Consider the following 72,089-nt stretch of genomic DNA (forward strand, 5'->3'; position numbering starts at 1 on the left):
GACTTTCTTCCCACTCTGAAGAGTGATAACAAAGTTGACCTGCTCTTGGTGAGACTCTGTGAGGTGCAAGCCGTGGTGCATGAGTTTTTTTTACCCCTCGGGTTGACAACAAACTGACTAGGGAGGCTTCCCTCGCTTTGCCTACTTCAGGCCTCAGTCAACTGACTCATCTGGGTCTCTAGCTTCGTTATCGATTGTGTGTGGAAACTAAGCTTGGCCTTAATGTCAGAAAAGGCCTTGAGCAACTTCTCCTGAAAAGATGAGTTTAATATGGGTTTCTGAGGAGAAGTCAAGCTAAGTTGGAGAGGGGCCTAAGAGAATGTGGGTCGCGGGTAACCTTGTGGGAGGTTAGCCTATCTGTGTTGTGTTTGGGGAGGCAGATGGGGTGGCTCTTGTAGATTTCTCCATGCAAAGTTGGGATGATTTCTCCATCCCGGGTTATAAGTCGGTGCATATGGATCGTGCATCGGTTTGGCAAAACCTTGGACAATATTCACTTGCTCCTGAACGAATTCAAGATAGAGCGATGTTGTCGGACACTCAGAAACCAAGTATGCAGGGCTAGCACATAACTCACACACTTTTCCTATTGGATTTAGTGAAGCTGGGTTGGCCAATAATTGATCAACTTTTTTGGTCAACTGGTCCACTTTGATTTGCAACTCATGTTCAGACCCAACTTCGAAAATCCCTCCCTTCTTAGGACCACTAGGAACATGTATGGCCTTATCAAGTCGCGAGAACAGGACATAATGCATGGCATTTTCGCGTAATGTATCTAATAGAAAACATGCCTCGTCCTCGCTCTTGAGCATAAACGTACCTCCACATAAAGAATCAACCATTTGCTTGTCCTTCTCGGTCAAACCATCATAAAAATACTGCACCAATTGCCAATGAGGCACTTGGTGGTGGGGGCACTTGCATAGAAGATCTTTCATCCTCTCTTAAGTCTCGTGAAATTGTTTTTCCTTAATCTGAGAAAAGCTGGTGATGGCTTTTTGATACTAGTTCGTCTTACCAATTGAGAAATACTTCTTAAGAAACTTATGTTGCATGTGTTCCCAAGTGGTAATTTGAACTGTATCTAAGACCTTCAGTCAATGCTTGAATTTATCCTTAAGGGAAAATGAAAAGAACATCATTATCAATGCGTCATCCCCAAAATTATTGATCCGCACAATGGAGCAGATCTTGAGAAACTCATCGAGATGACGGTAGGGGTCTTCATTGCTCAGACCATAAAAAGATGGAAGCATTTGGATTATGTTGGCCTTTATCTCAAAATGTGAAGCTCCTACAACGGGTCTAGCGATGCAGGATACGAAAGTATATTCATTAAGAATAAAATACTCCCTCAGAGGATGGGTCAACTGTTGATCCTGAGCCATGGGGTCAGATCGATGGGCTCTCTTAATAAGGGACTCAGAGTCCTCAACTATCTCAGCAAGCTCGAGGTCAAGCGAGTGTTGCCCTTGTATGCACCTAAGGGTAGATCGATACAATAACCATCCTAAGTAAAAGGCTTTCTACCTACCTAACATGAAGTGTGTCCAAACCATACAGCAGGTAAAGAGAAAAATAAAACTAGAAAGCAGAAAATAAACAAACATCGCTGGTGTAACTTTCATAAAAGCAATTTCAATACCAACATGCTCAACAATTGAAAAGGATTAAAAAGTTGGTCCCAACCAAGGAAGATCTTAAGTAGGCCACTTAGAGCGTATACAAAGTGATACATCTGCAACTATTAATTTGTGCACAACTATAACATGAGAACCCTAAAACCCTAATCTATCATATGTAACCCCTAAAAAAAGGATTGTTTAATAATAAACCTTAAAAACCTAATTAATTATATTCATGTTGTTTAATTATAACACCTAAAATCGAAACAAAAGAAAAACGAGAAAAGGTGAAGAACAAGAACAATACCAACAACAAGTGAAAAAAAGAAGAAAGAAGAGCAACAACAAAAACAAGAGGGAAAAAGAAGAAGAAGATCAACAACAACAAGGAAGAACTAACCATCGCTTGGAGGGATAGAAGGAGAAGTAACAACAGAAGCCGATGGAGAGGCTGCAATGATTGGGGTGTGAGCATGGTGGTGGCTCTTCACTTGAACCAAAGGGGGACGCGGTGACAAGTCTATTCCTCAACTTGAAATTTTACTTGAAATGGAGTGTTGAGAGAGAGAGATAGTGGTGGCCGGCTCTGCATTGGGTTGCCACCGACCGTGGTGGTTGATGCTGCGTTGGTTGCCTGAGTCGAGAAAGATAAAGGGAAATGCAAAAAGGGTCATCAGGCCCTTTTTATAGATGTCTATAATGGTAATATAACTATCATCATTATAGAGTAAAACCCTATAATAGCAAGTGCCAGATCTCATCGTTATTGATCTATAAGAGCAAGATCTTCTAGCCATTAAATATATTCATTAATATGTTTTAACGCAATATCTAACTACCAAAAAATCTCATCATTATACATAGGTCTTTAACGACGAGATGTGTGCAGGGGCAAGGCATTCATGGGGACATAAATATCACCGTTATTGATGAAGCTATAGCATCGACATTCATGACTGTAGTAGAGTAATAATAATGATATATTTATGTCTGTGCTATTACCTATCAATTAGCAGGGATAAAAATTTTATTGTAATTACTTTATCAATAGCAGCAAGATTTTTTTGTTGTCGTTAAAGAGTCGCCGCTATTGACCCTCATCCTTGTAGTGTTGCAAGAAAAATCAGGTCTTTGATGATATCGTGAGATTTTTACCTCACTAAGATGTAATTGTAATATTGACTTAATTAAGTTCAACATAAAATATTGTTTTATAAATGCTACATGTATAAATCAAAATAAATTTTAGAAGAAAATGCATAAATTATTTCACTGTAGTGGTTCCCATGAACACCAAGCAAATATAATACTGCTAATTTTTTACTTATGCTTGACCACAAGGAGCGTTAAAATAAGAGAAAATTCTATTTAGTGGCCAACCTTTTTGTTCCTAGTTTCAAAAGCCAGTCATGAGTTTTTGAATTTTTTGATATGATCCAGAGGTTTTCTAAAAACTACAAAATAGAGACACAAACTTAGCGTCCATCTAACTTGAAAAACGTGAATTCCTTTAGTTTTTTATGTTGTCTTTTGAAGTTGAAAATACTTATTTTCCCTTGTAGGAAAGAAAAGGGCAGTATTGTCATTATAGTTCAATTTATCTGAGATTTAACCTGAGTTAATGCACAATGATAAGTATATGTTTATGTGTGTCGCAGTTTCTAGAAAACTAGAAGTTCTAATCAGAAAATTTAGAAAAGTTAAACCCGTTTTTGGAATTACCCGGAAAGATGTCCTCTAGATGAAATTTTCCCTCATCAAACACCAAAGTTTCCTTTCTTTGAAAGCAAGCCAATAATAATTGATGGTCATCATGAAACCTACAACCATTTTCTAAAGAAAGCTTAAGATTTTTTTATTTGATATATCAAATAGGATCCAGGGTCAACCCTCTAATTTTCCACTGGGTTGCTGGACCACTCTTGGATATGGATCTGTTTATTTAGATCCAAAATCTTTAGGTGACAGATCCAAATATACTAATCTTTCATGAATAACCGGATCCATCAGATTGGATCTAGGAAAGAATGGAATTAGATTCGTATGATGCGTATGGCTCACAGATCTCTTATTTGCGTCTGGATCTGCTTGTGTTTAGCTTGTTAAAGGAGAGACCCATACGCAGTTCTGGATTTATAACTAGGCCAGCTTAGGGCTTCTTTGGGTGACTACTGAGATTGTAAGGGTGCAGACGGGTTGAAGTTCTGGCTTGGGTCAAAGTCGGATCTGGGTGACATAGCGTGACACATTTTTCCTTTAAGGGCATGTTTGGAATAATGAATTTATTTTCACATATGAAAATTAATCATATCATTTGCATCCTATGTATCAGTTTATTATGTTTGTTTTGAATTATTTGTGTGCATAAATATTTGTTCCAAGTATCAAACACCGACTAAAAGAATTTGGTAGAGGAGGGGCCCACTCTACCAAATTCTTTCTGGCTCTTGGAAGTGTTGAAAGGCATGCCTGATGTGTAATAAAAAGCATGATCAAGTTCATGAACTCTAGGGCCGTGCATCAACTTAGTCATATTTCGTGCAAGAGCAATGCCAGAGAGTTCATGAACTCGATCACGATTCATGTGTGATGGCAGCTAAATTTCTATAAGCCCTAAACCCTAAACCTTAATTAAGTTCTTTTGGCAAATTAAAAGGTTGGGACCAAATCAAGTTCTGGGTCAAGTCAAGAAGATGCATTAATTATTTTCACAACAGGAATTGGTAATATACTTGATTGAGACGGCGTAGACTAGATCGCCTTGTTGAATAGACAAATAAAAAAAGGCTTGGACACTCTAATTCCTACTATTTCTTAACACACTCAAACTGAACCAAGTCTGCTAGCAAAACCTGGTCCTACTAACTTAGATTAAGAACAAAGTGACGTGAGCTTGAACTAGGGCCGCAAATGGATCGGACATGTTTTTTTTTGGATATGATCCTTTAAGTAAGATCCGAATGTATATTCATATTGGATTCACATCTGTTCAATCAGATTCGGGTCGGATTCAGATCAGCATTTTAAATTGGATCTCAAATTGTTCTGATTCAAAATCTGACCGGGTTAAATTTTTTACATGTAAATAGCTTGTTTTTGTTCTATTTTTTCCTGATCCAGTATTACCGCATGTTTCATATTCGGATTCAACCTTACCTCCTTTGATCTGATTCGGATTCGGATCTACTGCTAACATTTCAGATTCAGATATGGCAACATCCAGCATGAGTCCGACCTGTTTTCACCCCTAGCTACCTTGAACAGTCACAGACTAATTAAGTCAAACATCCCTAAGGCAGACTAAGTCATACATCCCTAAGGCCTTGTTTGATATGTGGGACAATACTGTTCAGTGGGGACATCGTGGCCCTATGCGGGTGTCTCATGTTTGAAATGCTGGACAAAGCGGTCTCCACAGGGACATAAGGCTTAGAGCTACATGTATCTCTGACATGACCGTCTCCTCCTCCCCCCATCAGACTAGAGATCCATTTATTTATACTAAATTTTGAATATCAATTGCCCGTTTTTGGGTCGGATTTAGGATTCAGCATTTACTTACCTCAGATCTCAACGTGAGCTTTACACCATAAATCAGTACACGGTTTTGAGATTCAAGGAATTCAAATGTCCCATAATTCTTCATGATGACCATGGCCCATGAAGAGTTGCAACTAGTCTTGAAAAGGCTGGATCTGCTCACACACTCTTATCGACCATGAACAAGATCCTTGACAATAGGGATGTCAATGGATCAAATTTTACCCGATATTCCACCGAATCTGACTCTGTTTTAGTAGGATTTGGTAGCCCAAAACAATATCCGATTATAATATGATGCAGACATGCTTTTGATTTTTTGCTACTGAATCCGACAAATATCTGGATTTGATGGATATCCGAATCCGATTACATGTCAAAAAGGACATATGGTATGAGCTTTTCACCACTGAATTTGGCCAACATCCAATTAGTCAAATCTGGTATTGGCGGCATCCGGTCCAATTCCCAACCGTTTATATCCCTACTTAATGACCCCATTTTGCAGATATGGATTTAGATCCAAGTCCGGGCATAAAGGACCATTTCTTGAATCAACGCCAAAATGAAAACACAAAAAGTTACAAAGAAAGGGATAATGCCAAAACAAAATCTTGATATTTCCATAATAACGGATATTTTGAAAATATCGCGATGTTTTAGAGGATTTTATCGGTTTCCAGAAATACTTGTGACTGACTTTATAATTTTGTGAAGGACAGGAAAGTAACTTTATGAGTTGACTTGCTAAGGCCTTCGTGTGTGAACGTTCCATATTTTTAGCCCAAAAAAATAGTGAAAAACCAAATCATGGACAAGTCAAAAGGGGGGAACCCCATGGGCACGCAATCGACGGCCAAAATTGCTTGATCTTCAAGTTAGTCATCGGTCTATCTTTCTTTTTCCCCCAAACGCGTCTGTTGGATAAACCGGTTGGGTAGAAACTCATTCCAATAGAAAAAAGAATCGGGCTATGCCGATTCCTACAAAAGTCTGGTCAAACTGGACTCGTGTATGAATAGGTAACCAGACCCAACCCGACTCACTTGCTGGATTTAGCTCACTCTGACACGAGTCAAAAAGTGTTCGTTTGTCGGTCAACTGAGCTGATAGCAGTGCGTCGAGTTAACGAGTGAGCCCACCACGATTACCATTTGGATTGCCAAACCCGTCTAGGTCCATATGACTTGACTCAGAGAACTAGACCCTGATGCATGGCGAGTTATTGGGCTTGGTATGTTCTCCGCAAAAACTCATGTTTGACCACTTGTGCGCAATTTTTCTTGAGTCCGGTTCGTTCTTCTCATGCAATGTTAGTGAATTCCTCGACTTTGGATCGAATTTGCTATGCTTTGGACCTGTTCACCCAACCCGTTTGAACTCACCTAATGAAAAATCTGTAATTTTAATGTCACCGCCGATACTGGTATTAGGATCTTCTCAGGAAAATTCTCTTGCTAAAAAAATTAGATTTTTTGAAAAAACATAAGAAGCTATCAGCACATCCAAAAATGTGAAAAAAATTAAAATACATGAAACAAAAAATATAAAAAAAACGTACAAATTAAAATGGTCTTAAATCCTAATTTTAAATCCCAAATCTTATCTTATATTATAAAAGCTGAAGCAAGGGCATCAAGTACTTTGTTACTTTTTATTAATTGACATTCTTCCCATTGCCACGTGAGTTGAGAATGTAATTAAAAGTTTGTATGAACATTTGTGTAGAGTTTTCATAAAAAAAAAATGCTACTTACATGACACATTCTAATTTTTCAAAAATTAATTACTATTTATAACTGCTCTCTCTCTCTCTCTCTCTCTCTCCCTCTCCAAAACGTTTCTCTCCCTGTAGGCATAAAATGAAGAATTTCCCTTCTTAATGGTCATACAAAACTAACATATTTTTTATAATGTTTTAAATTTGTCAATATGTTTATGATCCTTATTATTTTTCTTTTCAATATTGATAAATGTATATTATTTAAATAATGTTAATAATTCTAGTCCATCCAAATCACAATACGTATAAATAACAAAATTTTTTTTTTTTACAAGAGCAAGCTCTTGTTGAGGGACGAGCCAGCTAAGCACAAGCATGAGCCAAGCCACGAGCTTGCTCTTGTAAAAAAAAACATGTCCTGTTCCATAAAAAAACTAACATATTTTTTATAATGGTAAATGAGCCAAGCCCAAACATGTCCTGTTCCATTTGTTCTGCTCGTTTACCACGCCTAAGTCCGTAACACCAACTGAGTCGAATCGACTCGGTTCCAACGCCCACTAACGGATCCATCCCCACTGCTGAGTCAAGAAAAGCCAAAAGAAAATTAAAAATAATTAAGAAAAAAATTTAACGGGTCTCTCACTGACTCATAATTCTCACGCGCTTGCTTCCCTTCTTTACCAAACGCAGAGGCTGATAAAGAAAGAAACCTCTCTCTCTCTCTCTCTCTCTCTCTCTGAAGAAGACGAAGAAGAGAGGAGCAGGGAGGTCGGGGATGGTGACGCTAGCGCAATTGAGCCCGCCGCTGCAGGCCGTGGTGGCGGCTGCCGGCGGATTTGCCGGCGTGGCCGTCGTGTTCCTCGTGCTGCGCTTCCTCTGCTCCCGAAGGAAGAAGGCCACCGATTCGCGAGGGCTGGGGCCGCAGGTGGCGGCGGAATCGGGCAGCGTCGCCTACTTCGACCGCTCCCTCCACTGGATCTCGATGACGGACCTGATCGCCGCCACCAACAACTTCGACAACTCCGGCATCGTCGGCGACGGCAGCTTCGGCCTCGTCTACAAGGCCAGACTCGCCGACGGCAGGCTCGTCGCCGTTAAGAAGCTCAGCAGGGACGCCTTCCAGGTACCTTTCCCCCGTTATATTGAATTTATCCCGTTATTTACACCGTTGTGCGTTTGTTGTGTCAATAGCTAACCCGTTTTTAATACGTTATTTTTTGTGAGTTATTTTTATTTAATTTCTGTTGGCGCTCGTTGGAATAATTTGGACAAAGTCTTGGTTGGGAAAAAAAAGAGTTGTAGGAAATAATTTTCTAACGGCCAACTTGTCGGCATTATTAACACTATTTTAATGCGTTATTTTGGGAAAGGGTCTTAGTGAATATTCACTGCGTTATTGAAGGATATAATTTTGAGTAGAAAATATAATTCGGGGTTGGTTTTTCACAACGTTCTTGTTTCACCTATTTCTTTTTCAATTTTATTTCATTCTTCATCTATTTCTAGAATTAGTTTATTTTTTCCTTTGTTAACTTTTTTTTCTTCAATTCTGTTCTATTTTAAGTATCACTGCTAAATGCGATCTAAATTTAGAGATTTCTGAAAATAATATAGAATTACATTTAAGCGTTTTCCATCTGTTAGATAATCCTTCATTTTTTTTTTTGTTGGATAATCAAAGGAAAAACCTGCACTACTGACTGCACATTGTTAGGCTTCTGGTTGGTAACACCCTTTGAGGTCCCCTTACCCACCGGAGAGTAAGCTTGGACGGCAAGAGATGTCAGCCATGTGTTTCGAACTTGTGATGTCCTGTCAACTTGATGACATTCTCAAGCTACCCCTACCAGATGAGCGAAGACCTTGTGTGTTCAATCCTTCATTTTTTTTTTTTGGATTGAAGTTTGGGAAAGTAGGTGTGTTCGGATCTTAGATCCGACAGAGATCTGTTTTGCAATGGGGCCCATGCTAAGAATTCAGGCAATAAAAGGCTGAATCTTAGGATAATAGGATGTATTCGAATACCTCAATCTCAAACACATATATTGTTTTTGGTGTGGGACTCATCCTGAGACTCGAGGTAAAAACAAATGTAGTTGAATCTCAGATCCACTCCACAATGAAGATCAGAAGAGTTAGTCAAAGGGATCGGCTGAGGGATTCAAGTGGCATCCTAATTAGGGATGCAAGTGGATCGGATCCAGCATAGATCATTTGCAAATTTTAGCTGTTCTGGATTCGATCTGGATCTGACTCCTCATGTATTTAGCTGTTCCGGATCCGATCTGTTTGCATTCCTAATCTTATTTGACCCAAAATTGAGTTAAGAGTGCTTGGTACAAATGGACTTGAAGTATACATTCTTCACCGGACGTACTATAAGAAAAACCATCCCTGTTCATGCCTGATAAAACAATAGTTTTGTCTTTTAAATTGAAAACTTTTTTTAATAGACTTTAAATTGAAAGCTTACTTGCATTGGACCCAGGTCTGGTATGAAATTTCATAAACTTCGCTGTTGTATACTAATTGAACTCTAGCTGGGAGTGCAACCTCAATTTTTAATTGGACCTCCTCCTTTATTACAAAATCTGCATCTGGTCGAATATGAAATGGGCCAGAATCGGGTCATACCCGACCCATTGACACCCTTACTTGGGTAGCTTAGTATGAAACATCCTGCAACTTTCTTAGAGCGTCGTTGAAGGCCTGAATTGGGCAAGGCTCCAGTTTTGCATGGCAATCCTTATGAGGTTTGATTAATGATCAATATAGTTAAAACTACGGCTGAACATCGGGTTAGGTACTCGATCCAAGATGGGTCAGGTGCGGCCCAATGACCGATAGCAGCCGGGCTCAACCTGGCCCGATTAATGATTGGCCGGGTTCCGGTCAGGGCTGAAACAGTTTTTCAATGGATCCTGACTAGGCCCTGCCCATTTAGTAATGGGGCTTAAAAGGGCCTGACCCAGCCTGATAAATCCCTAGCCATGCTTGAACCAGACAAGGGCCAGGTCTAGCTTTCCACAAGCTAAGGTTTAGGTTGGGCACCAACAGGTCCTGGGTGAGGCCGGGCTGAGCCTGGGCCAGCCTGAAGTCCACCCCTACTAACAAATCCATTGGAAGCAATTTTCTGTTCCTTTATTTAAAATTTTAAATATTTTATTGTTATTCTTCTTCTTCTTGTTGTCGTCAAAATAAATCACTATTTTGTGTTTTATACCCTATAAGTGAAACAAAAGTGTTGATTTTCATGCATTCAAATTTCACCACCGAGTAGGGGCAACAACTAGTGGATTCGAACTCGGATGTGACTTTGAGGTGCTGGTATCAGGTCCGAACCTACGTCCCATAGGACCAACCATAAGAAAAACCATACCTGGGTTTTATAAAGATTACATGAACCAACTCAGTTCATACCCAGTAATATTACAAATTTTATCTTTTTACATTGAAAAATTCCCAATTTTAGTGGGAACTTGGACTCGGGTCCAGTTTGAAACTTTAAAAACCATACCCAGATCCATATGTTAATTGGATCCTTCGGGTACGTCCTGGATTATGATTGGTTCTCCTTCTTTATCACTAAAACCTGACTCTATAGGGGGTTGGCTCCGGGTCAAACCTGACCTATTGACACGCCTGGCACTTGGAGAAGCAATACTCTCTCTCTCTCTCTCGCTCTCTCTCATACACACATTGACGTTGACTCCAATACTTTGAAACTTGGTAGGGCCTGCGTGAATTTGAAGCTGAGATGGAAACCCTGGGCCGAGTGATCAGCCATGAAAACATAGTCAAGATCCTTGGCTACTGCGAGCATGGTGCCGACCGAGTCCTCGTCTACGAGTACAAAGCCAATGGTAGCCTTGACCAGTGGCTCCATGGCGATCCTCCAGATTCGATCTCGGCTGGACTCACTTGGCCCATCAGGGTCAAGATCATCAAGGGTGTGGCAGCTGGGCTCACCTTTCTGCATGATGCTTGCCAGCCAAGGATCATACACCGCGACATTAAGGCCAGCAATGTACTTCTTGATGAGGAATTCCGAGCCCACATTGCTGATTTCGGCTTGGCTCGGAGGGTCAACCCGAGTTACTCTCATGTATCGACTCAAGTGGCTGGAACCATGGGCTACATGCCGCCGGAGTACAAGAACGGATGTGCGGCGACCATGAAAGGCGACGTCTACAGCTTTGGGGTGCTGATGTTTGAAGTGGTCACAGGGAGGAGGCCAAACCTTGCAGTGGAGGAGAAGGAGAAGGAGAGGGTGAAGCTGGTGTGGCTGGTCAACTGGGTTCATAGGCTAGTCGATGAGAGGAGGGAGATGGAGGCCGTTGACCAGGACCTCATAGAGGATGGCATTGAAGCCAGTGTCAAAGAGTTCTTTAGGATAGCTTGTTTGTGCACCAATGATGACGCCAGAGAGCGACCCCTAATGGCTAAGGTTGTGTCCATGCTAGACCTTGTATAGAAATGGAACAACAGTCCCTCAAGGGGCGTAATCAATAATTAGATACATCCCTATGGCACCAACGTGAGCTCCACTTGTCTAGGAGGAGCAGCTAGTGAACGTCACTTTGTGTTGGGACGTTGCAAGTTCAAATCCCAATGGTATCGTTGTATAACTGGTAGGGGTCTGCCTAACCCCAGCTTGCCTTTCAAAAAAAAGGATACATCCTTATGGTTATATGGGTGCATTTGATTACCTCAGATATGTAGTCCGACGCCCCCCTCCCCCGAAATCCGAGGGAAGGTTGTATTTGGCCTAAAATTCTGTTTTGAGATCCTCTGTTTGCAAGGAGGGTGGATCAAGGCGTGGACCCTATGGCTCAATGCATGAAACCTTGGTTCTCTCTCTCTCTCTCTCTCTCTCTCTCTCTCTCTCTCTCTCTCTCTCCTTAGCAGGGATCAAGTGCAATGTGTGTGCACAAGAAAAAGTGATGCCCTGTTTCCTTGCACAACATATGTTGATTCAGATGATGAGCCCAACAAAAGATGGGTTCCTAGCATGTTTTATGGGGCACAAGGACATATAGGTAAGGTAGAGCTGGTAAACAAGCCAAATGAACCAAATGGAGGGTGTTCAAGCTTGACTTGTTTCTTGTGCTGATCTTGAGCTCATGAAGAGCTAGAGCTAAAATGAGCTGAACACAAGCTAGCTCATGGATCTTAAACTTATTGAGCCAAGCTCGAACTGGCCGATTTATAAAATAAATAATTGTTTCAAACTTGTAAGCAGTAAAATTTGAACTCTAAACTTATTGCTTGCAAGCACTTCAAACATCTACACTCTATGATGTAACATATATGCGAAGTATATATTATGCATTAGCTAGTCTATACAAGCTGAGCTGAGCAGGAACATCGCTTGTTCATGTTCGGCTTGCCGAGCCTGTTTTTATGAATTTGAACAATCTTGGTACAAGCCAACATGAGTCAAGCCATGAGAGACTCATCTCGTCTCCCAGCCCTACATGTAGGCGAAACACCATATTTACTTGCACCTCATGTGATTGGAAATCACATGAGTTCATTTCATGTGATTTGAATAATATGATCATAAATCATATGATTCTAAATCATAAGGGGAAAATTGTGATTAGAAATCGCATTTCAAGTGAGTGAAATGACCCCAAATGTGATTTCAAAACTCATTAACCCATTTTTCTCATGTTTGCTTGGACGTGAGAAATCGGGCAAATGCGAATTGTTCTCTCACCCACTGGGAAATAGAGAATGATTCTCATTTGGGGGCCAATCAGACATGCTCATATTGTGCAATCAAATAAGGTGACCTTTTTTTGTGTGCAATTACGTTGCACTCTCTGTGTGTCTGTATATTTGAGTTTGTGGTTCAATAATCCTAAGCAGGGCGTGCTTAGAGCTCTAATGGCATGGATCAAAGGCGTCTATCTGGGTCATTTGCCTCTTTCTCAAGGTTGCTAGATGACCTGCCCTACCAGACTGACTTGGGCCTATCAGGCGAGTATCCGGCAGCTGTTAGGTGTAAGAAGGAAGGGAGAGAAAATTCAAAGAAGAAATTGGGTTGTTTAAAGGAAGTAGTCTTGATGAGGTGGAATAATCCCATATTGCTTCTGCTTGAGTTTTCTGTGGGCTTTATAAGCCACTTGAGAACTCATACACTTGTTCTAGAGAACAAGAGAGTGGGATGACCACCACACACATGTGCGTGTGCCCGCCTGCCGTGCCGTGCCGTGTCATGTTGAGCCGAGTTCGGGTAATTGGCCTTTTAGGGCCATATCCAATCAAGACAAAGTACCTTTTTACCCAAAGTTTCTTTGGTTATTTGGATTCGGTAACGGGTTATGGGAATGGATAACGGGTCACGACTCCTCGTAGACCGTGCCCGTTATGGCTCTTCGGATTCTGTAATGGATCTCGATTTTTCGAAGTCCGTTATGGGTCACATCCCCTCGGATTCCGTAACGGGTCTCATCCACGCCTTGTAACCGTTCGTGGGTTATAAAAGCATGGGTAGGGACGGGGTTACATAGAGATTCGAGACGCTTAAGAGAGCTCTGCGATTTTCCATCTTCCCGATTGCTCTCTCTCTCTCTCTTTCTTGAGTTTTCCAGAAAGGTTGTTCTGCAACATTTGGTTCGAAGAGGTTGTTTTCGAAGGACGACCCGCCGGAGTGCACCGTTCGGTTCGTCGTGGCTATTGTATCATGAGGGAAGGACGCCGGACCCTGATTTGCACAGTATGTTGGGGCGAATCTTCTCTAAGGAGAGTAATTTCGTACGCCTTATCCTTTTACACAGTATTAACATGCTTTCGTTGATTTCATTGTCTTCTATGCAACTGTTTGTCTATTTGTTGTTGTCTGGATTTTGGTTTTATGCGGAACCTGTCATGCTTGCTCCATGTTATTGTTTCGGTCGTCTGTTGATCGTGTTGTATACTTTGTTGTATTTCCTGATTTATATCATGTTTTATATCATGATGACGACTGTGAAACTGTGTGATCCGAAATATGATCTAACAGCAGCCTCATCATACCACAATCAAATGGCATCAGGAGCTGCTAGGTGGGCAGTCAAGGTTCAATTCTCATGGCTGTCGCCCGCAAGCCAATGCGTAGCATAGGCTCCTGGAGCAAGGGTCCTAGCCTCGGAGTTTTACACTACCGGTGCAACGACCGTATTTATGGCAGGCTGAGCCAGCACGACCAGGTCTTCATGCCGGGTGCGGTTTCTTCGGGTTATAAATTAAAAAAAAATGGCATTAGGTTTCGTTTATTTGGCCCTTCAGGTATGTCAAAAATCGGTATTTGATCTGGGGTTGGTGGCTCCTATATATAGAAAGAATTACAGCAGGTTATTCTCTAACAGAACTACCTCCCTCCTTTCCATTCACTATTCTGTCCAAAGGGAGGTTCGATCTCTTACTGAGATCAAGTGGCCTGAACAGGACATTGCATGGATAGGGGCAGACCGTTTGGGTAGCTGACCTATTTTGCTTTTTTTGTATTAATTACTTGTGCATAAATTTGTTCATGTACTCTTTCTATCTTGAGGTGATTTCCCATCGCCTCAACCTTAATAAAAGTTCATATATTCTCAAAAGAAGAAATGACTGGCCTTCTCAGTAAGAGTTGAGCTCAACCGGTTATAACAACCAGGTAGGAAACTCAGCAGGTCAGAGGTAAGTTTCGGGCCTAATGGGCTTCGGGTCGAGTTGGCTCAGGCCCACTTGATTTTCACCCCTAACTGCATTTTGTTAACATTTGGACAAAGATTGGTATCCACAACAATGCCCCCATATGGTTGTGATTGCACATTTCTAGTGTGCTGCTGCTGCACCTGATCACCAAAAATATGCAATGACATTGCACCTGATCTCTACTTGGTTCACTTCAGATTTCAGCACATGTCAGGGGAGCAACTTTAAGTTAACTTCAAAGCTTGAACAACTAAAACCACATCTTTCAATAAATTAGCCTATGGATAGGGTTTAAATGGACACATTTTGCTGGCTTTGACCCGATGTCACAGCAAAATGCCATTTAGTTGGGAGCTCTACCTGAGAGGGAGACGATAATGGAGATGATCAGCGCGGAGATGGGTCGGTGAAAAATTGATCGATTCAGCCAACGGGGGTTTCACTTGTCTGGTAGGAGCAGTTAGTGCATGTCACCTTTGTGTTGGGACGTTGCAGGTTCAAAACCCAATGGTATGGTTGTATAACTGGTAGGGGTCTGCCTAACCCCGACTTGCCTTTCAAAAAAAAAAAAAGTTGATCGATTCAACTCTATTCTATTAGATTTTTAGTATTTTTTAATAAACATATTCACCTAATGAACTGATTTTTAAGGGTTCCTGTCATCTGGTAGGGGCGACTTGTGAATGTCACTAAGTTGACGGGATGTCACAAGTTCAAAATCTACGGGTGACATCCCTTGCCGCAAGGTCGAAGCTGAACGTACTCCTCAGTAGGCAAGGAGGACCTCAAGGGTTTTACCAACCGGAGGCCAGCCAATGTAGGATCAGTGATGAGGGTTTATTTTACCTTGGATTATCCAAAAAAAAAAAAAACATTGCAACAAATCCAACGGATTTCACAAATTAAAAAAATCATAGCTTTCAAAAAATATGATCTAACTATGATTCCTAGCAAACAAACCCATGTGTAACACATCCATTGAGTTAGATTAAGTGAGACAGATGTTACCGACCCTGAAGCACATACTTATTTTCTTATCTTTTTTTAATTGTTGGTAACCTACCCATGAAACGAGTTCCAACCTGAAATGTTGGGTAGTTCGTGGCTTAGTTGTTAAACCGGGTGCCTATAAGTTTCTTTTGGTAACGAGGGAGTTGGTAACAATAAGAAAATGGTTCTAATTTAAACAACCATTTGATAAGGATATTCACAAGTGCTTACCTTGCAGAAGAGTTTTTTTCTCAAATCCAAACACAAATTGATAGTTGCTTGACTTTCAATGCAATTAAGGCATTTTTTTATGACGAAGAACCCTTGCCAAAGCGAGGAAAACCCTGGGTGAGGCCCCATGACCACCCCGCATTTCATGGCCCAAAAGCTACAGACACACCCATGCACCAGTGGGGTTTGATCCGGTGACTTCATCTCAGCACCTTCACAACCACCCCACTGGCCACGCGGGTGACCCCCGCGAAGGTAATCAAGGCATTTTTATTGTAATAAACACGGCATTTTTTTTTTCTTGCTACAAGGTCGACTCGCCATTGGCTAGGGGGACTTCAAGAGTTTCAATCAAGTGGAGCCGGAGACCTACCAATGTGTGGCCGGTGATGTTTTTTTTTTTCTTGACCTAGCAATAAAAAAGTATAAATATCTTTTGCTATTTTTGGAACTTTAAAAAGCAATTTTATATTTAATTTTTTTTTTCAAGTTCTTTAGGCTTGCTATGTTAGCTTATGTACTATTCTTAATGACAAACTACCTATTGGAGGCATGCAGTAAACGGAGTGGATCGTCTAAGTCCAATAAATATTAGCTATTTAAGCGTAGGACCCATGTAAAAAATATGACTGATATTTTAAAAATATCGTGATATTAGTGTAATATCTAAAAAAAACTGATATAAGGTCCTCAAAGCGCGACATTTTCAAAATATCTCTTTCCCAATGGATATTAGCGCACCGAAAACAAATTTTTTAATATTGATTCTCTTTCAAGTTTTTATTTATATATCTATATTTTTACATATATATCGTTTTTAAAGTTTTTATTTTGATCCAACTGATGACACTCATGTGGATCCCAAACTCTTACTTTAGCAGGGCATATTTGCTATCATATATATCTGGGCAAAACCCTACATTTTGGTGAAAGCCTACTTCTGCACAAACATGTATTTGGTTGGGTAGGGGATAACTTACCAGCATGTATTTATGGCTGCAAATAGGTCTGATATGGGCTGGGTCAGGATTGACCTGACAATGAGATCCGCCTTCAACTATTAATGGATCCGGTTCCAACCAGATCGAGATCCGACTTAGAACACATTGTAGAATTCTGGATCTGCATAAGAGTTGACCTGTCTGACATTAGATTCACGGAAAACAGGTCGTTATAGTGGTTTTCATGTAAAATAGATAAATTGACTCAGACTCGGCTTCGACTTAGTACCGAACCTCTTTATTTATCTAATTCTGACCCAAATCTGATTAAACCCGAAATTTATTTATTTTGAGTCCGACCCGCTTATAAAACAGACATTATTTTCTGGACGGTATCTGCCTGAAATACCTTCAGTCATGTTAGATATCCAATCCAGATCCTACCAGCATACAATTATTGGATTGGACAAGGCACGACATGGACCTGGGTCTAAAAGAGGGCTCGGCTGGGTCAGACAGGAGTGTTGATTACCCAACATCTATGTCACAGGGACACGCCATTTCAGATGCGTGTCTCCTCAGTGACACGAGCAGACATGCCAACACGGACACCTACACATATGGTATTATTTTAATTGGCCTGATTGCATAAACCAAATCAGATGTAAAAAGTCTACATCCACAACAAACATCTAATATATTTATTAAAAAATATAAACTAATGAGTATCATAATCATGAGTCACATGAATATTAGATTATATAAGCTATTGATAGATATAATACATAAACATGGAACTAATTATTTGATCAAATGACAATTCATAATAAATTTCAGGCCAATCATGCAAGGTTGGTGCCACCAAGAAACCTAACTTCCTTAAGACTGATTGATAGGATATTGAAATCACACAATCTGTAGGTGGTGAAATTGGATGCCACTGAAAAATTGTTACATGATCTTCAGCATTTGAGGAAACCTTCTATTTTATTGTTGTATCGCTACACACCAGATCTTTTAAAAACAATAATTTGTTTTTAGGTATCCAACCACCCATAGACACTTGGAACACAAACTAAAAATCAATCTTTAGGGAGTTGCTTTGATTCACACTTGTCCACAACATTGGAATAAGCTAGGAACAGGACTGGTAAGCGAGCAGTACTGAGCTGGGACTGTTTGGCCTTAGCTCGTTAAGGGTGAACCCGAGTCGAGCCCCAACTTGTCATGACCCCGATCACGAGCTATAGCTAACTCTTTTTCTAAAAAAGTTTACAACAACAACTACGCCTTCATCCCAAAACAATTGGGGTCAGCGATATGAACCAAAAAAGAAATTCATTTTGGGTCTTCCACATGAATCCTTTTCCTCCAATCATTTCTATCCAATGTCATGTCCTCGGTGAGGTTCAAAGCATTCATATCCTTTCCTATCATCTCCATCCAAGTCTTCCTAGGCCTACCCCGACCTCTTTTAACTAATATATTTTCCCATTTCTCCAACACTACAAGAAAACCGTGGATTAGCGACGGCCTCTATCCATCGCTAATCCGTCACTAAGCCGTCGCTAAACTGTTTAGCGACGGCTTAGCGACGGATTAGCGATGGATAGAGGCCATCGCGATTTTTTGCTCGCTAATTAGCGAAAAAAATTATCTGTCGTTAATTCCGTCGCTAATTTGCGACAGATTAGCGACGGACATTATCCGTCGCTAATCTGTCGCTAAATTTTAAAAAAAAAATAAAAAAAAATTGATCCTTGTCGGGCGGTATTCCGGCAGCACTAAGCCGGACTTATACCGCACCCGACAGGCATTGCATGCACATAACGATCGGTCTGCCTCATCGCGAACCGGCGTCGCCGTCCTCCATGAACCGGTGCTCTCCGGCGTCGCCGTCCTCCATGAACTGGCACCATCATCTTCCGTGAACCGGCGTCGCCGTCATCCTCTGTGGACCGGCGTCATCGTCCTCCATGAACCGGCGCCAACGTCCTCCAGCGATCGCCGACCGTCCTCCGTGAATCGACGTTGTTGTCCTCCGTGAACCGGCGCCGACATCATCCAACGATTGCCGACCGTCCTCCGGCGTCGCCGTCCTCCGTGAATCAGCATTGTCGTCCTCCGTCAACCGGCGCCGACGTCCTCCAGCGATCGCCGACTGTCCTCCGGCGTCACCGTCCTCCACTCTCATGTACATGCTCTCCAATAAGCTCTCCGACGTCGCTCGGTTTAAATCGAGCGCGGTCGATTTAAATCGAGCGCGGTCGATTTAAATTTCAAATAGGGAGAGAGGGAAAATTTCGCGCTTGGTTTAAATCGAAAATTAGCGACGGATTAGCGACGGAAATTTTCCCTCGCTAATCCGTCGCTAATTAGCGACGGATTAGCGACGGAAAATTTCCCTCGCTAAATCCCTCGCTAAAATGTTTTCTTGTATTGAGAATTAGCGACGAAATACTTGTTGTCGTTAATTAGTCGCTAATTAGCGACGGATTAGCGATGAAACAACTTTCATCGCTAATCCGTCGCTACTTAGCGACGGATTCATTAAGAAAGTTTTCTCTAGCTAATCTGTCGCTAATTTGCGACGGAAAAAATTCGTCGCAAATTTCCGTCGCTAATTAACATTTTTCTTGTAGTGCAACCTTCTAACTGGAGCATCATTAGGCCTTCACCGAATATGTCCAAACCACCGTAAACGATTCTCTCGCATCTTATTTTCAATGGGTGCAACACCTACCTTCTTACGTATCTCCTCGTTCCGAATCTTATCTTTTATTGTATTTCCACACATCCATCTAAGCATCTGCATCTCAGCTACACTCATTTTTTGAATATGATGTCTCTTGGCAGCCCAACATTCCGTACCATATAGTAAAGCGGGTCTAATAGTCATCCTATAAAACTTTCCCTTCAACTGCAATGGCATTCTACGATCGCACAGCACTCCAGTTGCACTTTTCCATTTCATCCACCCAACCTTTATCCTATGATTTACATCTCCATCAATTTCTCCATACTTTTGAATGATGGATCCCAAATATTTGAAATAATCATTCACCGGTATTTCTTGCTCACCAAGCTTCACTACACTCCCATCACTACTTCGTTGCTTACTAAACTGACATTCCATATATTCAGTCTTACTCTTACTCAACTTAAAACCTCTAACTTCCAATGTCTGTCTCCATAATTCTAACTTAGCATTAACCCCAGCTCTAGACTCATCAATCAAAACAATATCATCAGCAAACAACATACACCACGGTACATTTTTTCTAAAAAAGTTTATTTTTAAAATTTGATAATATTAGGATAAACTAGGTTATTCATCAGAAAAATAATGCAATGCCTCTACATACTGCTTTTATGGATATGTGGGTGCAATCAATGACTACTTTAAAGGCCAGCATCTCTCTCTCTCCAAAAGTCAGTTCAGTTCCACTCATCCCCTATGTCATCTCCCATCTCCGTACCCCTTTTAAATATGAGATTCAAGTTGTTTCGATCAAATCTGACCCTATAGATGGATCACAAATTTGAATCGCCAAAAAATCCTCCACAAAAGCCGGATTTTGGTGATTTATATGTCAATCTTTACTAAATGTATGATGTAGATCACATTTACGGGATTCCATTTGATCAAATCTGCTTGAATCAATGAAATCCCAATGAAGGATATGAAGATAAGGATGACATAGGGATGAGTGAAACCGATTTGCCCAAAAGGAGGGGGAAGAGAGAGTATCATGATTCATAAATATCACACTTTTCTGTCTGTGTTTGACCAAGCCATCATGCAAATCTTCAAAGAGGATTTTGGTCAGGACGATGACCATGTCAAATGGGAAGTTTCAAACCAACAATCTGATAACAAATGATATAGACCCTGTCCTCTATGGCCTCAGAGGTACACAGAGACAGGGAATCACCAACCTGCAGGCACAGAGAAGTACAATTCAAACTCCTAACAGAGTATACATTTATTTATTGCTGATTGTTTATTTAATTCTCAATAATTCATAGTCCTCGTAACTGAAACCTACCAACATACAGTATAGGCTTGGATGGAATCGAGGACAATAAACAAATATATAGCAAGAAATATTAATGAACATTTAACCAATGAAATTAAGATTTGCTAAAGAAGGAAACCACCTGCTCCCTGCAGTTCGGTAGGTGGTCTATACTTCTATGCAGCCTATAATAATTTTTTAATAAGAATTGCGGTAAATTTTTTGAAGACTACAGGACAAATCTCTGCAGTGTCTTGATCACGGAAATAGATGCAAAAGAATAAAAACAGGAGGAAAAAATAAAATTCACTCAAGAGAAAGAAAATGAAATAGATAACATGAACAAACATTGTTCAAGAAAAGATAAATAAAAATTAGGAGGGTTTTTGTAAATTTTTTCAAAGATAAATAACACTTGAGCCCTGGAGTTGAATATTTCAACCACAAGCAGTGGCCTGAGGGTGAAAAGAAGGTGATAAGAGAGGGAGAATGGCGATGAATGTTCTCTCTCTCTCTCTCATATTTAAACACGTCAAAGTTGCTCTTAACACAGTCATTATCTCCGAGTTGAATGAGCCTCACGATAGTGGCGCATGTTTGGACACATAAGACATGATGTGTTTACATGAGAGAGAGATAGAGAGAGAGAGAGAGAGTTGTGTTGAGATCTTATTTCAAATGGGCGACTTACATTCAAATTAAGTGTCAAAAAATGCTGATAATAAAAAATTGGTGAAAATGTAAATGTGTATGATTTCCTTTCTTTCCCTTCTCTTTTTTTTTTCTTTTTTTTTGGTCAGGGTTATGGTATTTATGGTCAAAAGTAATGGAAAATGACCAACAACTTGAGAGCCCACCTGAAAAAGAAAAAAGCATACGCACCAGCATAGAAGATTTAATGCATGTCATTTTTTACTTTTTGGCTGGGTGAAGGGAAAACTCCTCATTACCACACGATGATATAGTGACAGGCCTTTGGCCGGTAAAACCTGCTTTGAGGTCCCTCCTGCACACAACCTTGCAGCGAGGTATAGCTCTGTGGGTTTCAAACACGTCTCATTAACATGATGTTTACAAGTCACTCGTATCAGATGAGTGGGCCCGTGTGGGTACATGACCATCTTTTTAATCTTTTTAGTATAAAAGAGCTCCATAAAGAAAAAAAAAGAAAAGAAAAAAGTTTAAAACAAGTCACAAAATTATATAGAAACTAAGTTTACCTAACACTCTTTAATTGTATTGAATAAAAAAACAGTCAACTAAATTGTAAAAGTAGAGATCAGAATAACTTTTAGGGCTTTTGTGCAAAATAATTCCTGCTTTTTCGGCTATTTGCAAATTAGTCAATGCCTTGGTAGAATTTACAAATGGTTCTCGGCTTTTTCATTAACCCTTGCAAATTAGTCATCCCTAATGTTTAGGGGTGTCAATGGGTCGGATTTGATTCGGACTCAGGTGAAACCAGACCTAGCCCCAATTTTTCCGGTATGGTATCGGTTCCGGATCTGAGTATAATCAGACCCATCATAAGAAAAATCATATCCAGACCCAATAAGATCTATGAACCAAACACGTGCCATACCAGGTAAAACCATATTTTTTATCATTTTTACAATGAAAATTTGTTGGTCCTAATTAAAACTCAAGTCGGGCCTAGGCCTGGTATAAAATTTCACAAACTAAACTCGGGTCCATGTATTAGTTGTCCGAACCCTTGTCTTAATAGGGTCTTCTTATTTATCACCATATATCCAGACCCTAAAGGTTTGGTTCGGGTAAACCCGACCGGTTGACACACCGTTAAAGACGGGGAAATCAACGGTTCTGCTCTTAAGGAGGACCATTTTGCAAAATGGTAAAAAAAAAGGCAGGGATTAAGTTGCAAAACGTGGGAAAATTAGTTTTCTACCCTCATCCAAGGACAGTATGTTTTTAGGGGGGAGGCATTATTTCTTATTTTTAAAACTGTACTCTGTAAAACATACCTTTTCAGAAATATGGTATACAAGTGTTTAAATTCATTAATTTCTGAACATGTATTGACCCCACCTTGCAGAAATGGTGAATTTTTCAGCACCCATCTAAAGCAAAACAGAGGAAGAAAAGTGGTCGCCTCTGATTCAAGTTCTGCGTCGATGATGCATTCTGTTTAAGGAAATTTAGCAGTGCAGTTGAAGATGGGAGTTAGAAATTCGGGCCTTATGAGGAAAAGAGGAAGAGAAAGGGTGATGGTGGTTGACAAATGAGAAGAAGAAGAAGAAGAGAAGGGGAGTGTAGTCTTATGGGGAATCAATGACAGGAAAGCTCTTGTTGATAACCTTGAGAAAAGGTGTTGCTAAGAGGCTTAGGGGAGATGCCATGAATGTCATGGATGCCATCTCTCTCTCTCGTGGTCGTTTCTAGCATCTGGCAGGGAGCTGACTATTTCTATAAGCCAGCGGTAAATAATGCAGGAGGTATCCTTATCTTGGGAAAGCGGTCTTTAAATTTATCTCAGCGGGATGTGGGTCTTTTCTCTTTGTCTGTTGCTTTTAATTTGCAGACAGTTGATAGAAGAGCAGTGGTTTCTGTTGTTTATGGACCTAATTTCGCCGTCATGAGGCCCGCTTTTTGAGATGATTTGGATAGGGTTGTCGTTTCCAGCGCGGATTGTCACCTTCTTATGGGGGATTTCAATTGTTTGTTATCTATCCATGACTCTAATAACCTCGTAATTCCTAATCCCTCTATGCGAGGTTTCTAAGACTTTGTTCACCGTCATTTTCTCTACCCTATTCCTTTAACCGGGGAGCGCTTCTCTTGGTCGAATATGCGGTCTCGTCCGTGTTGTAGGATCCTTGATAGGGTTTTTGTCACACCTAATTTATTGGACCTCATTCCCGACGTTAAGTGTGTGTTGTTTGCTCCCTCTATCTCGAATCATGGGCAGATCATCACTCATTGGGGGGATGGCTTCCAACCCACTAGGAGCTTTGCGTTTGAAGAATGGTGGCTTCAAGAGCCAGATTTTCTCACGGTTATTACTAATTCTTGGAACAAAACTGTTGATGTGCATTGGGTCGCGCTACGTATTCAAAATAAGCTTTCTCGTCTAGCTAAGGATATCAAAGCTTGGCTTCACAGTCGTAAGGTGGAGAAATTTCAGCAAATAGCCGCATGGGATCAAGAGATTTTTGAGTTGTATCAGTCTATGTCTTCTCCTGACTCTCTTTCTGATTTGCAACTTCTCAATCTTCAGGCCAGGTCCTTAGAATTAACTATGCTCTTGAAAAACTGGAGGATCAAAGAGGAAATTCGTTAGAAGCAAAGGTCTAGGGTGAAATGGCTTGCGGCTGGTGATGGCAACACTAAATTTTTTCACTCATATGCTTCTCATCATCATAGGAGGAAGGTTGTTCCTTCTATCTATATTGAGGGTGTTTCTTATCTCAATCAGCACGTTAATCTGGCAGTCTCGCTATACTTTAAGAACTTATATTTTGCTTCGTTAACTGCGGAGGGTGTCTTTGGTAATATCCTAGTTGGCTCAATTCAGCTAGAGCAAGCCAGATATATGCAAAGAAGGTTCTCTGAAGATGAGATTTTTTCGGCCATTAAGGATCTGTCGGGTTGGAAAGCGCCTGGCATTGACGGGTTTCATGTCTACTTTTTTAGAATCTTTTGGGACTGTGTTAAATCAGACGTGGTGAGTATGTTTGATGAGTTTCATCGTAACTCCAGACTGCCTTATCATTTGCATGTTGCTATTATTTCGCTCATTCCGAAAGATGATGAGGCCAATGATATTTCTCGATTCCGACCAATCTCATTTATGAGTGCTCTCTATCGGATGTTTGCCAAAGTTTTGGCGAATAGGCTGAAATCGGTGGCTAACCAGATTTTTTCAGACTCTCAGTTCGCCTTTATCCGTAATAAGAGAGTCCAGCACTCGTTCATCATGGCGTCCGAGGTGGTCCATTCCTTACAACATAGTGGTCAACCTTATTTTGTCCTTAAATTAGACTTTCATAAAGCTTTTGACTCTGTGCATTGGCCATTCTTATTTCAAATGTTAGTAAATTTCGGTATTGGTCATCATTTTTCTGGTTGGGTGAGAGAGCTGGTCTCAAATGCCCAGGCCATGTTAAATATCAATGGTATTAGAGGAGATCGGTTCAAGCTAGGGCGGGGTTTGCGGCAAGGGTGCCCTCTATCACCTTTGTTGTTCAATGCAGTTGTTGAGGGTCTTGTGGTCTTGCTTAAGCGGGCTGTTGTATCGGGTTTCATTGATCCTTTGCGGGTTTCTGACTTTCCGGGTCATATTCTTACTTATGCTGATGATATGATCATTTTTGGTCGTGCAAATGTTCAAGAGATGCTTAGGTTCAAGCTTATCATTCAGTTCTTTCTCTCCATGTCTGGGCTTTCCCTAAATGAGACCAAATGCTTTATTACCATGTTCAATGTTAATGCCAATATGCTTGCAGTTGAAAAGAGAATTTTTAATTGCACTACATCTGACTTGCCTATTATGTACCTTGGCTTGCCGTTACAAGTGAAGCCTCTCTCTTCAGCGGCTTGGGCTCCGACACTTCAAAAAGTGAAGCGCAAATTGCTTTTGTGGCAGTCGTCTTATCTCTCTAGCGCTGGACGTCTAACCTTAGTCAGACATGTTCTTTCAACTATTCCAGAATTTTTCATGTCTCTGTTTGTGATGTCTGTGGGAGTAGAGAAGCAGCCGACGCGCTTGCTGGCAGGCTTTCTATGGTCTGGGTGTAAACTCAAAGGTAAGCGTCACTTGATTGGTTGGCGTTCGGTGGTACTACCTCGGCGTATGGGTGGTTTAGGCATTCCGGTGCCCAGACTGCGAAGCATTGTTCTTGTCGCCAAGCAATGTTGGCTGGCCCACCAACCGGATAACTCTTGTGCTAGTTTTCTTCTTGCTAAATATGGGGATCCAACTCTTATTCTGGTTCGTCTGGGAACCCGAGGTTTGGCGCTCTCGCACTTGCGTAAATTGTGGTTGAGGGCTTTAGCCTGCTTTAGAGACCATTTTGAGGTCTCCGAAAATTTTGGTCAGTGGTTGCAGTGGGCGTTGGCACCAAGCGGAGAGTTTCTCACCAAAAAAGTGTATAAATCGTTGCTACCGCCAGAGGCTGATTGGTTGCCCGAGGATGTGCTTTGGGCGAAGGGTCCTTCTCCCCGTTCTCGAGTTCTGGCTTGGTTAATTTTGCACGATAGGATCCAGACCCACAGTAATTTAAAGAAGTGGGGCATTCAACTCCCGAGTTGGTGTGTGCTTTGTCAAGCTGCAGAAGAATCTACGTTTCACTTGTTCTGGTCTTGCCCAATTTTTATGGAAATCTTTAGTAGGACCTGGAGGCATCCGGAAGTATTTGTTAAGGAGGAGTCCTTTGCGCTAGATCTGATCTTGGGGCTTGTTTGTATTAGGCGCAACAAGAGGTGGAGGTTCATCTGGCGGACGTGGTTGCTTACTTCTTGGTGGTTTGTTTGGATGGCGCGAAACGATGTTCATTTTCGTCATATTCGGGTTAACATTCAAAACCTGGTGCATAAAATCTTGGTAGATGTTTATGCGATCTTGCATATGCATCTTAGTGATCTTCCACTCCCTCCTGCTGATGCTACCTATCCTTTGTCGCAATTTGGGCAAGCGGCTCTGGCGTGAGCCCATTTTATCTGTCTAATGTTCTTTTCTCTTGTGCTTTCTTTATTTGTTTTGGCTTTTGTTCTTGTTCAGTTCATGGGTTCAACATTTTGTTGATCTTCATGAGTGGTAATGTTGAATTACTTTCGTCTCTCTCTCTCTCTCTCTCTCTCTCTAGTGTCTATTAATGCCTGCCAAAACAATCACAATGAACTGGTCTAAAAACACTCTGAACTGATCATCCAAAGGTATAAACCGGTTCTGAACGTTATGAACCGGTGTCAAGTATAAACAAAAGTTCATAAAGACCCTATAACCGTATGCCAAAATCCTTGTATTTTCTTATATTTATGAAAGCAGGATCTTAGCATCTCAGAATCGGTGAGAAACAGAAAGGAACAAGTCAAAAACAACTTTGAACCGGTCCTGGAAGGAGCCGAATCAGTCCCTGATCCGGTTCAGGCCAAATAGTGCCTGGACCCTGACTGAATCTGGGTCAGAACCAGTTCAAACTGAATCTGGGTCAGAACCAGTTTAAACTGGATCTGGGTCAAACCCGGCTTTAACTGGATCTGGGTCGGACCCGGCTCTTGTGTTTGCCAAGATTCCAAAAACCCTCATGGGAGCTGCCGGATTGCTGGGTTTGGGAGAACTCAGCTGCTGGGAAGAAAGGGTTCTGGGAGAAAACATGTAAGGAGTGCAAAATAGTCATTTTACGTGTCATTTAACCATAGTCAAAGTTTGACCTTAGTTAGTTTGACACCATCTTAATAGAAGGACCATTTTGCACTAACTGTGAAAACGGTAGGGACTCATTTGCAAAATTACATAAAGAGGGAACTGAATTGCAAATCTCTAAAAAGGCCTGGACCATTTTGCAAAAAAACCAAACTTTTATAAAGTTATAAGATGAAATCATCAATACTATAGTGCATGAAAAACTAAAAAAATAAAAGGGTTGTTACATCGTTACTGGTTAACAATTAAGGCACAACAGCCTAATAACCAATTAGAAGGAGCAGCAAAACTGTGATGACCTGGAGTCTCTTGGACACATTTTTTTTCTCTTAAAAATTACAAAAAAATAGGGATTATAGCAACTACGTTAAGGTTCAAGCTTAATAAATGCAATCAAAAGTTCGGGTAGTTCCTTGGTGCAGATGTGGCCACCACAAATTTCGCATCAATGAAGAAAATGGAACATTAATGCATTTTTTTTAGTAAAGCTGATCACACAGATGGATTTATCATGGCCCATTTTACTTTGGAACATATTTTGAACCAATAAATTTAAAATATTAAAATTTAGAGAAAGATCAAAATGGCTCATCCAGATTGAGCCAAAATGCAATTATGAAGAGGCTTTTAATTAACATAGAAATTCCGTCCAGATGTGATCTACACGGTTTGCTTAGTGGGATTTGTCTCTTGGATAATCTGACTGAAAAAACAAGATCAGATTTGGATCCTAGCATTTAGACCATGCTGAACCCATGTATGAGGTCCAATTTGGTCAACATGACCTGCACCTATGATTTCTAGCTCATTCCGGCAGTCAGATCAACGTGACCAAATATTAACCCACGCTAGAGCTACCCATATGGTCCAATCTATTTAAAAACACGAATTCACTTGTTTTTCAAAGTTCAGAATGCTCAGGGATCTGTTGTACCCTCAGACTGAAAGAATATTGTTTCAGTGATTTCCTTAAAATTATATTATATAATTTCTCTAAGAAGAAAAAGCAGATGTTTCCAAATAAAAGAAAAAGTTACTCGGGTACAAATTTACAAACAATATTCTTGGTAACCATATGTTGCACTTTGTGGAGATGGTCCCAAGTTGAGTTAATGAAGACTTTTACAAAGTTTTGCCATCATAAGAATGCAATTGCTTTTCTTTGTTGTGGAAAAAAGCTATTGTTGAAAGAGAAAATCAGTGCCCATTTTTTTATTCTTAAAAAACTAAATTATCTACCTTTTTCAAGTGTACTAAAAAGCTTTTCAGAGTGGGTCAGAGTTGCAGAAAAACTTCAGATGAGCACATATATACAAGTTTAGAGATCATACATGAGAGGACTAAAGAGTGACACAATGAGTTCTGTCAATGAGCACTTCATCTTCATTGAATCTGGTGCACAGGAGGAAGAAAAGAAAAATAAGTTGGTTGAGTGCCGAATCTGTCAAGAAGAAGAAGAGATACTCCACCTTGAAGCCCCTTGTGGTTGTTCAGGAAGTGCCAAGGTGCTCATATTTCCATCTTTTCTAGCCCATCCTTCTTTTTCATCCTGATTGCTGAATTTGGTTTCTTGTTTTTGGTGATAGTATGCACACAGGAAGTGTGTTCAGAGATGGTGCAATGAAAAAGGAAACACTGTTTGTGAAATTTGTTGTCAGGTAAAAATTACTGAGACTTGAGATAGTGGTTAGGTTCTAATGATCTGATAATATCATAAAGGCGAGGTATATCTTCACCAATTAATATGCTATCCCTTTTCATCTGTTTAAATATTTACTTTATTTTGTTCTTTGTTTGATAGCCATATCAGAGTGGATATACTGTGAACCTTCTTCAGGTTCAGGAAGAGATGCATACTTCAATTGATATCAGGTCTGCAACTTCTTTCCAAATTCCTGGTTTCATCATCTTCTTCCTCCTGTTGTTATTGTTATCATCATCATCCCTGATTTTAGTTGCTGATGGCAAAATTGACAGGGATGAGTCTGGCGGGGAGGGATTTTTGAGTGCGGATGATGAGGACTATTTTGAAAGAAATACAACCAAAGCTGCTTCTGCTTGTCGCTCAGCTGCCATCATGGTATGAATACTGTCAATACCACTCTTTTCTTCTAGTTTCTACTCTCCTTTTCTTATGGCAACACACACACACACACACACACACACACACACACACACATATATATATATATAATGCTCTAGTTAGGTCTCAATAAGAAACACAACCTCCGATGATTTTTTGCTTGACCTAGATGTATTTATCATAGTTTACTTAGTAGTTAACATACATTCAATTAAGTATTTTTTATGCACATATGTGTTTTATAGAGGGGTGAAAAATCAACAACTCGCATTGTGCTAAAATTTGATGATAGAAGATTTTTTTTTTTGATAAATTGATTTGATTCAAAACATGTTTGGTAAATAAACAATTTGTGAACACATCTACAGGTTCAGATTTGACAAAAACACCTAAGACTGTTTTTTGCTAGGACCTATTTTTTTTGAGACCCAACTAGAACATTTCCATATATATAGTCAAATAAAGAGGAAACCCAGGCTCACTCTTGGAGAAGAGGAAGAAAACTGGTCCATTTGTCAGTCTCTAGTGGGCCCGGCGCATGAACCCACTACATAATCATATGCCACTAGCCCAGCAGCTTTACGTTTTTTTAACAGTGAAAGTTGCAGGGCTCAATGGAGAAAGATTGAGAGAAAATTACTGTCATCAAACAATTTTAGAGGATGAGTTTGATGCATCAACATGAAGTTCTTTTTGACCCATCACCAATTAATGGAGGGCAATAGAATACATTTTATGCTTTCTTGTTAGGTAAGGGAAATATCTGGTTCAGTCATGAGGGAAAAAACAGCTCTGGCTGCCCAGCCTGGTTTTCAAGGGTTCAAGCCTCGTTCCAATTACACTCAGACTAAAATAGGCCATCATTGTAGGTGCATGCAGCATAGTTTAAAAAACTCGCCGGGTCAACCCAGTGGCTTGGTTGACTCAGCCCAGATCGCCCAGTCATTGGGTCAAAAAACTGCTTGAACTCGGTTTTACAAAACTCGGCTGAGTCATGGACAAGTCATGCATATATATACATATATAATATATTTTATATATAATTACATATATTACATAAAATATAATATAAATATGATGTATATTATATATACAAATATGGTTATACATGTATTAATAAAATTATACATTAAATATATTATAAAAATGTCATATAATGCATATTATATATAATATATTGATAAAACACTATAAATATAGATAATATATACATATATTTATATATTTTATATAAAATATAAAGTTAACATGACCCGGCCAAGTCAAGAGTCACTCAAGGACGAGCCTAATGACGAGTCACTGGGTTTTAAAGTCATGGCATGCAGGCTGTAGCCATTTCACAACGTATTGCACATATTACTGAGCTTGTGCCCAAATCAGGGCTATGAATCCCAAGTCCATTAGGCTATCTGGTTGATGGGGAGTTACAGGTCAGAGCCTCCTTCATATAGCCAACAAACCTGTCTAGTGTCTTTAATGGGCTCATTCCCTCTGGACCTAAATAGATTTCCTGCACACCAATCACCTTTCAGAAAATGGATTTTATTTAATATGGATGCTGCAAAAGCCTCCCCAATTAGGGCTCTTTTAGCACAGGTGGCATAGAAAGTAGGAGAAAATAAAAAGCCTGTACCCCACAGAGAGAGAGAGAGAGAGAGAGAGCACTTGGCTTGGTTCAAAATCAAAATTGAGCAGATGAGTGGAAAGAAAAAGACCCACACCAAATTTTAGCCTTTTATTTGGACATTAATTTTTTACATAACTAGCACATGTTTGTCCTGTCATATTGAAACACCTTACCATATTCAAAAGTGAATCTCTTTGTTAAATCTCTCAGCGCGACTGTGCTGATGGCTAATCTTGTATTTGTTACAAATTTTCACAGCTGATGGTTCTATTGCTCCTCCGGCACACTTTAGCTGTAGCTGTAGAACACGCTGAAGAAGATTACACACTCTTCTGCATAGTAAGAATTGCAAGTTCTTTTATTGTATAATGATGCTAGAACCATTACATATGCTATCTTTTTAAGTCTATCTCAAAGATGGGTGGCTCTTAAAATGAAGGGTCATTTGGCTAGTGTGGATAATCACCACTCAAATTGCATCCAAAATCGCCCTCATAAAATTCACAGGATAAAATTACCCTTATTTAAAAACCGTTAGTCTGTGCTCACAACTCCTGCTTTTTTTTTTCCTTTTCTGCAGCTTGTTCTAGCTAGGGCTGTTGGTTTTCTACTTCCTTGCTACTTGATGGCAAGAGCACTTAAAGTCCTGCAAACTCGAGGGCAGCGTAGGGTGAGTCTCATGTCTGGAAACTCCATAAAATATTCTCTTTTTTTGTACTATATAGACAAGGTGGAGTTAGGCAGACATCTATCAGTTCAGTGGTTACAAAAATTGCACATTGTTAGTAGTCATAATCTGATGGAAACAATCTGATGATTATCTTTCCAGGATCTACCATGACCTCATCATACAGCAAGTCTGGCAAGACTTCTATCCTTGATGATTGCAAGACTATGTTAAATACGAAATTGACATTAATTTTGGTTATTTCATGTGGTTAAGAATGAAGGCTTGACAGCACCAGGATTTATAACCATGTTAATCAGAGTAGGTCGGGTTAGTGGGGCTCGCTATACACCTATTCAAAATTCAACATTACTCTCAGAAACTTGAAAAGAGAAGGCCAGAGTATGTTCTTTGCACTCAAGCCCTTAAATGCTCCAAGCGAAATGCGTCTACATTTCTCCATTTGCAAAAAAAAAAAATGAGGCACATGCTGCACTGTTTTTCATGTATTCAGCATTTTGTATCTGAAAAACAGAAATGCAAATAGAAAGAAGACGGTATTTTTCTCCAAGCAACAAGAACATTATTGTATCATATAAATCTCCTTTCCTGTTAAGAGTAGTGCAGTTGATGTGGTTGTGAGCGCGCATACACAGCTTCCTCTTTTATTCCCAGAGTTTGATAACTCAAGTATGTTACTGCAAGTCATATCCTGGGATCTCCTTTGCCAGTTCAGTCATCATCTGGATGAAATTGATTAATTTTGACATTATATCTGTGCACATAACATACGGTGACTTGAAGAGCAAAAATCTCAATATGGATAATGTGTAGGCTCGTGAGAAGAAACCTCGATATGGATGATGTGTGGGATCTATCCATTGTACAAGCAAAAATGGTATTACCTCATTTCCAAGTAGGTAAATTCTAGTTTGCTGCTACAATTAGCGCAAGAATACTTCAGATAGCCTGGTAACATCTGCTTAGTTGTTCCACCGGAAGTCCTGACTAGACAAAACTCATCGCCTACCCTTCATATGCATCTGAAGTAAAGAATTTAGTCGAAATGGATGGAAACACCACTCCCTGCAAAAGTAAAAAATTCTCAGGCAAAGAGTCTTACTCTTTTGAGCTTGCAAAGCGACATATAAGGTTTCTGCCTTGCACAATGAAGCTGTGTATCATTGGCCAGCAGCCTTAATCTAGCGTCATAATGGCCGAAGCAGGTTATATGTTCTCCCCCCGAAGAGGGCAGTTAGCTACATCTTGTGTTCGGGATCCCAATGAGCACCACGTATTTAAGCATGTGTGTCTCGTATCCCCATGTTTGTCAGCATTAATTAGCATTGGAATTTGATGCGATTGCAAAGACTTAAGTACCCTCTCTTCCATTGGTGCAAAAAAAAATGACGATTCTAGAAAAGGAGTGGTTGTAAAGACTTAAGTGCCCCGAAGATGATTATTTAATATCTAGTCTCTTCACTGCAGGATTATCCGAGAAAGAAATCTCTCCTGGAGGAGGCTATGAACATCAACCATCTCACTCTCTCTCTCTCCCTTCTCTTTCTGCTTCTGTGCACATCTAGCAGAAGATCCTACGTTGCTCCTTCAAGCACTGACTGACCTGCACATTGACTGATGTGGACCTGATTCAGAGTTTTTACTGGAGCTTGATTCAAAATTTTTACCCTTACAGGAGGAGGGTTTGGGGTCTCCTCCCAGCGTGGGTAGCATCATTCAACTAAATGAGTTGTGGATTCTGATTCAGAGTTTTTACTGGAGCCTGATTCAGAGTTTTTACCCTTACAGGAGGAGAGTTTGGGGTCTCCTCCCAGCGTGGTTAGCATCATTCAACTAAATGAGTTGTGGATCCTGATTCAGAGTTTTTACCCTTACAGGAGAGGGGTCTGGGGGCTCCTCTCAGCGTGGGTAGCATCATTCAACTTGAAGAGTTGTGGAGCCTGATTCAGAGTTTTTACCCTTACAAAAGGGGGGCTGAGGGCTCCTCCCAGCGTGGGGAACATCATTCAACTTGATGAGTTATGGAACTTGATTCAGAGTTTTTGCCCTTACAGGAGGAGGGTTTGGGGGCTCCTCACAGTGTGGATAGCATAATTCAACTTGATGAGTTGTTGAACCTGATTCAGAGTTTTTGCCCTCACAAGAGGGGGGTTTGGGGGCTCCTCCCAGCGTGGGTAGCATCGTTCAACTTGATGAGTTGTGGAGCCTAATTCATAGTTTTTGCCCTTACAGGAGAGGGTTTGGGGGCTCCTCCCAACGTGGGTAGAATCATTCAACTTGATGAGTTGTGGAGCCTGATTTAGAGTTTTTGCCCTTACAGGAGGGGGGTCTGGGGCTCTCCCCAGCGCGGGTCCCATTGTGCGGTCAGCGGGCGGGGGTCCAGGGGGGGGCTCCCCTAGCGGGGGGCAGCGCCCCTCAGACCAAATTTTTTTGGGGCCTTGTATAATTTTTTTATTTTCTTTCCCTCTTTTAACTATCGAAAAAGAGCAATAAAGCGTTTTGTTTAATCGTGGGGCTCATGTTTCTTTCGGTTGTTTCTTGCTCGAGGTTTTCGTAACACCCCTTCCCACGATTTTTCTATATTTTTTTTTGTTTCTTTCCCATGATTTTTTCAATGACTCTGTTACATCGATTTTTAGTGTTGTCGGGTCTCCAACAAGCCTCACAGCGATTTATAGTGTTGTCCGGTCTTCCAACAACGATTTGTAGTATTGTCGGGTCTTCCTACAGTGATTTGTAGTGTCTTCGGCAAATCACTATAGCGATTTATAGTATTTTTTGGTCTCCAACGAGCTCCACAACGATTTATAGTATTGTCCGGTCTTTTAACAGCGATTTGTAGTATTATTGGGCCTTCCTACAGTGATTTGTAGTGTTTTCTGGTCTCCAACGAGTCTCACAGCGATTTATAGTGTTATTCGGTCTTCCAACAACGATTTGTAGTATCTTCCGCAAATCACTATAGCAATTTGTAGTGTTTTTGAGTCTTCATCGAGCCCCACAGTGATTTATAGTGTTGTTGGATCTCACTATAGCGATTTGTAGTGTCTTCCGCAAATTACTATAGCGATTTGTAGTGTTATTCTGTAAGCAAATCGCTGTAAATTGCTACCCGAATTAGGACCAACTTGTCAGGGTCATATCTCCCTAACCGGAGGTCATATTTTCAATCCGTAAAAAATGGTGTCTTTTTTATTGAGTCTAGTTTATTCTTGTCAAATTTTAGCGATTTCTATGATCATTTCATTCTCCATTTTAACTAAAAATTAGACTCCTATTATTTTGTGTTATTTGAGTTGCACAACACTATAAATCGCTGTGGGGTCTGGTTTATAGTGTTACGAAAACCCCACAACAATTTATAGTGTTGTGCAACTCAAATAACACAGAATACTAGGGTTCTGGTTTTTAGTGTTACGAAAACCCCACAACGATTTATAGTGTTGTGCAACTCAAATAACACAGAATAATAGGGGTCTAGTTTTTAGTTAAAATGGAGAATGAAATGATCATAGAAATCACTAAAATTTGACAAGAATAAACTAGACTCAATAACAAAGACATCACTTTTTACAGATTTGGAATATGACCTCCGGTTAGGGAGATATGACCTTGATAAGTTGGTCCTAATTCGGGTAGCGATTTACAGCGATTTGCTTACTGAATAACACTATAAATCGCTATAGTGATTTGCGAAAGACACTACAAATCGCTATAGTGAGATCCAACAACATTATAAATCGCTGTGAGGCTCGATGGAGACCCAAAAACACTACAAATCGCTATGGTGATTTGCGGAAGACACTACAAATCGTTGTTGGAAGACCGAATAACACTATAAATCACTGTGAGGCTCGTTGGAGACCCGAAAATACTACAAATCGTTGTAGGAAGGCCCGATAATACTACAAATCACTGTTAAAAGATCGGACAATACTATAAATCGTTGTGGGGCCCGTTGAAGACCCAAAAACAGTACAAATCGCTATAGTGATTTGCGGAAGATACTATAAATCATTGTAGGAAGGCCCGACAATACTACAAATCGTTGTTGGAAGACCGGACAACACTATAAATCGTTGTGGGGCTTGTTGGAGACCCGACAACACTAAAAATCGTTGTAGCGGAGTCATTGAAAAAATCGTGGAAAAAAAACAGAAAAAGAAAAATAGAAAAATCGTGGAAAGGGGTGTTACGAAAACCTCGAGCAAGAAACAGCTGAAGGAAACATGTGTCCCACGATTAAACAAAATGCTTTATTGCTCTTTTTCGATAGTTAAAAGAGGGAAAGAAAATAAAAAAATTATACAAGGCCCCAAAAAATTTTGGTCCGGGGGGGCGCTGCCCCCCGCCAGGGGTGGCCCCCTCTGGACCCCCGCCCGTTGACCGCGCAGCGAAACCCGCATCGGGGGAGAGCCCCCGGACCCCCCTCCTGTAAGGGCAAAAACTCTAAATCAGGCTCCACAACTCATCAAGTTGAATGATGCTACCCACGCTGGGAGGAGCCCCCAAACCCCTTCGCTGTAAGGGCAAAAACTATGAATCAGGCTCCATAACTCATCAAGTTGAACGATGCTACAGTCAGTGTGCAGGTCAGTCGGTGTTTGATGGAGCAATGTAGGATCGTCTGTTGGATGTGCACAGAAGTAGAAAGAGAAGGGAGAGAAAGTGATAGAGTTGATGTTCATGGCCTTCTCCAGGGGAAACTCTTTGCCTCCCTTGATTTTTTCTCTAGAGAGAGAGAGAGGGTTTTACAGTGTTTTACGTACAAGGAAGAAGAAAAAGATGACGATGAAAAGTTCAAACAGACATTTTTGATGACTCAGGTTCGTTTCGCCGGATGACCATCGGATCGTCGGCTCACCATTATTTTGCCGGATCACCATCGGATCGTCGGCTAAAGTTTGTTTCACTGTGTAGATTTTGAAGAGTCAACATCATCCTCGACTTTCTGGATGAAGGACATGTTTGTCCTTTTTTTGAACTATTTGTTTTCCTTTTTTGAATGAACATTTTTGTCATTTTCTCAAACCGTCGTTTTATGGCAAGAATAACAAGTGGTGTCAACATACACGGGAATACGAGCCCCATATGCTTATATACGTGGTGCTTTTTGGGACCCCCCAACACAGACGTGGGAATCAGTGAATCATAAGGGGCTAACATACACCACCCTACCCCTTCCATGTATATCTGTATTCCCCATGCCATCGGTACCGGAATCGTCTCTTCACTGAGTGAAATGATTGATAACAGGCTCCATTAAATTTTAAACCAGGCGTCAAAGATGTCACTAAACAAATTGCATCCATCCATTCTGATTTGATTCTTGTGATTCCCAAGTCGAATCGTACTTGGTAGCCTTGTTAATAGCTGTAATCTGCAACTTGGTTCAAAACTTGGGGAATGGAACCCGAGTAACCTTTTTGGTGGCAGATGATGTGAACCAGATAACCGTCAGATCGCTTAAGTATTGAAAATCCACACGAAAAAACAAAGGTTCTCAATCCAAAGTGATTTTTTATCTTTGTTGCAGGTTTGAAATTGTCTTAAAAAATTCTAGGTGTCATGCTGATCTTCTAAGTTCTTTCCTAAATCTAAAATAATAAAGCAAACAAACAGTCCACCTATTGTCTTTACCTAGGAAACGAAAAGAAAACACACAAGAAAACACTATTCTTTTGTATCTAAATCGATTTTTTCTCACAAAGAAAGAAAAAATAGATCATCTGGCTATGGACCTTGCCCAGAAAGTACACCTAAGTCCAAACTCCACAAACAGCACACAAGGTTAAGATGCAAATACCGGTTTTAAGAATCGGGGCTCCAAAACTAAAAAAAAAACTGAGATTTGATCTGAAAAAAAATTGCTTCACCAAAAATTTTCTAAGTCAAGAAACAGTAGCCGACTTTGCTACTAATTTTCAATTCTGAAAACAACATAATTCAAAAAAATTCTCAAAAAAAAAAAACAAATAAAAAGATTTTTTCAACGGAGTATACAAACTGAAAAGTGACATGCGGGTGCCAAGATATGACCCTAATAACGTCCTAAAAGCAAGTGCTGAAGAGGCATTGCAGCCGCTGTTCCGATTGATTCTGTCTATTTTTTGGTAACTTGCGCCAAAAATCCGAAGATGCAGTAAAAAAAACAGAAAAAAAAGTGTTATATTTCCAGGGGAGAGAAGAAAAAAAATAAAAAATGCCCTTATTATTAGTTTTTCTTGGGTTCCTGCAATGCAACTTCAGGCCCCACAATTAGCCACTAAAATTCAACAGATTCTCATGGCCTTCAACCTTCAACCTCACTTCATCTTGTGGCAACTTGCGGGGGGTGGTTAAAACATTCTTAATGATGGTGAAGTGAACATCAAACTCTGCCTTCAGTTTAGAACAGCAAGCCTCGATCCACTTCTCTGCAACACTGGTTGAAACACTATCTTGGCTGTCTTTCTCATGTTCTTCAATGGCTGGCCTTATTTCATCATACAAGGAATCCAGTTGGGTTTTAGCAAGGTTCCTAGCTTCCTGCACAAGTTATTAATCATTATCTAAAGGAAAATCTTCAGAGGTAACATGAACAGACTTCTGTAATAATCTCTTGGCAAAAGAAGAGAACATGTATTAACAATCAGACACGATATTTACATCATTCTGAAACACAAGGTGCCGAAGTGAGCTACAACCTGGGAGATTTAACCTCACGAGAAAACAAAATCAACCAAAGATTAAAAAAGGAGATACAGAAAACACAGCCTACCAAATTGGGCATCAAAAGTGATAATCACAAGGTTAAACCTAAAATTAAAATCGAAAAACCATCATCGACTAATTGAAACTTCCAACCAGTACAAACAAGTGATGAAATCAGCCAGAGAAAATCCGACAAGAATTTTTTAACAGAATGCAGGCATTATTCTGCGTCATATTGAAAAAGGAAAGAGATGAAAGAAGAATGTATTGTATAGATTATGTAGACTAACACAATTATAAAATGCATAAGCTGAATCCGAAGGGAGTGTATACTGTACCTCAAAAGCTAAAATCTCTTCTTGTGCTTCTTTTGACGGTAAGAACCCACTGATAAGCTTTACATTGACCTGCTTTGGGGTGAGATGCTTTGATCTTCCACCAAAATAACTCGTGCTTTTGTTCTGGCTAGGTTCAATTTGATGGTTGTGACATGCAGTATTATTTTGAATATGAGGTGTTGCACTTGTATCAGAAAAATGATGAGAATCTTGTGATTGCATTTTTGAATCTTCATCTTCCTCTAGTTTTATCATCTCGTCCATGACATCCTCCTCCATTGAACCTAGATTAAGACGCTCAGGTATAACAATTTAAAATTCAGAACTATTTTTGTAATAGAAATCAACATTCATTTCAACTAAATTATCATCTTCTATTCCATTTGACCAACCAGACTCTTTTGATAAATCCATAGGCTTGAGAAGCTTTGAGGTTGGTCCATCTTCTTCAGAATCATAGAGGGATATTCTCGATAGAGAATCTGAACCATATGATAAGGAAATTCAGATAAGAAAAGAAAGGCAAGTAGTTTCAGCATCCATCATGTATTTATTATACTTTGTACATTGTTCACAATAACATGATCCATCATGGAAATATTCCTTCATCTCTCTCGCTCTCTCTAGAGAGAGAGAGAGTTGATATATATTTATATACATCAAATTTCTATAGATATGCTTCAATGTTATTCCTATATTATGAACTCCCACTCGTGCCAAACCTTCTCATGAACAAAGCTACTAAAGTGCTATAGCCATTAATTATTAAGGGTTTAATAAGATACCTTGACTGAATACTGTGACACTATCTTAACCAAGGGGTATCAGGTTTGAATCACACTAACAACAAAACCATCAACTTACTGGATTGCATGCGACATACATCATAAGACCAAGTGGAGGAAAATAATGTTTCTGACATCATTAGATACCAACAATAAATGTAAACAAATATGAAACAGATAAACTTTTAAACAGCATATATGGTAGCATAAGGATGCCAGATCACCTGCCATCATCATCTTCCCAAAGGTAAGTGTCCTCCTGCAAACATATGAAGATCATGATAAGCGGTTGATGCTCTTGGAAGGATCACTTCAACTTTGAAGCGCTTACTATTCACAGAGATATTGGCAGCAATGAAGAAGCTTTAAGAGGATTACAGAGCGATCCTTAATAAGCTAAGAGTATCCATCTCATGATAATATGCACTGAAATTAAAAAAATAAAAATGACTAAGACAGTCCTAACAAAGATTGAACAAACCTTAATCTATTCATTTTTTTTTAACCCTGGAGAGTGATTGCTGCATGATAAGCAAAGTTAGTGAAAGTAGATATTTTCTTCAATTAGCATGCTGGTTATGTCACAAGGATTCAACTAAAAGGACATCGGGCACACCAATTTTGTGTAAATTTCCATTGAAAGGTTATGTTGAAGTATCTGTGTGACATAGCATGCTGGAAATCAGCAAATGAACAACAATAATGCCAAAAACACCATCTTGCAATGAAGCAGCTGCCTGTGAAAGATGAGGAACTACAAACAAAAGAATTTATTGTCCATGCATACATACGTGGCCACAAAAATATCATTCATATACAAAGCATCAAAAGTTATGCTGTTGGAAAAGCAAAGGACAAATCCAAATTCACGGGCAACATAACTACTAAAAAGTTAAGTCTACAACACTGGTAAGCACAAACAATGACATGCCCATAACATGACTGTTAAGGGGGACAAGCAAAACATGTTTCTAAAACTCCTGCAGTCGTGAAAATTTGAGTTCAGACTTGAGAATAAGTTTTGCTCTAAACTACTTGAATCCACTGAAAATCTTCACCTGAAAACCACGAGATTTTGCCCCGAGAAATCCAGAACAAGATGCTGCCCCACAGAGGCAACGAACCTTTGCACCTCCGTACCATTGGAAATTATAATCATAAGATAGTTCTGTACCAGCTGGGATGTTCTGCTTTGCAAAAATGCCAACCCTTATTTCCCCCAAGACAGTCCACTTTCTTGTCACACAATTCGGCTCACTGCATTCTTCAGCAAGTGGAAATCGGAAGTCAAAAGAGAATCATCATATTGTTCAAAAAACTGCCAGAAGATCATTCATAAAACACACCAAATATACCCTTTATCATAGAAACAGGATACAAACTGCTTCAAGTTAGAAATGTATTTGGTCCTTGTAAGACAATATCCTCAAACTAGGTCAACAGAAACTGATTCCGCATGAAAGATACAAAACCAAACATCTCATGCCAGGGCAGATCTTAACACAAAAACATGGAAGTCCAAGTTTTCTTCCTATACATTTTTTTCCTGTCTACTCACCATGAATGGTTGACAAATCGAGCAAGACTTCCCTTTCTGGTGGCATCAACAGAAACTGATTACGCATGAAAGATACAAAACCAAACATCTCATGCCAGGGCAGATTTTAACACAAAAACATGGAAGTCCAAGTTTTCTTCCTATACATTTTTTCCTGTCTACTCACCATGAATGGTTGACGAATCGAGCAAGGCTTCCCTTTCTGGTGGCATCAACCAGCTCAGAAGCATCCAGAGAAATAATAAATGCATCCTTCAGTCCTATAACAAGGCAGTCAGAGACACATCATCTCCCAGAAAAAAAGGAAGTTTAGTTTAATTTTGACAAAAAGTTATCAGATACCATCTCTTTCATAGATTTCAGACCTCCGCCTCGCTTCTGTCCATGTAATTACTTCTCCACAATATTCGATAACAAATTGGCCAGCCTGAATAAGTCATAAAAGTATGGGTGTGATTTATACTGTTCTCATGACAATCAGTAGTATGAAAAAAGAAACTTTTGACTCCACATGGCATGTTTCATTATAAAATATTCCAAATCTTAACGTCACAAAGTAGCCCATGTGATTGTATCCTATTGGCAATTTACCTTTATATTTTCATCAGCCAGAAGGCCCCATCCACGATCATCAGTTTTAAACAGTTTTGATTTTACATAATGGCATTTCTGGAATCTCTGGAAAAAACATTTGTATATAAAATTTAGAACATCGGAAGCAAACAAAAACATGATAGAAAAATCACTAATAAAAGGCTGTGCATCGGGCACCACATATGTTCATCAAACAAAAGACTCACTGGCAATATGATGCAAGCACAGTCTACCCTAATAATTTCATGGCCACCATTTAAGGTTGGTTAAATGGGTCATGTATTCACATTGATTTGTGATGATACGGCATCAGCAGTAACGTTAGAAAAGACTAAGGTATACTTGGATGCCACAATGCTAAAACATGTGAATATCAATGCAGTTTCTATGTAAAGATATCACAGTTTTATTTTCTATAATGTGATAATACTATGAATACAAGGGAGAAAAGGAGAAAGATTCCTACGTTTAAGAAGAAAAAGGAGCCAACTAGCTTTCTATTACCAATGAAAGAGGAGGGAAAAAAGGAAAGAGGTAGCTTCATATTTTTAAGTTTTTTTTATTTATTCTGGTCCATAGTTACCGGAATCCCCTAGACTAAGTAGGAATCCAGATTCCCAAATATGGGAATCCCGATTTTTAGTCATGGGGATCCCAATTCCAAGTCATGTCACTATTTGGATGTCAGAATTTTGTATAAAATTATAGTGATACAAGTATGACACTATTAGAACGTAAGATTTCTTTTGCAAATTTTGAGATAATATGAATATATTTTCTATTGCTTCATAAGTTTGTCTTTTAAATGAGAAAAAAACAATGATTTTTCTAAATTTGTAATATATGTGATAAAATATCCATAAAATATTGTACAAACTATTTATTTATCATTTAAATGTATATGTCTAAAGAAAGCTTAAAAAGGTGTTGCTTTTTTAATATTTTGTACTTTTGCTGCATATATGTTCGTGTTTTATTCTCTTAACTAAGTGATCTTGAGATTTTCTAATAAAATGGCATAGTTTCTTAGTGGACTTCCTTTCTTCAAAGTTTCTTATTTTCTCTTATGTCACAGGGACACGCCACTTAGGTGGCGAATAAGGTACCGATATGACGACACAGATTCGGACACGAGAAATGGTATAATTCGTGTAGGACAAGGTCAACATTGTATTCGACACATCGACTCGATGCACGACATGTATCTAACGGGTTCGACATGGTGTCTGATATAATAAAAATATGCTTATAAATATATATATCTTTAAAATTTTAATGGATAATATATATTATAGATTTATATAAAAATATTGAATATATGTATGGTCGTGTTGCTGAATCATAATTTTTTGAAGATTGGTGTATCGTACCAAGCAAATTTTCATCATATCCCTTACATTCGCATCCATTTGAAAGATTTTCTCCATCAATTTATTAGTATTTCATATGATTTTACATATTGCTTCCTAAATGATTCCTCACACCACTTCTTACTCGCTTCCCGCTTCCAAATTCCCTAAAATTTTTTAAACTGCTTCCCCATTCTGTTTTCTGTACTGCTTCTCGTTTTCAATTCTTATCTTAGCAATTATGTTCCGATCTTACATAAATTTTTCATATAATAAAACATACCTTTTTGGCATACTATAATGGTATAACCTATGTCACATAGACATGCCCGGGAGGTCGCCGTACCCGTGTCGACATGGGGGCAGGTACCGGGCACAATGTGGTTACGCCGCGGGTCGGGTTTGCGTTAAAACTTTGGTTTGACCAAGGTCAAAGGGGCGGGGCCATTTTGGTCCTGCCCCACCCGATAAAACGACCCCCTACCTCTATCTGCTGTCCTGATGCCCTAGACTCTCTCTCTCTCTCTCTCTCTCTCTCTCTCTCTCTCTCTCTCTCTCTCTCTCTCTCTCTCTCTTCCCCATCTCGATTTCCCCCCTTTCTCTCTTTATCTCGTCTTCTCCCTTTCTCTTTCTATCTCATCTTCCCCCTTTCTCTCTATCTTTCTCTCACGACACTCCAACGACCTCCGACGGACCTCTCACACTCCAGCGACTGAAGGAGCTCACCTCGCGACACTCCAACGACCTCTCGAGCATCTCTCGAGGAATGATAATAGGGTGTTTTCAATTTATATTTTCATACATTTAGTTTAGTTGGTTGTTAAATGTTAAACTAATTTATGTTATCTTGATGAAAAAATGGATTTTGATTTTTTGAATTTATTTTGTATTTATGTGATATTATATATATCACCATATCCTTGTTCCCACATTTTTGAAATTGTCGTGATGTACCCTTTGTACCCATACCCATGTGACATAAACATTGAGAAAAAGGGTGATATTGCAAAGTATTGCAATATCAATATACATCAAAACATATTCTAAGGGCTCGTTTGGGAACAAGCATGAATTTCTAAAAAGTCATGCCAGCTTAGCTTTCCCATGTGAAAGCTTTCATAGGGAAGGAGGTATGAAAGGATTGACACAAAAAGTGGTAAATGGTAGGAAAAACTAGGGTCCACTTGTGTCAGCATAGAACTTTCCCACCATGATTATTTGATGTTTGTTTCATTCATGGTGGGAAGGATTACATCACGATTGCCTAATCAGCACTTTCCCATGAAAGTTGCATGAAACAAACAAGGCCTAAGTTAAAGAGAGGACTTTGGAAAAGTATTTTATAAGCCAAAAAGATATTCGAAAAAGGAGAATATTTGCTCTTTTCCTCGTCCGTTTTAGCACTGCATAGATTTCAACCCATGGTCACTATGTCAGCACAACTCCAACCATGAGCCTTTCGCTATCAAGCACAAGACATTGGAGATCAGTGACCTTATTCTATCAGAAGAAAATATCCCTAAGGCAGTTTGGTCCTTTTTGCATTAACAAGAAAAGCCCATCTGTACACAGCAGATGCAGCAATCCTACAAGTACCAATGCCAACTGGAAATGGTTGGGCTGCCATCTCCAATTATCACCATTGCTTACCAGATTCCTGCTACAAAATGTATAAGGGAATCCTCTTTCTCTCTAATTCTTTGGCGATCGATATATGGCTTAAAAAACCACCAGCCTGCACACAGTCAGGCTAAGCATGAAAGGTTGCAGGCTTGAATGCATTTGAAAGGGCTCAAAATCTTTTAATATAATGCACTATGTGTATTACCATAAACTACTGCTCGATATTCTTACACTTATCAATAGTATTTTTGTATTATTCTCTTTTTGCTGTATATGCATCTTATTAGATTAGCATAAAATTAAATCAGAGCTCAGTCGCATTAAAGCTCTAAGAAAGATTGAAGTGCCCTAAATTTTCTGAGAATCACATAGAAGAGGCCCATGCTCTTTGTGCTTGTCACAAACAGATCTGAAACAATGTAACCTTCTTCAAGAATTCTTTTCTTTTTCTCTATTCCGATATACAACTTTTCCTGCATGACCTTCAAGCCCTCCAATATCTGTCCACCTACACAGGATACCCTGAGAAGGATCCTTACTAGTTGCTGACTGGTCTATTAAAGAAGCTAAAAGAAATGCTTGGCATACCTTTATTTCACTTCATTTTGCACCATGGTGATTCTTTTCTCTTGCATGTAGAACCTTTCTTTTTGTCTATCACTTTCAAACCTCTCAAGAATACTGCAGAAGCAGGCAATCTACAATGCTGATGAGACCACGACTAACAAAGATCAAGACGCTTAAGAAGAATGGGATTTCAAATTCAATCCTATGTTGTAATTCACTAAAGCAAGTTGACTATCAAATGCAGGAGGGAAAACTGAAACTAATCAGAACCAAAAGGATCACAAGCCCTGCATCGAGCAAATGACAACTTGCAAGTTCTGTGGAAGCGTGGATAGATTATGATGGTGCATTTCACTTGCCAGTGAAATATGCCTTTGACAATTGATGCTTCAGTGACTAACTTAAAGATGCTTATCAAACCGGATCATGGATGAAGAAATCTACTGCAACCATGAATTGCATGATCATTCTACGCCTATGTCACAGGGATTCGGCTAGCAGGGTGCCGCACCCGCGTCGACGCGACTCGACGCGGGTGCGGGTGCAGCACCGGGTGTGGTCAACCCGACCCTGGGTGCGTTGACCGCACCCAGGGTCATTTTTGTCCTTTTTGGATTTTTTTTTAAATTTTTTTGCCCTATGAAATGGGCTGCGGAATTTAAAAACAAATTCTTTGGGGGGGGGGGGGGGGGGGCTGCCCCCCTATAACCCCCCGCCAGGGGCGGGGCCCCCTGGACCCCCGCTCGTTGGCCGCGCAGCGGGACCCGCACCGGGGGGAGCCCTCGGACCCCCCTTCCTGCAAGGGCAAAAACAATGAATCAGGCTCCACAACTCATCACTTTCATCTTTGGGGACAACCATATAAGATAAAAAAATGGTAAAAAGCAAGTTGGGCACACATGCAAACATAAAACAAAAGGCTTCTTATGAAGAGGGATCAGTCTAGGAAGTTAATAAGTGTGTTGACTTCCATAGCCATCTGCATGTGTTAACACATGACCATAAAATACACCCTTGAAGTTTAAAAATGACTTGGCGGTTCCATGCATTAATGGACACCAATAGCTATTTTTGCAATTTTGTGTAAAAATAAGTTACACACTTATTAGCTGTGCATTCAAAATGCACAATTATTAATATGTTTTCCTAATAAAAATTACTAAAATGTCCATAATTGTGACAATTAATACACCTAATCACCATATCAATTTTTAAATTTGTTAGGGGCATAAAATTGTGGTGAACGTGCTAACATGCATAAATGTCATGGACCTTAACAGCTACCATACATTCATACATATACACTATACATGATATATATATTTTACATTTTTTCCCCTGCCGCACCCCCGCACCCGGGTTTTTTGGAAGTGCTGAATCCCCGCACCCGCACCCATGTGACATAGTTCTATGCACTTTCAGATTGACTGTTATTTGTAATATATAGGATAGAATCAGAAAAAAGATGGAGACGAAGTTTATCAACTCATATCAACAAGTGGCAGATTTATTTACAAAAGGAGTATCAACAGAAAGGAGCAAATTTTTGAATGCCAAGTTATACATGTTTCATGACATGCACAACTTGAAGGGGAGTGTTGGAATGAGGCTGCACAGCTTCCGGGAGCTATTATTAAAGTCAGAAGATTTATTGGTAGTGGCAAACTTGTAATATATCATTTTGTTTATTTTGTTTTTGTAAAATAGGGGAGGTCACCTTAATGGCATATGTTTGTAATTCAGTGCTTATACATGCAATGTTTGTAATCAGCCCTATTAGGGCACCTATTATATTAATGAGAAATAGAGGTCCATCCCTTCACCGAGAATCAGTATTAAGGGCCAACCCAAGGTTGTAAGTATCGTATTGGTTGGGCCCAAATTAAGACTGTATTGTATCATATCGTATCATAAAATATCATAAATTTTTAATAAAAAATTTCCAAAAAATCCAAAAACAAAAATCAGAAAAAAATAGTAAAAAAAAAAACAATACCACATGAAACAATGATGAATTGCACAAAATACAATCATAAAATGGCATATGAAGCATTTATGTCTCTATGAGTTGCATAAGACATCATCAAACATCAACTAATATAGAATCATAGATAATATTACATGCACATCTCACAAGAACAATGCAAAATATTAAATATCTTGCAATTAAAACTTTCATATTACCAACTAATGCACTCTTGAGAAAATTGCAAAAGCCCTCTCCCTAGCGCACGGGTTGGCCCCCAAATCGCTCACAGCTCCTAGGGTGCGTGATTCCCCTCTAATGGCCTCTACACAAATGAGGGAGTCGGCCCTCAAAAGGTATTTAAAACCCAAAAGTTAAAAAGAAAGTTCCGGCCCCTTTTAAAGTGTGCTGATATCGTATCGTACGATACGTCATGTATCATACGATATGGGTCAATACAGATGTGTATCATATGATACACCCGATGCGGGTACGATACACACTCGTATCACAATACGAGTGTATCGTATTGAGAACCTCAATAGTAATGATATGTACTACACCATATCATATGATACAGCATGATACTTACAACACTGGGCCAACCAATGTGTACACCTTCCTCTTCCTTCCTCAATATTGCACATGAGAGTGGCTTGGGTGCATGTTTCAATTATCACAAACACATTATATGCTTTTTAAAAGTCTTCCTGGTCTATATTAAAAAATCAACAATGCTTCTTCCTTTGGTGATGAGATTTTCTCCAAAAAATCCAAAGATAATTAGTTATTTTAGATTATCTCAAGAAATAACCTAATGAGAAAGCATATAAGTTTGAAATCCGAAGAAACAATTATAAATTACTAAGTCAAGACAAGTCATGATTAAGAAGTGTGGATGTAATTATCATGCCATGACGAGTCACAAAAAGCAAACCATACAATCAGTGATAAAATATGAAGTCATAGACATGTTGCTGATGTTGATTGTGTTAGACACATTATTAAACATTTTCAAAACTCATCATGCCCCGCATTGGGGTTGTGTCAACATTTACCTATGTGAATTGCCCATGTGACAGCATGGGATCTCACAAATCCTCCAGAAGCAGCAAATAATCTTAGTGCTGATAATTACCCGAGAAGCAGGAAAAAAAACAGAAATACTTAAAGATGATAGTCAATATTTATGTTGAGCATACAAGTAACATTTTGGATGGACTTTGTCAGGGATCTTATTCAAGGTATACTGTCACATACATAGCCAACTTGAGTAACCTGCACCAATATCACATCCTAAAATGTTTAAATAACATTTTTTATGACACATTTTATGGCATTTAGATGGCCAATACATCAAACAGCCATCTCCCAGGGAAGTGTCTCAAGAATGATATTCCACACATGTTATTAACATATAAAACTGAGTCAACAAGATAGAGATAAGACTTGAAATACAATATAAAATATCAAGAAAAATAAAATGAACTTTATACTCAACCTGATTTTTGCAATAATCACCACAAGGACAAAATCCAGGTGGACATTCTGTGTTTGTTAATACATTCAGACACCTGTCACCACATGCACTTTCGGGATCATCAGCAGCATATTTGCAATTGCAAATAGGAATATCTACTTTCTTTTGCTTTCTATGCCTAAAAAAATATAAAATAGACAATCAAAACCTTTTTGTTAAACAACCAATGAGCTTTCTCTAGAGAGAAAAAAAAGAGAGAGACTATTCTCAAAGTAAAAGAATTTATTATCAAAAGTCTGACCAAACCTTCACTCATAAGTAAATAAAAGACACATCAAGTTGAAGTCATGTATAATTCACAGTTTTGCAACAGGAACAATATAAAAAATCTATAATTCTCCAAGGTAGATGAAATTTTCACTGTTTTCTTTTATCTTAATTTTTCTTTTTCGAAAAACTGTTCTTATTTTAAAACTACCCTTTTAATGCGGGTCTCCAAACCAAGATCCAAAACTCATAAGACAATTTTCAAATGCAAAACATAAGAGTCAATTCATTTCACAAAATGTTCATCATTATTTACATCGATGTACAAGGTCCCAAAAACAACAGAAGCAGTCCCAGGTCCACGTCTCTGAATGTCCACGAGCTGCCACGTATCTTCCACTGCCACAACCGCCTACGGCTGGGTGCCTGAAAATAGTAACAATTGAAGGGGTGAGACAACACCCGTCTGAGTAGGGGTGGCAAAACCTGACACGACCCGCCAACCCGCCTCTTAGGCGGGTTCGGGTTGGGCAAAAACGAACCCGTTTAATAAACGGGTCGACCCGCCTAACCCGTTTATTAAACGGGTCGGGTTCATGTTAGGGGTATGCCAACCCGGCTGACCCGTTTAATAAACGGGTTAGGCGGGCGGGTTAACCCGCTGACCCGCCAACCCGTTTACCCGACCCACAAGAGATCAAGTAAGTTTGAAAAGTCACTTGGCCAATACTCCATTTCTCAAACAAGAAGAGTCGACCCTTGATTCATCATCGACCTTTAGGAGAACTAACACTGTGAAAGAGACTTAGAAGGAGTCGACCATGCTGAACCGAGGTCGACTCTCAACTGGGGTTAAGTCTCTCTAAAAGTACAAGGAGGAGTCGACTCTCCCAACCTAGGAGTCGACCCTCAGAACATACACAACCCAAAGTCGGAAGAGAAGTCGACTCTTACAATCTATGAGTTGACTCTCGATTCAACATAACCACCAAACAAGTGCAAAGAAAGAGTTGACCCATCCAAACACAGGGGTCGACTCTAAGAGCATAGCATAATTCCAAAACCGAAGAGGAGTCAACTCTCCCAACTTGGGAGTTGACCTTCAGGTGCACCGAGCACACAAACTCATGCCATGTCTGCCTACATGCATGGATATTTTATTAAATCATTTCATTTAGTTGTTGTTGCATTACATGTCATGCACCACATATATTTATTGTTACGATCATGTTTACAACCAAAAGGGCACCACTCCCTCGATATTATGGGCATCCATCGACTATTCACGGGGTGTTCATTCATCCATTTCATTTATAAAATCCTGATATTCACTGTGATGCTAGCACCAGAGTCTGACAACTTTCATCAAAGCATCCCTATCCTAGGGACCTAGAGTCTGGAACCTTATCCTTCTTCCTGTAGTCGACGTAGTGTACTACTAGGCATACTGCAACAGCTCCGCCTCTGTCTCGAGTATCAGAGTCCAGTGTCCCCGAAGCCCCATGGTGGGGGACATATCCTTTAGATCCACATGAGAGGAGTTTGCTCAATTGTCCCAAAAAATTCTCCCAGGAGATTGGTGTAGGCATGTTCACATTTGACAAGCTAGCTCAAGCCACACCGGCGAGCACATGTCACCCTTTGTGACAACATACAATGCATATTGTTTTTAATTAGAGTTTCTTATGCACCACATAACCTCAGAATATACTCTTTGATCATCCGAGGTCAACATCCAAACATGCTCTTTTAACAAGCTATGTCACATAAGTGCGAGTGCGGATACGGGTGCGAATGTGGCGATGCAACACTTTAAAAAAACTTGGGTGCGGGGGTGCAAAAAGGGTATGCAAATATATTTTAACAGTTTTAAGTTAACACTACGTATATGTGTGTGCATTTATGTATTTATTTATATAATACAGATAAAATCAGACTTGGTTAGGGTTAACTGAATTTACTTTTAAACAGAAATGGACCTCAGTGTGGTTGACTTCACCCAACAAAGGAAGTTGTGTGCAAGTGTCGCACCCACAAGGGTGCGGGTGTGGTGATAAAAGAGTATGTGTTAAATAGGTAACAAGATACCTTTAGGGTCATCATCCTAGAATACCTATTGTATGTACACATATCCCTTTCTTTTTCCTTGGTATTACCATCCTAACAATCTATGTCACGGGTGCGGGTGTGTGGCACTTTAAAAAACCTTGGGTGCGGGGTTGCGACAGGGCAAAATGTAAAAAATTATATATATATATATAATTTTGAAGTTTTAACCGTTAACATTGTCATAATTTAACATTTAACATTGTCATAATATCATTCATCATGCATGCAATATATCAAATTAACAATTCTACAATTTTATTCTACATCACTCTCACTATAACTATCAGCAAAATTAGCAGCAGAACTCACATGTGGGGATGCGGATGACGCAAGTCATTTCCCTTTATCCGTCATTTTTGTCCTAAAAACACAAAAAAAATTATATTAAAATCAATTATGCACACAATCAAGATTCAAGATTTATAATATTGAGTGCAAAGTCAATAACATATACAATAAGTTTAAAAAATATAGTAATAGTACGTATAAATAAATACCGAAAGGTACGTAGTCGAAGCGGACCTAAACCCAACTAGAACGACAAACAAAAGGCCAAGGGTGAGCTCGGTTGTCAGACTGAGCCTGACCCTGACTCACAAAAGAAGGTCGAGGGGTGCGCTCAGTCAGTCAGGCCGAACCTAGCTCCCAGCTCACAAAGGAGGGTTGAGGGGTAGGCTCGGTCTGTCACGCCGAACCCAACTCCCGGCCCATTCAGGGAAAACAAGGAGGAGGGGGGAAGGGTTGGGGCCTTGCCCCACCCCTGACTGTCAGAAAACAGGGAGTAGGGAGGAGCTCACCCCCCTCCTCCCCTGCGAAAATAGGAAAGCAGGGAGGGGCTCAGCCCCTCCCCTGAAATCAGAGGGAGAAGGGAGGGTGGGCTCGGTTGTCAGACTGAGCCCGACCCTGGCTCGCAAAATAAGGCCGAGGGGTGCGCCCAATCAGTCAAGTCGAGCCCAACTCCCAGCTCACAAAGGAGGGTTGAGGGGTAGGCTCGGTCTGTCAGGCCGAGCCCAGCTCCTGGCCCATACAGGGAAAACGAGGATGAGGGGGGGGAAGGGTTGGGGCCTTGACCCACCCCTGACAGTCAAAAAAACAGGGACCAGGGAGGGGCTCGGCCCCTCCCCTAAAATCAGAGGGAGCAGGGAGGGGGGCTTGGCCCCTCCCCTGAAATCAGAGGGCGACCCCCCTGCCGAACAACATGAGGGAGGGGCAAAGGCCCCTGCCAATAAGTTGCAGGCAGGCGGAAGGGGGTCGCCCTCGCCGGACTGTTGAAAAATCAAGGGGCAGGGGCAAAAAGGCCCTACCGATAGGTCAAATACAGGTGACAAGGGGCGGCGACCCCCGCCGGCCTATCGAAAATAGAAGATCAGAAGAAGAAGAAGAAGAAGAAGAAGGAAGGGGACGAGGGAGAGGTTACCTAAGAGGAGCATGGTCGTCATCGGGGTTGCGGGTGGGGTTAACGTCGGCGATCGCCGAAGGTCTGTGACGAAGGAGAGGAGAAGGTGGCGTCAGGCTCCCGTGAGAGACGTTGGGAGGAGAGGAGGCGAGAGAGCAGAGGAGCGTGGGAGAGGAGAGGATTAGGGCAAAAAAAATTGCCCTAATCCTCTCTTTAAAGCCCATTTCATCGGGCAAAAAAAAATGTTTTAAGTCCAAAAAATTGGACCAAAATGACCCTAGGTGCGTTGACCGCACCCAAGGTCAGGTTGACCACACCGGGTGCTACACCAGCACGCGCACCCGCATCGCGTCGACGTGAGTGCGGCACCTGGCTTGCCGATTCCCTGTGACTTAGCTGACAATGCCCATAACTGGAAAATTCAGAACTCCACATCCCAATGCATCCCACAACAAGCAATATGCATTTATGTACAAAATGGGTCCCTCTTAGACCACCTGAATCACATTAGTGCCTCATTACACAAAGATTGTTCAAAAACAATAAATATGAGCACCGCAAGTCCATACACAACTATTTTAGACTTGATTCATCGAATATCAAGCTTAACAGCCTAAACCCAAAGTCAAAACACCAAGAAAACCACATTCGGGTGCCTCAGGAGTTGACTCCCCTGAGCCTAGGGGTCGAATCATCTATTCAGAAGTCTACTCATTTGTATACAAGTGTCGATCCTCTGTCCCTAGAAACACCTAACAGAGTTAAGAAAATGAGGTGTCAACCCCTGATCTGCAAGGGTTGACCCTCAAGGACAAAGAAGAAAGCATGGCCACGAAAAAATCGACTCTTGACCAGCAGGAGTCAACCTTAAACAAGGCCAAACCAAAAATCCGAAATTTCAACACAGAAATCTTCAACAGAAATTCATGGATTCTCAGGTAAAACACAATACATACAATCTATGTCACATGGGTGCAGGTGCGGGGATGCGGCACTTCCAAAAAATCTGGGTGTGGGGGTGCGGCAAAAATATTATATATATATATATATATAAAGTTCAAAAGTTGGACATAAATAACCCTGGGTGCGTTGACTGCACCCAGGGTCAGGTTGACCGCATCGGGTGCGGTACCTAGTTGGAGAATCCCTCTGACATATATTAAAAAATATATATTTCTTGGCAAAAAAAAAATTTAAGTCCGAAAAATTAGACCAAAATGACCCTGGGTGTGTTGACCGCACCCGCGCCGCGTCGACGCGGGTGCGGCACCCTGCTAGCCGAATCCCTATGACATAGCATACAATTCTAACATGAAAACATGATCAAGATTACATTTAACGCCATACCCACTTAAAACATACATGTAGGCTTTTAGAAACATTGTTTTCTAACATGCAATAGTCATGAGTATATATATAAAATTTTCACACAACTAAAATTTAAACATGAGTTTTCAACTTCATAAAACCAGGTAGCATTCTTAATAGAAACCACTCATGATGCACACATCAACAATTTCCCCTAAACTAGCATGGTTTTCAAGCAAAACTTCATCTACATGCTTATATGCCCCTAGAGTTTCATGGAGTAAGAAGATCACACATTGTTTGTCGCAAGAACACCAAAAAATTCACCAATAATAGCTCCTCAACCATAAGGAATCGAACACCCGCGAGACAAAAATGCTATGCTAGAGCCCCCAAAACCGATTCTATGGTGTGCAACCCCTCCTTCACTACAATGTGATGGGTGTGAGGGAAAGGGAGGACGTGCGGGTTGGTGAGGGAGACGAGAGGAAGAACAATGAGATGAGAGAGAGAGAGAGAAGATGACAGTGAAAGCGTAATCAAGGGAGAGAGAAGAACAAATTAGGTTTTAATTAAAAGCTATTTAATTAAATTATAACCCTCTTAATACCTGCCAAGACAACCCAGTCGGTGGGGGCTGAGCTGTACAGTTTAATGGCAGCTTCCCCTACTGTAATGACCATAGTACCCCTAATGTTTATTAAATCCCCCATCATAACCTCCTTCTACCCATTTTATGCCTTTTTGCTAAGATATTTACTAAACTACTATTACCCAATAAAACTAAAATCTTTCAAGCAAATCCCTAACATATCCCTTGGCAATTTAATCCTCCACTTTTTCTGAATTTTTCAAGTATGTCCCTTGTCCAAAAATTATGATTCTACCCCTGGATCAAATCGGATCCGATCCAAACCCGATTTGGATGATTTCATGGTCCATCTCTGCCAAAATCTAATATACGATAATATAGTTTTCTAATTACGCATGAAAATCCACTTTAATGTATTAAAACATGGGAAATTTCGGGTTACAGAAAACAAGATATTACACCCTGACTGTAACCCAGGATTCTATAGCCCAACACTCGAGTTCTTCTATACGTGGAGATGCAAGAGGCTTGTTCATGCCATGAAGAACATGAAAACCCTGAATCAGATGTCTTAGGATATTTTACATCTTAATGTAAAACGAGTTATGTCATATCATTCAAATGTTGGCTCCAATTCTCATACAATAAAATTACCCTAAGATAGCAAGTATTGAAATATTTTTTCAAATCCACCAACCAGGAAATGCCAGGCAAATTGGTTGCAGTTACAAGGTACTGTGATAGAGAATGTGATGTAGTGCTCAAGATTATCAGTTCTAATCTAATTGCGACAGTATCATCCCATTTTCAACAAAATGTGATTTACATAATAATTTTTTTCCTAACAATGCATCTAGGTTCTAGCAAGCAACGGTACTTGGTACTGACACATGCATGAAGCACTAAATTAACCAAATCTGAACGCCACGAACCAAAATATAGACACCGAACTTAGACAGCAACAGCCTTTAGGTTTGAGCAAGCAATGTCGTTCATGAACGTTTTATAACCACCAAATTGGAGCTCAAACTACTATATGGTACAGCTATGGTTCAACAATTTTAAAGAGAATTGTTCCCTGAAAACACATCAAATTCTCTAGCTCCAATTAGACCAACGAAGGACTGTTGGCGAATCCTGTAAAACAAACACTGACAGGAAGCGTACCTGAATTCGCCATAGTGTGTGTAGGAAATTCAGCGTTCTCCTCAGCCGGTTGACGCTCACAATGAGCCCAGGCCTTAGGTCGACGGTGAGCAGGACCCTGTTCCGCTGTATCCGAATGCAGAACGGTTTTGGCAGGGTAAATGCTATGAATGTCTCATCATCCTCACAGACCCTAACCTCTTATGTAATGGGAGATTAGGCAGTTACGTGAATGTGGTCTCTCCACATTCACGTAACTCCCACCCACTATCCCCATTACATGGCCACTAACGTGCCCCACTAATGGGTGTCAATCCGGGTCACACTGTGGGTTGGACCCATAACCCATAATGTCCAACATTCTCCCACTTGACCCACTGACACCAAAAGTGTACTAAATCGAGGTGTATACCGTTATCTCGATTTAATTCTTCATGTGGGTTCACATGCCACCTTTTATCACAATGATGAATCGTATGAGTCATGGATATGATATGAACACCCCTTTATGAAATGTCATATTTCCATGTACTACGCTACAATTCACCTTCAGTGCTTAGGCATGTAGAAAATTACCTTTATAAATAGGTTGGTCTCTTACCTATTCTATTGGTCCTTTTAATATTGTTATTCTGCTATTCTCTCTAACTCATATGAAAGATTCTTTATACAAAATCAACAATAACACAAAACCTTAATAACTTCACCGGTTTGTTTCTCTACTTCTTTTTTGAAGTCCTTAAAAACCTGAAAGACCTCTGATTTTTCAGATAATAAGTAGAGATACATATACCGTGAGTAATCGTCTATAAAGGTGACAAAATATTTTTCACCCATATAACACGGTGAAAAAGGATCGCAGACATCCGTATGCACTATTTCTAACTTTCCATTGTTGCGTTTGGCATCTTTCTTATATGTGTTAGACTGCTTAGCCTTTATGCAGTCAACACATGGCTCTATATTCGTAAAATCAAGGGATCCAAGGATTCCCTCTTTCATGAGTCTTTGGACTCTCTCTTTCGAGATATGTCCTAACCTCCGGTGCCAAAGCAAATAGGATTGATCATCCTTTAGGCCACGTTTATTGTCAATCATTGTGTTCTCAATGGAGTGAGATTCCCGAATTTGGAATTTGGTTCTTAATCGATACAAACCATCACACATATATGCATAACCTATATTCATTGAATTTTTCATAATAATAAGTTCAGATTTTTCAAATTTAAATACAAAGTCAAACTTATCAAGTTTTGAAATTGAAATTAGGTTTCGACTATAAGATGACACATAAAATGAATCGACCAAATCTAATATAAATCCAGACTCTAACACAATTCTGCAGATCCTAACGCTCTTGACATGCGAACGCATCTTATTTCCTGAGAAGATGCTTCTTTCATGCTTTGTTGGTTCTCTTTTGTTCAGAAATGTCTGCAAAGAGTTGGCAATGTGCATCGTGACACCAAAATCAATCCACCAACTATGCAATGGAACATGAATTAGATTGCACTCATGAGAAACGAATGACTTATTACCTTTATTTTTGAGCCACTTCTTGTACTTCAAACAGTCCACCTTCTTATGTCCCTTGTATTTGCAAAAGAAACACTTCATAGAAGGGCCTCCTAACTGGGATTTAACTTTCGCTTGAGAGTTTGAACTCTCCCCAGTGGCTCTCTTTTGATTCTTCCTTTTGAATGAGTTTTTCTTTGACCTCAACCTATGTTTATCCTTATGAGAGGTCATATGTGCACTTGGCACCCTCTCACCTTTCAATTTCTCCTCTTCTTCAACACACTTGGCCAAGAGGTCATTAAAAGACCACTCAACATTATGTGTGTTGCAGGAGATTTTAAAGGGTTCATACTTAGTAGGTAACGAGGTTAAGATCAAATGGACTAAGAAGGAGTCAGAGATGGCGAACTTCATGTCATTCAGTTGAGTCGCAATATTCCTCATTTCCAAAATGTGTTGTCAGATGTGACTGTCACCAAGATATTTCATAGACACTAATTTGGACATGAGCGTACTGGCCCTTGCCTTATTAGAAGTGACGAACTGAGCCTCAATGGCTCCTAGAAATTCCTTCACAGTCCTATAATGAGAAATGACGCCTCGAATATTCTTAGCCACCCGAGATTGCAAAAGCAACAGGCTAAGTCTGTTCGAGCGCTTCCACTTCTCAGAGGCAACCTTCTGATCGGCTGTACTCTACTCTGTAAGAGCGGGAGGTTCGTCAATTCTAAGGGCCAGATCTAAATCAATATAGTCCAAAGTGAATAATACAATCTTTCCAATCAGAAAAATTTGATCCGTCTAAAATGGGGATATTACTAGAACCATCGATAAGGAAGAAACCTGATAAAATAAAAAACGAAAACGGAAAGACATTATTATTATTGCTCAGACGAGACTCGTGTTGAAAAGGTAAAAGTGAGACCCTTTATTTTCACCTTTTCTGAGACAAGCATAGTTGAGCCATTATCGTTCCACTTTGGTGAAAACGACAATGATCATAGTTGCTTCGTCTCTTCAATTCTCAAGGAATTGACTTCAGTTGGTGAAACTAGCAGATCATGTAACCAGAGGCAACTCGGCACTGTACCTTTGGGTACGAATATGCTTCATGGGCTGGAATACACATCTACTATCACACCCTATGTAAATTTGGACCACAACGACCTATATTTGGGTAGAATCGATGTTTCATAAATTCACACACAATCATAATTACGAATCTTAATACGATCCAAAGAATCCTTAATTAACACGACTCAGATCACTTTGGTGATTACAAGAATCGGTCAATCAAGATCTTTTACCAAAAATCTTATTCGTATTATGGAGCACGCCCATGCACACATTTTAATGCATGTATATTCATGACATAATATAAGTTCATGCTTCAACTAATATCATAAACTAATTATCATGAATTTAGTTACAATTCATGCTTAAAATCATCATACACAACTTAACCAACGCAAAATACATGAATTAACATGCATAAGTCATGCATTATTTAAAATAAATACTTTATAAAGCATGAAAAATAACAAAAGCATGCTCATATGGGTAAAACCCAGGGTCCTCAAGTAGGAACCGGTCTAAAAACACTCTGAACCGGTCTGAAACTGCCCCGAACCGGTCATTAAAAGGTTCAAACCGGTTCTAAACCTTATGAATTGATACTAAATATGAACAAAAGTTCATAAAACCCTATAACCGTATGCCAAAATCCCTGTATCTTCATATATTTATGAAAACAAGGTCTTAGCATCTCGAAACCGGTGAAAACTGGAAAGAACCGGTCAAAACGGCTCCGAAGTGGTTCCGAAAGGGGCCAGATCAGGTTCCTGATCCAATTCAGTCTTAATAGTGTTCGGATCCTGCTTAACATGGATCTGACCCGATTCAAATAGGATTTGGGTCTGACCCGACCCATACTTGCTATGGGTCGGACCCAGTCCGAATAGAACCCGGGTTAGATCCGGTCCGAAACGGACCCGGTCCGAAACAGACCCGGGTTAGACCCGGTCCAAAACGGACCCGGATCGAACCCGACTTATAATGGATTCGGGTCAGACCCGGTCCTAAATGGACCCGATTATTTCCGGATCAGACCTAGACCCGGAACCATTATGGGTCTGGGTCAGATCCAAGAATAAACCGCAGACCTGATCCACCCAAAATGGGTTTGGATCGGGTCTGTCATCGGATCACCACGTCGAACCCGATCCGGTCCACTGTTAAAATGAAACAGAAACCCGATTATGGGTTTCTGTTTGCATTTTCGGGGAAACCGAAAAGGGTTTCCGCCCTTTTCGGTTCCACGGTGACCCATGTCGCCAAACGACGACCGTCGCCGACTGCCGGCGACCGATGCCGCCTGCCGGCAACCGGCGTCATTCCATCGTTGATTGACGTCGCCCCATGGCGACGATGCGAAGCTTTGTCGTCTGATGGCTAAAGAGGCAGAGGAAGAAAAGGCATGGCTGGTGCAACAGCGCCGGCAAGGTCGTCGGCGACCGACGGTCGATCCAGCCGGCACATCGCCCCACGGTGATCGTCCGATCCGGCGACAGCCCCGGCACTGGCTGATCCTGATGCTGTTAACGGATGCCCAAAAAATCCTCCGACGACCCACGTCGCCCTCCCATCGGCGAACGACGTCGCCTCACGACGACGTGCGATTGTCGGCACCGGCTATCGGCTGGAATCGCCCGCAGACGCTCTGGCGACAATGACTCCACTGGCAGCCTAATGGACGTCGGGCAGAGATAAAGGGGGGTTTCAAACCCCAGAGGCCGGTCATCCGGCGTTCTCAACCCCGGCAACACCTCTGGTGACCTCAGCATAGGCCGACCACCCTGCAACCCAACGGTGCAGGGGTTCTCAGGCGACGGCTCCAACGACGATCCCGGCAACGGCAGATCCTCCCTGCAGCCCGACGGCCACAGGTATAAATCGATCTATTTTTTTTAATGAGGGTCGCCTGAGCCAACCGCTGCTGGGAAATTGTTGTCGCCCCCGTGGTGACAGTTGTCGATGAAGGTTGTCGCCCCACGGCGACAGTCTGCCGGAAAAAATGATTTTCATCCTCTGTCGCAAACAGTGATGTTTGCGACAGTCTGCCAGGATGTCACCCCATGGTGACATGCTGTCGCAGAATCCAAAATTCAGACAACGGGGCGAAACGCCGAAGGGGCCTACACGGCCACGCGCAGCAAAAATGCGTGGTCGTGGGCCCATAACCCAATGTTGGCGAATCCTGTAAAACAAACACTGACAAAAAGCGTACCTGAATTCGCCATAGTCCGTGTAGGAAATTCGGCGTTCTCCTCAGTCGGTCGACGCCCAGAATAAGCCCAGGCCTTAGGTTGACGGTAAGCAGGACCTTGTACAGCTGTATCCAAATGCAGAACCGGTAAATGCTATGAATGTCTCATCATCCTCACAGCCCCTAACCCCTTATGTAATGGGAGATTAGGCAGTTACGTGAATGTGGTCTCTCCACATTCACGTACCCACTATCCCCATTACGTGGCCACTAACGTGCCCCACTAATGGGTGTCAATCCGGGTCACACTGTGGGTTGGACCCATAACCCATAATGTCCAACAAGGACATCATTTCCTAACCCAGCAGATTTCATATAGACATAAGACATCTCCCCTCCCCCCACCTAGTGATTCCTTGCACCAGATCCCCTGAAACACAAAGCCCCTACCTGCATTCTGCATTTGCTTCCAATCCAAAACATTCCATCACAATTTCTATTCAATACCCACTCCATGCAATTCAGATTCAACAAAAACCACACAAAAACAAGAAATAAGAACAAATCAAAACAAAACATAAAAACTCACTTTCGATGCATAAATTCATTCCTCTCGATATACTTGTAATGTGCCGGCGCGTCGACTTGTTCATCCTAAAAAAGAGTGTCTAAAGAACCAGAAAATCCGACTAGAGATCAATCAGCAGACAAAATCCTCAAAACTAAAAGCACAAAAAAGGAAAGAAAATAAGGATCAGCAGAGAAAAACATCAAAACTGAAAACAAAAAGAAGAAGAAGAAGAAAAAGGAGGAAAGAAACGAAGGCTATCGATCAAAAGATTTTCTGAAAAAAAACAAGCGAACAGAGAGAGAGACCTTCTGAATCATGAAGGAAACAAGAGTTTGACTGAATACGAGGCAGAGGGAGAGAAAAATTTGCCCCAACTCCTAGGAGAGGAAGAACAGGAGGAAAGAAACTTTTTTCTCTCTTTTGAAGTTTGGGCGGAAAATTAGGGTTTTATAGGGGAAAGGCTTTGGGGTGCAAATGGATTGGGTTCGGTCAGATATCCGATTCGAATCCAATACGTTATTTATTTTTGTGGACTAAGGATGGCAGTGGATGGGGCTCCGCCCCATTTGGACCGGGATGGAGGTTAAAATCAAAACCCCTGCCGCGATGGACTTGCTCTTGCCCCCTACACTGCACCGGCCCGCCCCGCTCCATCCTTGATCTCCGTTAAAAAAAAATTATTATTATACCTATATATATATATATATATGAGAATTGAACGTATTAGGCCCCATTTCTTGTTTTGCCCCAATAGGTTTTAAGTATTTCATGATAGATTTGAACGATTAGATGTGTTTAGCATGTTAGATTTACTAAAAATTTGGATCATGCTTTTTTTTACGAAAAAACATATTTTTAGCAAGAAAAACTAGTACCTTCATAGACATTGATTTTTTATCATTAGAAAAAACTGTATACATGTCACATTTTGACAATCTAAAAGTCAAACCTATAAATCACATCTATGATGCTAGATGCGAGAAAAAATACCTAAAAACTACCTGACGAGACCTAATAAAAAAAGGGCTTAAAGAACACATTATATATATATATACACTCCTAATCTTACAACAACAACAACAACAACTACGCCTTCATCCCAAAACAATTGGGGTCAGCGATATGAACCAAAAAAGAAATTCATTTTGGGTCTTCCACATGAATCCTTTTCCTCCAATCATTTCTATCCAACGCCATGTCCTCGGTGAGGTTCAAAGCATTCATATCCTTTCCTATCATCTCCATCCAAGTCTTCCTAGGCCTACCCCGACCTCTTTTAACTAATATATTTTCCCATTTCTCCAACCTTCTAACTGGAGCATCATTAGGCCTTCGCCGAATATGTCCAAACCACCGTAAACGATTCTCTCGCATCTTATTTTCAATGGGTGCAACACCTACCTTCTTACGTATCTCTTCGTTCCGAATCTTATCTTTTATTGTATTTCCACACATCCATCTAAGCATCCGCATCTCAGCTACACTCATTTTTTGAATATGATGTCTCTTGGCAGCCCAACATTCCGTACCATATAGAAAAGCGGGTCTAATAGTCGTCCTATAAAACTTTCCCTTCAACCGCAATGGCATTCTACGATCGCACAGCACTCCAGTAGCACTTTTCCATTTCATCCACCCAACCTTTATCCTATGATTTACATCTCCATCAATTTCTCCATACTTTTGAATGATGGATCCCAAATATTTGAAATAATCATTCACCGGTATATCTTGCTCACCAAGCTTCACTACACTCCCATCACTACTTCGTTGCTTACTAAACCGACATTCCATATATTCAGTCTTACTCTTACTCAACTTAAAACCTCTAGCTTCCAATGTCTGTCTCCATAATTCTAACTTAGCATTAACCCCAGCTCTAGACTCATCAATCAAAACAATATCATCAGCAAACAACATACACCATGGTACATTTTCTTGAATTGATCTCGTAAGCTCATCCATCACTATCGCAAATAGGAAAGGGCTTAAAGCAGATCCTTGATGTAACCCAACCGTTATCGGAAAATTGGTTGACACCCCTCCACAAGTGCGGACATTGGTTACTACTCCTTCATACATATCTTTAATTATACTAATGTACTTGAGAGAAACACCTTTCTTCATCATTGTCCACCAGAGAACGTCCCTAGGTACTCTATCGTATGCCTTCTCTAAATCAATAAAAACCATATGCAAATCTTTGTTCCACTCTCTATATCTTTCAATAAGTTGTCTAAGAAGATGTATAGCTTCCATAGTTGATCTTCCAGGCATAAAACCAAATTGATTCTCCGATATCATGACAACCTTCCTCAACCTAGACTCAATCACCCTCTCCCAAAGTTTCATAGTATGACTCATGAGTTTTATATCACGATAGTTTGTGCAATCTTGTATATCACCCTTATTCTTATATAAAGGCACCAAAGTACTCTTCCTCCACTCATTAGGCATCTTATTTGTTCACCAAATCAAGTTAAAAAGATTTGTCAACCATTCTAAACCTTTCTCTTCCAAGCATTTCCAAGCCTCGATAGGTATACCATCTGGGCCAACTGCCCTTCTTGATTTCATTTTCTTCAAAGCCTCTGCAATTTCTTTCTTTTGAATCTTGCGCATGAAGTCACGATTTATCTCATGAAAAGGAATGGAGAAGTCTCCAAGATCTTGAGCATGACTATCATTAAATAGCTTATCAAAATAATCTTTCCATCTCTCCTTAATCTCCTCATCTTTGACTAAAACCCTTTGCGTTTCATCTTTGATACATCTAACCATACCCAAATCCTTCGATTTCCTATCTCTCATCTTTGCAAGCCTATAAATATCCTTCTCGCCTTCTTTGGTATCCAACTTGTCATAAACCTCCTTATATACCTTAGCCCTCGCGTTTCGGACAACTTTTTTAGCTTCCTTCTTTGCTATCATATACTTCTCCAAATTCTCATTATCACGACTCTTACTTAGATTTCTATAACACTCTCTTTTAACCTTAATAGCTAATTTGACATCCTCATTCCACCATGATGTATCCTTACCTAGTGGTGCACCGCCTTTAGACTCACCCAATACCTCCTTAGCTACCTTTCTCATACCACCCGCTATCTTATTCCACATTGATTCTGAATCCTCCTCGAGACACCAATCAACTTCCTTAACTACCTGCTCTACAAACATTCCTTGTTTAGCTCCTTTCAGTGCCCACCACTTAATTCTAGGATCTATCCTATGTCTATCCCTTTTGCGGCATTGTCTAATTCTAAGATCTAAAATTAAGACTCTATGTTGTGTAGCTACACTTTCTCCTGGTATAACCTTACAATCGATGCAACAACCCCTATCTCTCTTTCTAAGTAGGAAAAAATCTATCTGACTCGTATTAACCCCACTTTTAAATGTTACTAGGTGAGACTCCCTCTTCCTAAACCAGGTGTTTGCTAAGATCATATCATAGGACAAACAAAAATCTAAAATCCTTTCTCCACTTTCATTTCTTTCTCCTATACCATAGCCTCCATGGATATTCTCAAATCCATCCCTACTAATGCCTACATGTCCATTAAGGTCACCGCCGATGAAAAGCTTTTCTCCATAAAGATGTCTCTTGTACTACTCCATCTAAATCTTCCCAAAATTGATGCTTAATGGAATCATCTAAACCTACTTGAGGTGCATAAACACTAATAATATTAATAATATCCGTACCTAATACTAATTTAATAAGTAAAATTCTATCACCCTTCCTACGGACCTCAACTACATTATCTATAAACTAACGACTCATAACAATCCCTACTCCATTCCTATTCCTATTTATTCCTGTATACCAAATCTTATATCCCCAAGGTTCTATCACTTTAGCTTTCTCACCTACCCATTTGGTCTCTTGAAGACATAAAATATCAATCTTTCTCCTACACATAACATCTACTAACTCTACCAACTTACCAGTTAAAGACCCTATGTTCCAAGTGGCTAACCTAATTTTATGGTCTTGGACTAACTTCTTTACCCCCACCCGTCCAACAAAGTGAGGGAACCCTTGCCTATTTGACACCACACCCGGGCGCCGGTGTGACGCGTCGCTTCTGGGCGACGACCTAGCAACCCTTGCACATTTATCACTGCCTCCGGGCCTAGAGAGTACAGCGCGTCGCTCAGTAGGGAACGCCCCAACGAAATTCTCATATTGGTTCATTTTCATAGGATATGACAAAGTTTTTATGCTGGCTGTCACAGGCCTACCGCAACCCTCCTCCTTTATCCGGGCTTGGGACCGGCAGTGTATAACTACACACTCCTAATCTTAACATAAAAAAAATCTTGAATCTTTCCTCTCCCTCTAACAAGTTGTGTGAGCTCACATTTCTATTATATCATTCTTCTCATTCCTCCTCCCTCCTCTAACAGAGGAAGAATGAAAGAAATGAGGTATCACCCCGACTTTACCCCCATTTGAACCGGGAATGTCAGACATGAAAAAGAGAATGAACTAAGAATAGAGGTTAAAATCAAAATCCGTGCAGGGATGGAGGCAAAGCTTTGAGACCGGAGCGGTGGTGGAAGGTCCGCTGCCATCCCCAATGTGGACCCTTACAAACTAGTGAAATTTCAATAAGATATGAATGTGCATATCCAACATTACCATATATAATTTGGATTTGGATTCAAACTTGCCTCACATCGTATAATTTAGATCTTGACTCATATTTGGATCGATTGTATGCAGCTCAGGTTTAGGGTTTGAATTGATATGACCCGGATCTGATCTGTTTGCACACAAAGTCTGTCCTAAATGGATGCGGGTTCATTATAAGTGAGTCTAGACTCTGTCCAACCCGACCAAACCTGCTCACGCTAGGGCTGCAAATGGATTGGATATTTTCAGGTATCCAATCAAACCCAAAATTTATTTCTGGATTTGAATCCTTCCAGTAAAATCCGAATGTGCATTGATTCAGAGTTGTTCAATCGGATTACTTTCTGATTCATGTCAGATTCAGATCAGTATTTTAATTCAGATGTTGAATTGATCGGAATCAATATCTGATCTGTTTGCATTGTTTACATGTAAAATATCTTGTTTTTCTTCTATTGTTTCTGGATTCATTATTATCATCAGATTCAGCCTTATTTCTTCGGATACAATTCAGATTTGGATCTAATGTTTGCATTTTGGTCTCGGATTTGGATCTATCAGGATCCATCCTGGGATTGAGATGGATCAGATTATGTTAGATCCATACTCATAAATCGTGTTTTCGGGAAATATTTAAACAAAATAGTTTTCTCGAGAAAAAAATGGTATATATAAAAATATAAAACACTATTAAGTTGCATATACAATTATAATAGACATATAAATACAGGATTTATGGAGAAACATTTTAATGTGTTAATATCACATTAAAATTTTGTTAAAAGCATAGAATTTTCAAAACGGGTGATATTTTTGAAATATTGTGATTTTAACAGCAAAATAACGATCATTCAAAATATTTTTCAAATTACGATATTTTCAAAATATTGGTGACAATTGTTACCATGGTTAGACCTCTGATCTTAATCTGATGCATTATTTTTTGGTTATGGATCTTACAATACAATAAAAATGTGTTGGCAGATTGGATTTGGACTTACATGGTCGAGCTATTTTCGGATCTGAGCTTGAACTTGGATCTACATTTTGTCAGATCTGTAATCGAAATGGATCAATTTCCAACTGTTGTACTTTTTTAATGTAAAATGCATGTTTTCAACCTATTTTCAGTAGTACCATATAACTATTTAGATCCAGACCCATTTCCAAATCTATTTCATTGACTCTATATCAAATTTGGATTAAGACTTATTGTTTATAATATGGATTTGGATTCAGATCAACGATAATGGGAAACCTGTTTGATCTTTCTGGCCCCCAGGTGAGACCCTGATTTTGTGTGATTTCTGGGCTTGATTTCAAAACTACGGAGAAATGCTTGGTGTTTGCATATTCGAGTCGACCTGTCAACTGGCCGATCGACCTGGTATGGATCTGACCGCTAAGGTTGACTAGGTATGGACCCGTCAGGCATTGTTGTTAAAATCAATTCACCAGGTGATTTAGTTTCTTAAAAAAAACATAAATCAAATCAAATTGAATTGTTTGCAAGTCAACAACTTTTTATTAGCAGATAATGTTAAACAATTAAACATATTTAAAAATATTAAATAATGTTTTCAACCTCTTCAAGCATATTTAAAAAACAAAAATGACCTTGCAAAATGGCATATTTTATGAAATACCCAACAATTTGACAAAATCCCATGCATATCCAAAATTGTCATTTTTTTTGCTTTTTTAGGATATTTTTGCCCTTTACATCTGCAAACCTACCAAGGTTTGTGCAATTAATAGACTCTCTAGGAAGTTTGCAATCCTTCAATAAAATGGAGATTATCGAACATCCACAAATACAGTATAAACTTCGAGAATATCATTTGTGAACCTCCTTTAAGTAAATACTATAAGAGATCCTGCAAATATTTGTTAGCATTCGCAAATATTGATTGTGAATGTCTATGACTCGCACTCTAATGAGACCTCCACAAATATATTACGACCATCGCAAATACAACACAAACTTCATGAATATAACCTACAAACTCATTTAAGTAAATACTCCTTGTGAAGACTCTCAAATGTCTGTTGACAATCTCAAATACATGTTGCGAATGTCCCTGACTTTTACACTCTCATGAGACCTCTATAAAATACAGTACGACTTTCACATATACAACACGAACTTCGTGAATATAACCTGTGAACCTCTGTTAAGTAAATATTCCTTGAGGAGGTCTGCAAATGTCTTCTTACGGCCTTCGCGATTACAATATGAACTTTGTGAATATAACTTGTGAACCTCTACTAAGTAAATACTCCTTGGGGAGGTCTTCAAATGTCTTCTTACGACCTTCAAAATTACAATATGAACAACATGAATATAACCTACGAACCTTCGTTAAGTAAACACTCCTTAAGGAGATCCAAATGTATGCATACATTTTTAAATATTTGTATATGAGGATCTTGTGCTTCATTTGCAAACTTTTCAAACATTATCACATTAGACATGCAATTTGCAAATTTTTTGAAGACTTACATGTGAATCTCTTCATTTTTTTGAATGTTCGTACTAATATTAAATGCAATGCATTGATATTTAAAAAGTGATGGTTCACATTTTAGCGCTTTGTTTGTGATCCCTAACTCCTTTTGCCCCACAATGTTTTCTATGATAAAAAATTTTGACATTATTTTGGCAACTATTTTTCGGTGGTACTTTATCAGCAACTTTTTGAGTATATGGGACATCATCGACAATGAGATATTTCAGTAAGTATATCGTTAATGGCTAAAAAAAATTATCTTTTAAAATTTCTTGCATGAATCTACTATTTTAACTAAACATTGACATGGATAAGTTATTTTGACATTCTCTTTTCCTGTTAAATGAATAGATAAATGTATAATTTTAAAAATTATTTCATATTTTACTTGTTTATATTATCTTGGCATTCACCTTTGCGGTGAACATATATTTTTAATATTTTTTTTAAATATTTTTTAACTTTTAGGCATGCATGTTTATTCTATGCATTTGCATTTTATTTTCTCATGCTACTTGATTCTACTTTTGATCATCAATCCAATACGTTTTGTAGATAGTGATTTGGGTTTCATGATAAAAAAAATATGATTCAATTTACTCTAACATTGTATTATTTTAGTCTATTTTAAAAATGCAAGAAAAAACTAAAAGTTTTATTAGAAATACTAATAATCTAATACATTTTGCATAAACTAAAGTTTCTTTGAAAATTAATCTAGGTGTATCTAGTTGGAATCCATAAGAAAAGAAAAAAAGAAATGGTGCATTCATTGTGAAATAACAAGTTAAAAAAAAAGAATTAAACAAATGATCTTTCATTGGAAAAAAAATTCTCCCTCTTCTCATATGCCTCTTAATTTGTATTATAATTTGATCATAATGCACATAGTTCTTTTCATTTATATCTATTTGCATGATATGATGTTTGACAAATGAAGGTGTGTGCATTGATTTTTCTATTTTGAGTTATATTCATAATCATCATGTCTTTATATATATATATATATATATATATATATATATATATATATATATATATATATATATATATATATATATATATATATAGATTGACTTCTCTTTGGAGCTATGACCTTCAATATAATTCCTAAACAATGAGTTATAACGACAATAATTATCAATCACCAATGTATTTATTTTGTTTTTTTAAAAAATTCTTCAATTACTAATTATAAAATGATGATTAAAGAGATTTTCATGAAGGTAAGAGCACCTATTGATGAATCTTGATGAAACAAAACAAACAAAACAATATATACCTTACTCACTTGTTGATCTATCTTATTATGAGGTAAGGTTGGATATTGACATGTAGATAGAAAAGAAACTTGCTCCATAACAAAAAATATTTGTGACGATCATATACCATAAATGAAACATGATGTAAGCACCCAAAATTTTCCTCATTCATTCTCATACACCCCTTTTAGCAGATGCCAGTCCCCTTAGGAGTCTAGCCCTAGGTCGATCCAAGTTTAGGTACAATTTTACCCCTTTTTACCCAAAAAATTATCATTTTACCCCTAGGTCACCTTAGATCCCTACTAGTTAGACCTAACAAAGCTCATTTTAGGGTCAAAACAGTTAGAATGTCAGTCATTTCTAGCTCATTTGAGCTCACGATGAGCAAATCCCATTCATTTCTGACCATTTTGGTTAAAATTAGTTCATTTCTCGAGAAATGAGCTTATTTCTAGCTCTAATTTCAGTCAATTATTTCCGAGTCTATCGAGTCCAGTTAATTTTGTTCCCCTGAGTCTAACTTGAGCTCACCAGGAGTTTAATTGGCTCGATTTCAGTTCAAATCCATTTCCCACAGTCTAGGAACCCATTTTAGCCTATTTCAGCTAAAATTGAGCTAAGTCCAGTCAGTTTAGCTAGTGTTTGAGCTCTGAAATTAGTTCACCTTAGTATTTCTAACCTTTGTTCTAGCTCAAACTCAGTATATTTCTGTCACCCACTTCACTCCAGTGGTCATTTCTCAATCATTCAGTCGGAGAGTTTGTTTAAGTTGGTGTCATTTTAGTTCACCTGAGTTCAAAAACCCTAGGATTCTGTGTAAACCAGTTGAGACTAGTTCAAACCTCATTTTCAGTGTCACTCCATGCCCTGTAGGGGAAAAATCATTCTTCAAATCATTCTTGTCCCGAACTTCATTTTATCATTCCTCCAACTGGTACCACCACTAATCGGAGCTCGGATTTTATCATTCCTCCAGCTGGTACCACCACTAATCGGAGCTCAGATCAATTCCTTTCTTGAAAATTTTAGTTACATCTGAGACTCAATTCACATTTAGATCAGATCCAATATCAGGTTTGATGTTCAATCCTCAATTTTCATCCTCGAAAAGGAATGTTCAATTCTTTGTCTCTGCCAGGGGTCCGGGACTTCAAATCCCTCGCCCAGGGTTTACATTTTGTAATCATTTCATGTAATTTCATATCATTTCGTATCATTTCATGTCATTTTGTAGCATTGCATGTCATTTTCGAGATCCAGCACTTTGGTTTTTCAAAATTTCAAATCTAGACTCGAGTTTTAAAACCTTATTTCGAAATCAATTTCCAAAAACCTGGGTTTTAAACCGACATTTGTCGTTTGGCCAACCCCCAGGGCTTTACATTCCTTATTTCAAAAAACATTTCCTTTAGAAAAACAATCTGGATTCATTTTAAACCTGTTTTTTAATTCAAAATCCAATTTTTACAACTTTCTTCATGTGGGGCCCACCCTGCAAGGGTGCAAACCCTAAATTTTCCATCTTTATTTAATTTTACTTCATTTTTACATTTTACATATTTAAAAAATATAAAAATATTAGTAGCTCTAGGTGTCATTTTGAAGTATTTAAAAAAAATCATTTTAACCCCTTTATTTTTAAGTTTTTAAAATCATTTTCTGAAAAATCAAATGAGGCCCACACTAGGTGGCGCCACATTTGAAAGTGTTTAGGTTAGTTTAGGTTTAGTTAGTATTCTACCTAAATTAGAAGTTAGAAAGAGTCAAAGTTGATTTTAAAACTTCACATTTATCTTAGTATTTTAAAAACCTTGTTTTTAAAACTTTTCATTCGGGCTTTAAAAACCAAATGTGGGCCCACCTAAGTGGAGCCACATTTGAGGTTTTTTAAAGTTAATTAGAAGTCAATTAGGGTTAGTTAATTAGTGTTTGATTTAGGTTAGAATTCCATGTAGAATTCGTCCCCCCTCCCCTTAATTGAATTAATTAAGAGAGTTCCAAAAAATCAAAACTCTCTAATTAAACCTTAATTAAGCCTTTCTAAAAAAACTATAAATAAGGCTCCCAGGGGGGAGGTCGACCCATGCTCTCCCTCCTCTCTCTCCTTCAAGCCCTAGCAGCCCTTTTCCATTAAAGTCTCAAGGTAAGCTTCTCTTTCCTTTTATTTTTTTGTTTTTTTTTTGCTTAATTTATTTACTTTTTCCATTAAATCCTCCATTGCCGCCCCCTATGTGTGAGTTTTTTCTTCATTTTTTGGTTCAAGAAACCCTAAAATGATTCAAGATGATGATCGACTGATCATCCATGGTTATTTTTATATTTTTTATCTGTTGGATCCGTTGGCTTCGTTGGAAATTTAATTATCATGCTAAATGCACAAAAAAGATCGAGATTCGACCTTTGTATAGGTCGAATCCCTCTTTTAATGGCTAAATCAAAATTTCAACCATGCTTCCCTATTTTTTTTTGTTTATTTTCATCATATTCAAGTTTATTTTAGTTGTTCAAGCATCAAATCATGATTCATTGCATTATTTATATGTTTTTCTATGTTTTTGGCATGAATAATCGATTTTATTTTATTCTAGGGTTTTAGATTCATTATTTACAAATCTGACCGTCAGTTAATGTAATTATTTTGCTATATTATATATGTTATTAAAATATGATTTTTTTATGGTGAAATCATACATGTGACTATGATTTTCAATAAAAAAAATCGAGATTTTTAGAGGTCTATAACCCTGTGTTCAAAAATAAAAGTCAGAACCTGTTTTCTGAGTTGGGAAAACACTGTGAAAATCTAAGAGCATCTTTCCGAGGTCATATCTCTCTCGTCGGAGATCATATCGACAATCCGTAAAAAGTAGCATACTCCTCATAATGTATACTTCAATTTGTAAAAATTTTATAAATTTCTATGATGGATTTCTTTATTTCTTTGATCTAACAACACCACCTGTGTTTCTTGGACTAACAAGCCCAATTCAGGGCTCGGGTCAA

The 72,089-nt window shown here is 39.5% G+C and overlaps 1 protein-coding gene and 1 pseudogene across 2 annotated transcripts; one reads left to right on the forward strand and one right to left on the reverse strand.

Moving 5' to 3' along the window:
- Positions 1-7,573: 7,573 nt before the first annotated feature.
- Positions 7,574-11,581, forward strand: LOC149838005 (Protein kinase superfamily protein). The gene is made up of 2 exons (XM_090006311.1): positions 7,574-8,017; positions 10,628-11,581. Exons 1-2 carry the CDS (start codon positions 7,670-7,672, stop codon positions 11,366-11,368), a joined length of 1,089 nt encoding a protein of 362 aa, XP_089862437.1. The 5' UTR covers positions 7,574-7,669; the 3' UTR covers positions 11,369-11,581.
- Positions 11,582-37,802: 26,221 nt separating this feature from the next.
- Positions 37,803-50,353, reverse strand: LOC149838006 (histone-lysine N-methyltransferase ASHH1-like; annotated as a pseudogene). The gene is made up of 10 exons (XR_016432240.1): positions 50,154-50,353; positions 48,519-48,675; positions 41,510-41,596; positions 41,261-41,345; positions 41,085-41,178; positions 40,419-40,617; positions 39,585-39,619; positions 38,924-39,057; positions 38,576-38,872; positions 37,803-38,072 (listed from the first exon to the last, which is right to left on the reverse strand). The product of XR_016432240.1 is annotated as a histone-lysine N-methyltransferase ASHH1-like (transcript).
- Positions 50,354-72,089: the final 21,736 nt, after the last annotated feature.

This window comes from Nuphar pumila, chromosome 5 (genome assembly GCF_984573655.1).
Source record: "Nuphar pumila chromosome 5, dmNupPumi1.hap1.1, whole genome shotgun sequence".
Lineage (NCBI taxonomy): Eukaryota > Viridiplantae > Streptophyta > Magnoliopsida > Nymphaeales > Nymphaeaceae > Nuphar > Nuphar pumila.

Coding starts and splice junctions, on each gene's coding strand:
- LOC149838005 (XM_090006311.1), top strand. CDS start 7,670: ATGGTGACGCTAGCGCAATTGAGCCCGCCGCTGCAGGCCGTGGTGGCG. Junction 8,018..10,627: donor TCAGCAGGGACGCCTTCCAG/GTACCTTTCCCC, acceptor GAAACTTGGTAG/GGCCTGCGTGAATTTGAAGC.